At 34.0% G+C, this 72,089-nt stretch overlaps 4 protein-coding genes across 5 annotated transcripts; 1 reads left to right on the top strand and 3 right to left on the bottom strand.

Annotated features, from left to right (window-relative positions):
* Positions 1-15,033: 15,033 nt before the first annotated feature.
* On the bottom strand, positions 15,034-17,579 carry LOC144567716 (ACT domain-containing protein ACR8-like). The gene is made up of 5 exons (XM_078317880.1): positions 17,380-17,579; positions 17,071-17,299; positions 16,093-16,683; positions 15,881-15,985; positions 15,034-15,769 (listed from the first exon to the last, which is right to left on the bottom strand). Exons 1-5 carry the CDS (start codon positions 17,439-17,441, stop codon positions 15,404-15,406), a joined length of 1,353 nt encoding a protein of 450 aa, XP_078174006.1. The 5' UTR covers positions 17,442-17,579; the 3' UTR covers positions 15,034-15,403.
* Positions 17,580-20,119: 2,540 nt separating this feature from the next.
* LOC144567478 (uncharacterized) lies at positions 20,120-21,249 on the bottom strand. The gene is made up of 2 exons (XM_078317624.1): positions 20,313-21,249; positions 20,120-20,229 (listed from the first exon to the last, which is right to left on the bottom strand). Exons 1-2 carry the CDS (start codon positions 20,806-20,808, stop codon positions 20,225-20,227), a joined length of 501 nt encoding a protein of 166 aa, XP_078173750.1. The 5' UTR covers positions 20,809-21,249; the 3' UTR covers positions 20,120-20,224.
* A 38,462-nt stretch (positions 21,250-59,711) lies between these two features.
* Positions 59,712-61,249, top strand: LOC144567476 (AT-hook motif nuclear-localized protein 24-like). The gene has a single exon (XM_078317623.1). It carries the CDS (start codon positions 60,011-60,013, stop codon positions 60,929-60,931), a length of 921 nt encoding a protein of 306 aa, XP_078173749.1. The 5' UTR covers positions 59,712-60,010; the 3' UTR covers positions 60,932-61,249.
* An 8,134-nt stretch (positions 61,250-69,383) lies between these two features.
* Positions 69,384-71,609, bottom strand: LOC144567479 (protein cornichon homolog 1-like). 2 transcript variants are annotated; one of them, XR_013515419.1, is made up of 5 exons: positions 71,309-71,609; positions 70,581-70,762; positions 70,086-70,208; positions 69,513-69,648; positions 69,384-69,417 (listed from the first exon to the last, which is right to left on the bottom strand). XR_013515419.1 is itself a non-coding variant. In XM_078317625.1 (4 exons), the coding sequence occupies exons 1-4, from the start codon at positions 71,372-71,374 to the stop codon at positions 69,579-69,581; spliced, it is 441 nt and encodes a 146-aa protein (XP_078173751.1). In that variant the 5' UTR covers positions 71,375-71,607; the 3' UTR covers positions 69,493-69,578. The 2 variants fall into 2 exon arrangements, 1 of the variants encoding a protein (XP_078173751.1); XM_078317625.1 differs by lacking the exon at positions 69,384-69,417 and having other exon boundaries at positions 69,493-69,648; positions 71,309-71,607.
* Positions 71,610-72,089: the final 480 nt, after the last annotated feature.

Below are 72,089 nucleotides of genomic sequence, written 5' to 3'. Positions count from 1 at the left end.
AGGTTTTCGGATCGGGAGAGTTTTTTATCGGTGTTTTTTTTCTTCACAATGAAAAAGATATCTAACTAAAATAACATTTTTCAAACTTTCTTAGCATTAATTTCTTCACATCTTAAACAACCCTAAATTAGAGATTTTAGATATCGATCTTCGTTTTAGACAATAAAATTATCATTACAAAAAATTCCTGATGTTGCCATAAATTCTGTTTAGATAAGTTACTTTTTAATGATGCAATTACATAAAAAGTTTATATTTAATGCCAGATTTATTATTTAATATGAAAATATAAAAAAATGTCAATGATACTAATTGTTGATAACGAATAACAAATAATCCACTTAATTCCTAAAATATTATTAGCTAAATGGTGGTTATCAGTTGTATTTTTAAATTCAATTACTTTCATACAAATTTCGACGTTATAATTGAATAAACAAAATTAAAAAAGGCCAGCAAAAGTTAATTAATAAGCTAAAAAAACCCTACCTTTCTTTCTAACTAAAAAACTTACAAAGAAAAGCAAGCTTGATAGATTATTGCAATTATCATTATAACAAAACGATTGGGAGATACCAATTAAATCTTCCGATCTAGAAAATTAAAATCGGTCTAACATATATCACAGATACTTCTAATTTCATTGCTATATTTAAACAGCGGCGTGTAAAAGAAGAAGAAAAGCGGTACATAGGCCGGATGCAGGAAAAAAACCGCGGCGGGTAAAAGACGAAGAAAGAGACGACGTGAGAGCGTAGCAAGCTGTCAAGTCACGAGCCCCCACACCGGGCGCATTGCACGCCGGGAAAATTGCTTCCCAAAGGTGCTGTGCGATCGTTGCTCTCTTTTCCCCAAAAAATAAACAAATCAAAGAAACAAAATTCGGCTCTCGTTTGACCATCAGATAACGATCTGCGCTGGTCGCTGGAGGAGCCCTTGGAAACCGCGCTGGGCTTCAGAAATCAGAACTGTAGCAGCCCATGGGCTTTGAATTTCATTACCGACAATAGAAAAGAGACAAAGAAGGAAACAAGGGTATGAGTAAGCAGCGATGGAAACTACTCCCGAGAAACACAACAGCCGAATTCTGAATCTCTGATTCTCATCGCTTCACTGCGTTCTGTTAGGCAACTTGTGAGATGCGTCGGGAGGATAACGGTGCGGATCTTGATTCAGAGATGGTCAACGGATTTATCGGATACGATTTGGACCGGATCATCTGAAATTACATGCAGATCAGTTTTGAAATAAACTAGCAAAAAAAAAAAAAAAAAAAAATACCGATGTATATGGATTTTGTTTGCGTTTTTAATTCATAATTAACTATGATAATTTAAAATTTACTTAACGTGTACTTTTTTATGCAATGGGTGTTTGTAAATTTGATGTATATCATTGACAATAATATCTAATATTGATGAAATAAAAATATAACTACTTGTTATTCCTCATAAAAAATACAGATAAATAAAAAAACCAATAAAAAATAATGTAAATGAAATTTATAATAAGAATGTAGAAATTACAATATTCAATCAATGATATTCTATATAATTCAACACAAAATAATTTAACAAATAATAAAACTACAATATTGATGTGATAATAAATAAATAATAATATATGTAAAATTAGTAAAGATAGAAAAATCCATCAATGAATAAACATTTCATTTTTAAAATTATGTTAATACAGGACATAACTCAGATTTCTTCCAAAAATTATGGGATACACAAATTCAATTATATTGTGTTTTTCATAGACGACAAAATAGCTCGGAAGACGTCCATCGATGGAGTACTGCTTTATGTAAAAGTATATTAAATTCAGTTAAATATGAATCATATTCAAATTATTTTAATATTTCTAATAAAGTTTCTTCATATAGAAGCGTTTTATTGGTGGGCGAATTGGAACAATTTTGGACTTCATGATAAACAAATGAAATATTAATCTACCCTGCATATAAAAATTAATTAATGGAAAAAACATATTTCTTCATTATTAGAAATGGTATTTCGACAAATAAGACCAATACAATGTGAAATACATATATTAACAAGCACGACAATAGTCTCTTCGGAGGAATATAATACTAACACGACGGCTCTTAAAAAAAAAATACATTACTTTATAGCATTGTGATAACTCTTACAATATGTTTCGAAGAAGCATTTATAAATAATTCTTTTAAAAAAATGTATTGGAACGGTTTTGCGAGATTTAGATACTTAAATATTTCTAAGGCTCTGTTTGACCGAAATTTTTATTAATATCATATTAAAAAAATAAACTAAAAAACCATTATTTTTTCAAAATTCGAAAAATATCCATGTGATGCTGCGGCTCCAAAAATGGACTTTTTTTCAAACATAAATTGTTTTTTTTAAATAGTTTATTCTGATTATTTTATTAATATCTAAAAAACATTACTGGAATTGCTCTTGGTTTTCAAATATTTTGAAAAATGTCCGGTTTTTTTTCCAAACAGATGTATATGATTGCTCTAACAATTATACACAGTTTTATTGTATGATCTATGCATGACAAAAGAAATATCAATTTTTTTGTAAGTAATTTCTCTTATTTCTAAAACACATGTATGTTGTACATGTATTTATCTAAGACATCTCTCGTAAACAGATGAGGCTAGGACAAGGAATAAGACGAGATAGATGATATCTTCACTAAGAATGTGCAAAACGACGACAAAACTTCAAACGGCCATAAAACGGCGCTTGAGTATCCGATTTCAGCAAATTATCACTTTTCGAAAAGCTTACGAGAAGATGCATGCGTCGGTGATCGCTATGTTATTTTTCAAAATTCAGAATTGTCGAAAAAACTGAGAAAAGAGCCTCAAAACTTGAGTTGAAATTTCCGATTAAGTTTTTCATTTCTAATTTTCGATCTAAGTAGCTCAGCAAATTGATTATATAATGAACTTGTAGAATACCAATTTTTACTATTGTTTATGATTTATTGAAAATGACACAAAAAACCAAACAAAATAATACAATTTCTGTTTACAAAAAAAATAATAGGGCCAACGGGCTGCCCCATTCTTGAGGCCGCAGTAGCACATGGTGTCCCAAGAAAAGGACCGTTCATTGACCCCGCAGTCTTGATATTTTTTGAAATCTCAATAAAAAGTAGTTTTATGGTTTATTTTTTTAATACGGTGATAATAAAAATTTCGCCCTGTTTGATATCTCAAATTCTACCAAACTAAATGGAGTTTGTTGCACATTTTTAATAGCCATAATTTTTCAATAAAAACAATGCAATTTTTTTTTAGGTTAGTGACTTTAAATGTCACCTAACAATTTCATTGATAAAAAAAATATATTTATAACGAGTTAAATAACTCTAATTCATAGATCTAAACTTATTTATTCTCATTAATTTATCTAAACTGTTATTATTATTTAATACTACTTATTTACACTTTTAAACACTTTAATTAATATATCGTTTTTCATACTTTACCATAATCGAATATGCTTTCGTTCAATAGCCGTTGCACTTCGACACTTACTGTGGTGCTCCGACGACTGAATTTACTCACCACATCGCTTCATTACTCATTGATGTGCTCCAACGACCGGATTGAATAAAGACTCTATGCTTCGAGTTCTAATAATATCGCGCTCTAGGCTTCGCTTGGCTGCCTCACCCCTCTCCTATTCTCTTCTTTGCTCGAGAAAGTAGAGATGAGAGATAAAGAAGGTATTGTTGTGGGGTGAATTCTAAGAGTAAAATGAGAAAGGTAGAAACTATGTTTGTGAGAAAATTCTAGAATTTTGAAGAAGCGCCTGGAACGCATATCCTTATCTTATTTACTACTAGCCTACTACTTGTAATTATTAATTAATTACTATGGTTTAAAAATGCAAAAACTTACCTTAACAGCTTCTGTTAAGTTCTAAAAATAAAAATAAAACCTTATTATTTTTGAACCAAAACTTCAGTTTTACAGAAAATCCAATCACGTTTTATTTTTGTGTAGTCTTTTCTGTGCTTCAACCTTTTCTTTTCTTTTTTTTTTAAATACTTGGTAGCGCTTTGTGCTTCAACCTTCAATGATGAATTTTTGTGTAGATAAGTATTTAATCCCTTCCGTTGTTCCTCTTAAGTTATTGACAAACACTTTTATTTATAAATCTATGAGCTATTCCTGATATATAAAGATACAAAATAAGGTGACACAAGCACGGAGTAGTGAATTGTTTGATAAATTATATGACTTCAGAAATTCATCAGTGGATGAGCTCTCTTTGAGATAATTTATGTGATAAATTGGATATGACATATTGACATTTGTAACTAGAACTAGTTTAGAAACTTTGTATAAAAAAAATCTTTTACCAATATATTTGTTGGTGTTGTCAAAATAACTGGATGACAGCTCCTCTCCAATTGACAACTGTATGATATTTATTTAAGTAGATAGAACTAAAATGTCTATTTCATATCGGAAATTTTTGGTAAAAAATGAATTGACTCCTGCCATAGTCATGACCACTCTATTCGAATGAAATGTATAGTGAAAATCATATAATTATAGTTTAAATATTTATCAATTAATAAGTGTGGGCATTTAGTGAAGTTTTTCAACAAAAATACAATATAGAGGTTAAATTGTTCGAGTAAAACTAGTATATTTTAAGCTCGCTAATTATTTGGTGAGTTAAGTCCAAAATTTATCAAATTGATTTTAAATGATGATATCAAACCGTTGAATCCAATCTACATCAAAAGCGACGTGTTTACAGGTCAAATTTATAAATTGTCAAATTAATTTAGCATAATGTTAGACTGTTAAAAAATAAGATTTATATGTTCATTTTAATATGTTCATTTATCATCGTTGTTTTTTTTTTTTTTTTTTTTTTTTTTTGAGGAAAAATAGGGGTCTAGCCCATATTTGATTGATAATTGCGGTTACAAAAGTTTTGTAGTTGCAATTGAAAGATAAAAAAAAAAATTAAAAAAAAAAAAAAAAAAAAAAAACACAAGTTGCTCAAAACACTTGAGCTAAAACAAAAATTAAAAAGTACGGAAGTAAGGAAAAGTAAAATATAAGTAGAAAAATCGAGAGTATTAAAATTTTCTCTCTTAATTCACCGGTCAATCTTCTCGCGTTTGTGGGGCAGAGCCATGCAGTAGCTGGTCTACTTCATCTATCAATTCCGGTATTGTTTTGTCCGATTCTCTGAAAATTCGTGCGCATCTCTCCCTCCAGATGACAAACATTGTAACCAGTAAGGTTCCTCTCGCATTCTTGTTGTTGTTAATGTCGAGAGCGGCTTCAATTGGCTGTATTCTCATTTGCGGTGTAATGTCCATTCGTCTATACATCTCTACAGCAAATTTGCAGTGTCCCATCATGTGAGCCGCTGTTTCCGCATCGCACTTGCACATAACACACCTGTTTGTAATTGACCATCCTTTTTTCTTTAGGTTGTCAATGGTGAGCAGTCGGTTGTTCGCTAGTAGCCAGCCAAAGACTTTTATTCTTGGTGGTACCCGTAACTTCCATACGCGAAATGCATTGGTTGTAACATATGGATGGTTTTTTAGGGCTCGGTATGCACTTTTGACAGAGTAAATTCCATTTTCTGTCCATTTCCACTTGACATCATCTGGTTGCTGTCCCGGGTGTGTCAAAACTCTCCGTAGAAGCGTTGACATTGTTTGTATTTCCTGCTCTGCTGTTTCTGTGAGCACCTGCTGGAATAGTTGTGCAATCGGCTGCTGGGTTGCTTCTCTGAGGTTTGTGGAGACATCTATAGCATGTGTATACAATGCTGGCAATTCATATTTCATTACTCCAAACCCCCAGTTATGGTTCCATAGGGATATTTGGTCTCCTCGTCCATAGATGTGTGTTACTCCAGCCTCCCAAAATTCCTGACTCTGTGTGTCCAAAAACACTGGTGTGACTGGTACCAGGTTGCCGGTGAGCCTTGCTCCTTGGAAGATAGGTTTCCACATCCTTTGTTCAGGTTTTTGCCAGTACCATGTCCATTTCATGAGTAAGGCCCTGTTGAAAGCGCTTATATCTATTATGCCTAGTCCTCCATATTCTTTAGGTTTACATACAAATTCCCAATTTGCTAAATTCATTTTGCTTCCGTTTTGATTGACTCCATGCCACAGGAATCTCCTTCTTGTTTTATCAATCTGCTTTATCACCCACTTAGGCAGTCTGATGACCGTCATGAAGTATGACGGTAGTGTTGAGAGGACCGCATTTAGCAGGACCAATCTACCAGCTATTGAGAGATGCTTAGCCGCCCATCCAGCAAGCCTCCCGTTGAGTCTGTGGATGAGTGGTAGGAATGCCGTTTTAGGTAGTTTTTTGTTTGACAGGGGTAGGCCCAGATACGTAAAAGGGAATTCACTTAGTCCACATCCTAAGATCGCAGGTAACTGATCTGCATTTTGTGGCTTTGGATCTGTAATGATTAATTCTGACTTCTGTTGGTTTGTCGCTAGGCCCGAGACTTTTTGAAAGACCGTCAGTGCTATCTTTAATGTCTGCAGTTGTTGGATCTCTGGTTTGATGAAGAAGAGTGCATCATCCGCGTATAATAGGCATGGTTTCATTCCGTTAAAGGGCAGTCTGATTGTGTCTGTTGCTACTAGTTTTGCGAAGTATCTTGCAAGGAAATCCATTGCTATGATGAATAGTAGCGGGGATAGCGGATCTTCTTGCCGGACTCCCCTTTTTAGCTCGATTTTCCTTCCCAAAAGTCCATTAATGATGATCTGTGATGTCCCTGGCAGCACTGCACTTTGGATCCATTTGATCCATAATTCTGGGAAACCAAGTTGTCGCATAGTTTGTATCATGAAATCCCAACTTAGTGTATCAAAAGCCTTTTTTATATCCGCCTTATAGAGCCCTATCGGTGCCTTTGCCAGCTTTGCTCGCACCAGTGTCTGTTGTGCGTAGACGAAGCTTTCTGTTATCTGTCTGTTCTTAAGGAAGCCAGTCTGTGCAGTATCGATGAGTTCATGCATACTATGTTGTAGTCTGTTTGCCAGAATTTTTGAGAATATTTTCTGCACTCCATGTACCAGGCTGATAGGCCTAAATTCGTCCGGACTGGTTGGGGCTTCCTTCTTTGGTATCAAGGTAATATATGATGTGTTTAACGGTGCAAGTGGTATTCCTTCGGTCATAACTGTGTTGAAGACTTCAGTTAGATCTGGTAGGAGCAGTTTGATGAATTTTTTGTAGAATTCACCCGTGTAGCCATCAGGCCCCGGGCTCTTACCGTTTGGTAATTTTTTTATTGTATTTTCTATCTCCGAAGTGTAGACTGGTTCAATCAGTTGATCGAGGTACAATTGTTCTGGGTATAGGTTACCCCATGCTAACCTCGGCGTCACTTGTGACTCGGCCCCCATTAAGGCCGCATAGAAATCAAAAAAAACTTTGGCTTTCATTCTGTGGTCTGCATACAACCTCCCCTGAAACTGAACTTGCGTGATATTATTTGCCCTCTTTCTGCTTGATGCGTAAGCATGAAAATATCTCGTTCCTCTGTCCCCATCCAGCTCCCAGTTTGCCTTGGCTCTCTGCCTCCAGATATCTTCCTGCATCACCGATAGGTCTGTGTATCTTTTTTTGAGGAGGCATGTGACTAGTTTCTCGAGATTGGTGGTAGATCTGTTTTCCTTGACCTGGTCGATCCATCCTAAATAGTCTCTGCACACTGATGTCTGCTTGGTAATGTTGCCCACTCTTGTGGCCGCCCATTCCTTTATTGCCTTCTGTAATTCTGTCAACTTGTCGTGGAGCTGTGATGGTGTTTTTGCTATACCTAGTTGAGGCCACTTCCGCTCCACCATCTCTATGAAATCTGGGTGTCTCATCCAGAAATTTTCAAATCTGAAAAATTTGGACTTTCTGAAATGCGTTTGGACTGTGTACTGTATCGGGCTGTGATCTGAGGATGTGTTCGGCAAGCGCTTCTGAGTGGAGTTCGGAAAGGATTGGTTCCATTCCGCTGAGATTAGAAATCTATCTAATCTGGCCATGTGCGGTAATTCTCTCTCGTTTGACCAGGTGAACCTCCCACCGTGCATAGTCATATTCAGGAGACCCAGTTCTGATATAAGGTTTGCAAAGCTAATCGTGTGCTGCCATTCACTCTGATTGTTTGTTCTGTCTTCTGGTTGTATTGTTACATTAAAATCTCCGCATAATATCCAAGGCTTGCCGTCTATAGGCTTTATTTGTCTCAATTCATCAAAAAATCCGCTTCTGCCTGCCCTTGTCGAAGGTCCGTATACTCCCGTGAAATAAAATTGGGAGTCATCGAGGTTATTCTTCAGCAGTATCGTGATTGTGTGATTAGTTGTCTGTGATTGCATCTGAGTAAATTTGTTCGAGCACCATGCAATTAATATTCCACCTCTCGTGCCGCAGGCTGACAATTGAGAATGACTATCAAGGGATCTACCCACCGTCTGCTTTATTTTTGTATCATCAAAAACTTGCAATTTCGTTTCTTGTAGACAAACAATTTGCGGCCTCTCTAAAAGGATTGTTTGCCTAATCGCCAATCTTTTTGGTTTTTCATTTAGCCCTCTCACATTCCACGTAATGAAATTAAAATTTAACTTGTGATTTGTATTCATTGATCACTAGAAACTCCTTCTATTTCCCTTGACAAAAAACCATAAAACAAGATACAAGGATCGAAGATCCTGATTGCTAACACCTCCCATCCACTAACCCAATAAAGCTTTTCCCCTTTTTTCTTGCAGAATAAATTCTGGTATACCCGAAATCCCACTTCTTGTAATGTAAATTTTATAATTAAACTAAACATTGAAACCCCACCAACAATCTGTGAGGTCAGATACTGCACTGCTTGGTTACACATGAACCGGAGTCCGCGGCTCAGTCACCGCCAAAGCCTCTTTGATGCTTTCCTGAAGAAATTGGTCCACTTTGACCCCCGCCATAGCAACCACTAACCCGGCCTGATTCTCTGATATCGGGTCGAAGTTCTGTAGATAGGTTAGGTTGGCTGTTTCTTGCACTGTTTTCTTTCCTTTTGGCTTCGCCCTGGTCACTGCTTCCTCCATCTGCGCATAGCCTTGTGTGACCCGAGCCTTGTCCACTGCCGTCAAATACATAGATCCCTGCTGCTCTTGAATCCTGCGGCTTCTTCTCCTGGCTGTGCGGGGGGTGTCTTCAAACCCCGGCGGCGGCCCCTCCAATAGTGGCGAAGTCTCCATCTGAACAGTGGCATCCCCTGTAGGAATTTGTGTTTCGTCCGCACTTTCTGTGATGATTAATATTTCTTCTCCCTTCTGATCGGCACATAACAGTGGTGCTGTTTGGTTTTGCTCGAAGTAAGCAAGGCCCATTTTATCAAAGTTAAAAACCATTAAATCATACTGGGCATTGGCTGCCAAATAAAGAGAATGGAGAGATTCATAACCTTGGACCTTCGGCCGGCCCGACCTAGCTTTGTAATTTCCCTCATATTTTTTAAGTGCCTCACAGGCTGACGGTAATGGTCCGTTAATTATTGCATTGCCCAGCAACTTAGGCCCTTGTTCCATTTCTTTGAGTGTTGCTTGGCCCAAATTTGGCCTTGTAATTAATTTATGGCAGCCCCCTTTCTTATTTGCCGTGTTCAACATGCATAAAGTCAAACCACTTGGAATCTCTAAAGTGGGTATGTGAGCTGTAAATGTAAGTTTTAATTGAAGAGGCGTGCCCTTCTCATTAATGCACCTCACTTCAAAATTAAAACTCTCTGCACCTTCGTACCTTGTTTCCAGAGGCGTGATCTCCACCATACTCATCTTGTTCAATTTGTCTCCCTCTGTTGGTAGTACTGCAAGAGACTTTTCGTTGTCAGGTACTAGGTTACATGATGTATGCGGCTCACTGTTTTCAAATTCAAAAGCCTTTGCGAGAAGTTCCTCTCCATTTTTCTGCACTTGAGTCTCCATTTCACTTTGTCCCCTCTGTTTTTCCTTTTCTGCGTTTGCTTGTGCAGCCAGAGCGTCCAGTTTGTCCTTTCTCTGCCAGTGACGACCTTGATCCTCCCTTCGGCGATAACCGTCATTGCGGTATTGGTCGTGCCTATGCCTTCTATATTGTCCTTCTCTACGGTTTACTTGCCTTGCTCCATAACCATCATCATTCATGTCTCTTGCCCGCCATAAGTCCGACGGTGGGCGTATGTCCTCCGGTTGCCTCGGTATAGTGAGCTCGGGTTGGATATTAATGAAACCTTCCATTTCTACTCGGATGAGTTTGGAGTACGGGTCTATTGTCATGAGGAGGTCTTGAGGTATGTTCCTCGGGTTATGGCATGCCATGAAGACCCTTTGCGAGTCATATTGGTCGTTAATGTATACCGGTGCCATGCTATCCACATAGCCAATGCCCGCAATGAGATTGTTTATGTCTCTTTTGTTGCGGCTGTATACCGGTACGTCGTATAGCCTAACTCGAGCTCTATACGGCATTTCATCGAACACCATACCAACTGCTGGTGTCCACTGCTTTAGCTGTATTTCTGTCCCATTAGCTAGCACAAAAAAGCCTTCTCTTACTGCCCTTGTGCATAAATCAATGTCAGGGAACTCGACAAGCATGTCCCCGTCATTTCTATCTATCCCCGTCACCCTAAAATCTCTGGGGTGTAGGTCATAGTGACCGGCCAGGGCCGTGGAGATGCGCTGGGCAAGGTATGGATCTTCAAAGTGAGGCCCTGCCGATACCACTGCCGAGCAGTCTAGTATGCCATAGGAAGCATTGCGCTCTCTCGGTGGTAGATAAACCCGCATGGTTCCCGGCCTTCCTTGCACCTCCGTTGGCTGTACTAGCTCCATTGTTTCCCATTGAGTGTTGGTAATAGGCATGTTTCTGTTATAAGTTTCCTTTGGAATTTGTTGCTTTGAAATTGTGTGGTTGCCTCTGTTGCGCACTGCTGGTTTAGTAGAAATATTTTCTTTATACTTAACTAGTTCGCATCTACCAGCTCTGTGTCCGAATTGCTTGCATTTAAGGCATCTAATAATATTCCTACAATCTGAGCTTTTGTGACCCTTTGTGAGACATTTGAAACATTTATTTTCTGCCATTAATGCAAGCTTGTGCTTTTTGAGTTCGGGATGCATCTGTTTTGGTTGCTGCAACACCTGTCTTGTTTTGCGCCTCCTAGTAACTAGAGTCCATTTGTCTCCTTCTAGGCTTTTACTGTCCTTCTCCTGCATAGAGTTAATGGCTTGACGTGTGAAGGTTATGTTGCCAGGAGGTTGTGTCTTAGTGGTTGGAGCCGTCTTCAATGTTGGTGAAGGCTGAGGCGCCTTGTGTACTGCCTCCTGGTGCACCTTGTAGAGTAGGGTTTCTGCATATGTTGGGAATAGGTTAGAGTAGCATTCTCCCGTGGAAGAGGCTTTGATGGCATCCAGTGTTGCCTGCCGCCCAGCTAGTCGCCTCTCTAGAGCTTTCTTGAAAGCGTCTCCCATCCTCCTTAACTAGCATAAATATATTTATCATCGTTGTTTGATTGACATAATACTAACTTAACTTGAAAACTTATACATTTGACATGTAAATATATCCCTGGCGAAAGATTGGTTTCAAACATTTAGATCTGTCGTTTGAAAATAATCCCATGTATTTTGCAGTTAAGTTCATCAAATAGTTAATGAGCTTAAGGACGCCTTAGTTATACTCTAAATTGTACATCTATAGCAAAAAATTGAGCAAATAATAATAAAAATTAGTTGAAACTCATTATTTGTTTTTTTGAAAAAAAAATTAAATTAATTTCCATTTGAATTATATGAATCCCGCACTGTCTGATGCTATCAAACTTTGACGCGTATCAAATAAAGAAAAAAAAAACTTGAAGTGTAATATGTCAGATACGATTCGAAATGAAATGGATTATATCATACATTGTACGAATCTGAAATGAATTAGACACAACTGTAGATTGGCCCAACCTGTCATTTCGGTGCCCCTTATCAGAAATTTATTTGTACCTAAGAATCATCTGTCACATCTGTAACGTGCTATTTAACATGCCATGGAGATTCCTCGGTTACCTAACAAATTAGTTCACCTTTTAGCTGCAACCCTTTTCGACCTAATTGATTTCGCATCTACCTCGTTCAATTCCATCATCTATACAAATTAGTTCACCTTTTAGCTCCTCTGTATTCACCTTTGCCCTGGTCTGTATGCCGAAATCTTTTTTCTTACAACCTAATAAATTAGAATTAAATCATACCACCCATTTATTCCGAATTCATATTCCACCACGAACGCATACTCAGTATGCGGTGAGTATGAGGACAGATCCCCAATCAGAACGCATACCCAGTACGCGAACAGATCAGTGCGCATACTGTGTTTGGAAACCGATTCGTTTATTTTGACTTTTATTTAATTATGTTTGTCTTTTATGACCTTATTACGTCTGCCACTACATTTCTTAAAATTCGACTTAAAGAAAACATGAGTTTTACATTATTCAAACTAATCACTTCGACTTAAACAAAACATAAGTTCTACTTACAATAAAAATTAACATACAAATTGTTGGCTAAAACCACCATCTCTTGAACAATAAAACTGCAATGAGAAAATTTATATGTTAAAACAATTGTTAATTTATCAAAATTATTGATTTAGCCTTGTCTACAAAAATAATAAAGGAATGAAATTTGGACATATATATTAGTACGCAATCCGTGCGCATACTGGGTACGTGCACCGATCCGTTCGCGTACTGGGTATGCATTCCGATTGGGGATTCGTCCGCATACTGGGTATGCGTTCGTGGTGAAATCTGAAATCGGAATAAACGGGTGGTAATAATTTAATTCTGATTTATTAGGGTGATAAAAAAAAAATTCGGGTCTGTATGCTCTAATTTTCTCCTATTTTGCGTACTATAATGGATAAACTCGTAATCTAAATTTTATGAAGAGGATTGTTAACTATTTTCAGTAAAAAATTGTCTCTCTCTTGAAGAGTTCATTGTACAAATGCACATAATTTATCTTATTTCGTGCGTCAAAATTCGAGAGTTCATTGTACAAATGCACATAATTTATCTTATTTCGTGCGTCAAAATTCGTTCCAACAAACGGAGCGAGAACTGAGGCATCTGTCTCTAATGAACGAAATAATTACTTATTTTAGAAATTTTGAAACAATCATCTAAAATACTATTATTTCGTATAGTTGCTGTTAATTTCTGAGGTGCTATGTTTTAATCTATGTCGGCAAGTGGGAATGGCAATCGAAATCACATCCTTTCAGTTCCTGACTAAACTTGACTGAAACGGACGGTCCAGATTTACTCTCAATTTAGATTTTTAAATTGACATTTATCTCAAAGCACAAATAACAGTCCCATACGACATCCTGAGTAATCACCAACTGAGAGTAAATTTGGGCCGTCCATTTCGATCAGGTTCAGTTAGATACCTGGGAGGATACAGATCCATGGCAATCACCTCTGTTCGGATGATAAAAAAACCAAATTAAATAGAGGCATTTAGCATTGCTAAATTAAGCATTATTTAATTAGTAATTAGGTTTGACAACATCAATGCTTTACATAAAAGGTGCTAGACGTGCTCCCATGTATGTATACACGTTGCCGCTGTCGGTATATGCATGCAAGAACTTGCCCCTCCTAGTCTATAGACTATAGGTAGGTCTCTTTAAAAATAAAATATCATTATGTGATCTTTAACTTCAACCCCAAAAAGGCTAAAAATATAGAAAAAAAAATGGAAGAATCAAATCTGTCCTGGTGGAAGTGGAAGGCTACATCCCTAGATGAAATTTCTCTACTTTACATTAGGGTTAGAAAGATAATGATTTAATTTCTCCACTTAACAAATCTCGTTGGTAATTGGTTGGTACTTTTGCGAATTATTCAATACTCAAGTTATCTGGTGCAAATAAATACTAGGAAAGCACAATTGCTCAGACGAAATTTAAATTATCTTTTAACTCATCAAAATGACATGCAGTAATTATTGTTCCCAACGGCTAATCGTCGGATAAACTGGCTCAAATTGAGCTTATACTGAGTGAAATTAATGTAGTTTTTTTATAACGTGTACATGCTAAAAGTAAGTTGACAATTTTAATATAACTTTAAAAACAGAGTTGTTTGCTGTCAAAATATTTATAGTACGGGTCTGTTCGACTGTCAGGTGGGAATGAGAATGAACTTAGGTTTAGGTCCAATTTGAATGGCCGAAACATTATGCGTGTGAGGAAAAAATTCACTTTGAGTGATTTTTTTTTCCCACGAACACAGTGACAACTGAACATGAATAACAAAGTACGATGTTTGAAAAAACTAAAAAATGCCCCTGTGACTCTTCAGAATTCACCCAGGCCATTTCTAATACATTAATTGATTGCCAGATCATCTTATAGTTAGTGGTAAAGCATTACATCCATATCTTCTTATTACCAAGTTTAAGTTGTAATCTAAAAATATCAATCAGCAGATCAATTCTTTTAACTAGCTGTCACAAAATTGGTACTTAATGCAGCTGTTCACAGTCATGTTCATACTTTCTTGTCAAAATATTTGATGACCAAGGCTCCTATATACCATGTCACGGCCCAATAATCATGTAATTTAAACACCACCATCTAATACTAGCGTCAAAGATCCTATCAGATGCTAGATTAATGCTTTGACCTATGAATATTATACAAGATAACAAATTAATAATTAATTCAATAAACGTGTAAGGCAGAATCATGTACATTCGTGCAATTAATCACAACAACGGATCCAAAGATTCCCATTTCAAACAATGGCGCCATCTTTCAGTTAGTCTGAAAATTCATCAAATGTTTCCTCCGCTTTATCTCTGGAGGCAATTTGCTTTCATTATTTCTAAATTTCAATTACAATACTTTCCTTTAGGATTAGGATAGTTGATTAGAAATGAACAATACGGAGTCTTAAATTTTTTTTAAAAAAAAGAGAAACTGAAGCATTTAAGAAATTTAAAATTTCTCTTTCAACATTTTCGTGGTCCATTACAATTAAAACAGTTAAATATTGTTATGTACACAGTACAGTACTATTTGCATATCTAACACAAATAAAGAAGAAACGAATAACTAACGTATCAAACCCACAAGTCTTTTCTACCCCTTTTACCATCTTTTTACCAACAAATCAGATCTCCATGTCGCTGTGCCAAATCTCCATTCCTGCTTTTCATGGTCATTGTACCTTTCTACTGATTTGATATCTTTCAAAGCAATCCTGAGTTCTCAATCGATTCCATAAACATTCTCCAACTGTGTATGTACATGCCTCATATCAGATCCAATTTGGCGAACCCAAGTTTCGGTTTGCAATTAGGACTTAATTAAGCCTAGGCTGTACAAATTTCTCTTGACAAAACTGCCAAGATGAAATAAACCAGCTGCAACACCATTATTTTGTTCTTCCATGCTTTGCTTTGCCACCTTTCTAAAGAGCCGTGGGGATGTTTCTTCCTTTATGACTAAACAACTTTCGCCGATCTTTTGTCGGACAGAGTCAACAGACCTAGGGTCGGCCGGTTGACCAGCCATGTCAGTTACATAAAACACGTTGCATGCCATGTCATCCTTGGTTGATACCTCTGCACGTGTGACAAGCAATCCGTTTTCTCGGAACGTTCTTGTCACGTCAGAGAGCAATCCTGGGCGGTCAAGAATGCATAGCTCTAGCCTTAGACCCTGTGCCATGTAACAATTTCGGTATTAGGTCAAAGATATTCCGCTTTTTTAAGTCTTTTGTTTATCCTTGTTCTCATAAATAAGATAGTTTTGATAGAATTGATTTAGTACCTCGGAGCCTCTTCTTTCTATGGCAGCTTGCACACATCTAACAACTCGTTGTCTCTCAGCCTCAGAGCTTATGGGGCTTCCATTCATGTGCCTAATGTAAAACTCCTGCACATAATAAAAACCAAAATAAATGTTAGACCCAACTAATTTTAAAATTTATCATTATATTTATCTACATTTAAACAAGAATTAATACAAAATGTTCAATTTACCTCATGGGCCCGGTCATCCGTAGTATCAAGAGTCCCATGTGAAATCACATAATCCAGGTCAGTCAAAGTGCAAACCACATCAAACAACAGCTTTCTGCGGTCCCGACATTGCACGGTCACAATCGAGTACCCCCGCTCAGCCCAGTCCTGCACTGACACGCAAGGCACATCGGTGTCAAAGGCAATAGCCTCGCTGTCATCAGCACAGTCAAAATCAAAATCTTCAAACATCATTTGATGAAGGCGTCGATCAGCATGTGAGATGGAGCCACCGAGAGCCGGCATGCCGATGATTGACACGCGGCCATCATTCTGACCCCCCAAACTGAGCAAGTGACTAAGGCGGCACTCAATCATGTCAATTTTTTTCGCATCTTCAATAGGAGAGCCTGATGACTCATCCTTAATTAACACAACACAAGCAATGCGGCCTTTGTGGGTCCACACACATGCATCAACCACGTTACACTCAAAATCAGTCAGCACAGCAAACACTTCAGAAAGGAGGCCTGGTCGGTCTGAGCCAGTAAGTTCGATGGCTGTTAGGCCTTCAAAGCTTTGTGACCTTGTTGGATTCCATGAACCCAGAGACTGTAATTAAGAAAGGGAAAATAATATGAGAAATCTATTCTTAAATAGTTTGTTTCATGACCATCTCGAAGAAGGTACTTTCCAAATTAGATTCAAATAGAGTGAAATTTGGCTGTCAGTGGGTTTAACATGCTTTGTATTTTAAATTAAGAAAATAGCAAAAGGTGAAATGAGTTTGATTAGTCCAGAGCCTCCCTACATTTTCAATTAAATATACTCGTTTATTTCTTTTCATTCCCAGGGAAAGGTATTCCCAGATCTTAAAAATAAAAATAAAAAGCGGAGCAACCAATTTGGACTAAAAGAAAAAACTTCACCGATTAAGCTACATTCTACATCCAATTTCAAAATTAGAGACAATTGAATATCTAAAATTAGTTGTTGTACCTGCTCAATGTAACTGAGCACACTGTCGTCGGTGAGTTTGCAACCGTACTGGTCGGTGACATGAAACACATCCATGAACCAGCGCCCATCGGAGGAGATGTACCCCTTCTTGATAGAAAGGTTCAGGTCGGTTAAGACCTGTACAGCCTCTAGCAACACGCCGTGCTTTCGTCCACTGTCAACTTGGACCACAGTCGCTGTGGGGCATGCCGCATTGTCAATAACAACCCTGTATAAATAGCGATCTGTTAGCGTTGCTCAATTTGAAAGAGGAGCGATTAGATAAAGAGGCGGGGTTAGAGATTATACCTCGGAGTGTTCATGCGAATAACAAGCTTCTCGTACTCGTCTAAGCAAGCAGGCCACTCCATTGTTTTCCCTTGAAAAATCTCGTAAAAATGTCGAAATTGGTGGGAATAGAAAGAACGCTCCGGTTCTTATTTCCTTTTTCGTTTGAAATTTCGCTTATTTGAGACACTAAGCAGTAAGCACAAGAGACGGGTTTTGTTGGAGAACGGGAAGAGAGTGGGCGTGTTATTTAAAGTAGGGAGGCCGACCAGCACATGAGGTGGGGCCCACAGGGGTAAACCTGACAGCCGACAGCTCATGCACGGATCCACGTTAAAGGCCAGATGGATGCCACGTAGCCGGGTCGTGCCTCCCTAGTGGTTCGATTGATTGGTCAGATCTCTTGCCTTTTAAATTCTGATCTGTCTTTCTTTGCTTCCGGTTCAAGAGAATTGGCGCGCACAAGCATAAGTGCATACAAACCCTAGCGTGCTCTTTAAAGATTATGTTATTAGCCTCATTTGCTCCTTCATCCTTCCATATATTATTATTACTTCTTAACTTTCCCTCCATGCTTGGCTAATAATTTTTTATTTCGAAATTCGGTAAAGATTTTAAAATGATACGATTGCATCTCACTCTTGTACCAAATGACAGATTATTGATCCCGGTGATTAAGAGGAATAGCACCAAGACACAAGAAAAGAGGAGATATGTGTACAAGATATTTTACAACATATTCATAGAAAAACATAATGTTAAGCAATTAAATTTAACATAATTTTTTATTTAAGATAAATCAATACGTATCAATAACAATATTTTTCATAACTATATTATCTTAATTAGCACATTTATGTAATGTGAATTGTTAATTGCATCTCCTTCTACTTCATAGTATGATAGATACAATAATGTATTTGAAAAGATTAAGATATAACTTATTTCTGCAGAAAAAAACAAATATTGATAGAATCTAAATAGTGCATTATTTTTGTGCAGGTATAATGTAAATGTGAGGGTTATACATGTTACAGGGTATAAATTTTAATTTGATTTTTTAAAGGGTTACGAGGAAGTTGTATTGGGTGGGAGTGGGTCCGGTTTGGAGATGATTCAGGTGAGTGGACCAAAAGGGTCCGGATTATTGTGTGAGTGTTGTCTCACACACACTGTGGGCCTGAACAAGTTGGATCGTCGGTTTTCCGCGCTCTTTGTTTTGCATCCAATTTCAATATACTATCCTGCATTCAGACTAATAATAGTAGCATGATTTTTTCGTTGAGTGTGTTTTTATTGTTAAAAAAAACAGTTAATGTTATTCGGGATAGTATGAAAATAGTGTGTGCATGTTGCTGATTTTAATAGTATGCAATGTAAAGAACGACAAACCAAACATTATTTTGAGATAAAAGAAATGTGTTTGGAGTACATCGTAATTGTCCTCATTTCGAATTAACTTAATTTTCATTAATTCAGGTATAGCCGTCATGAAAATATAGAATCAAATGTCGACAGATAAAGGTAAATTTTATAATGAACTATTAGGGAGAAGTTCTCAAGGAGTAAAAGATTTAAATAAAAGAAAAACAATATTTAAACTATGAGGAGAGTTCAAATGTCTCCATTTTTTGTGTTTTCATCATGTCTTCATTTTTTAAAACTTTAATAACTCAAAATTTAAAATTTAAAAGTCAAAATAAAGACATAGTGGAGGCACAAAATAAAGGCATTTAAACTCACCTCTTAAACTATTACACAATGATTGGGTTATAAATTCGATACTCCAGCTTCCCAATTTAGTTAACATAAAATAAAAGTTAAGCTTGATGTTTTTTTCCCATTTTCTTTCTATTCTAGTTCACCATTGTTGCTAAAGTCCGAGTTAGGGCTTTAATTTATCTTTTTTTATCGATTAATGGGATTCTTTTAATCGAGTTACCCCTGTAAAATGTAGCAAGAAGGACAAAAATTATTAACAGTTAGTATCAACAAATAGAAAAATTATGTAATAATAGGAGTAATTATATTATCCCACATTTCCTACCATTTGAATTGAACTCTTTTTTGTTTTATGAAGGTATAACAAAGCCTTCTTTAATCTTTTATTTTTAATCATTTGATCTACATTGTTAAATTATGACAGATGTCTTTGATCTCTAGCACCGGATATCAATCAAGATTGTATCCTAGTGTTGAGATTTCCTGTCTGGAATCCAGGATGTCCCGAAATTTTTAAATATACCATTTTAAGAAAATAAATAAACCAAAACACCATCGGTGGCTGGATTTAATAAAAATAGCATGGCCGCTTTGGCGCGAAGCGGGTACCCTGAACGTGGCCGCTATGGTGGGAATCGGCCACTATATTGGGCCGGCTTTAGGCCCAGCGGGGTGGCCGCTTTGGGGGGTAGCGGCCAGGGCCGCTTCCTGGGGTAGAGGGCACCCTGATAAAATATATATATATACAGAGTTGTATTATTGAGGAGAGAGATATTCATTTGACGCACAGAGGTCATATGCCACTAGTGCCGCTTCATCCTGTTGTTTGTTTTTGTACTTTTTTTTACTCTAGTGTTGTCATATACTGTGATTTGTTATATCATGATGCTTATCTTTCTTTCATGTTGTTATTTATTGTACTATTTTGCTTTTATCTTTCATCATTTTTCGTCACAGTAAATCTGAACGTAACGATTTGTAAAACAAACAATAAAACAACAAATAAATCACAAATAAATCAAAACAAATAATAATAGTGCGCCTAAATAGGTGTATGCATGTTAATACAATAAACGAGTAAACAAACAATAAATCACAAATCTAAACTTGACCGTCGGATAAAAATACATTGCTTGCCTCTTTCTCAACCTGAAAATTTAATAACAAAAATGTATTGTTACTCCTCTTTCTCAACCTGAAAATTTAATAACAAAAATGTATGAGTTAACTACCTCGTGCATCTCGAGCAGCTCTATTTTGTTGTTCTTGTGTATCCCGGCGAGTCTGATGTCCTCTCCTTCTATTATGAAGTAAATCAAGCCACATCGGAATCCTATTAACTCGCCTTCGACCCAAGGTAATATTTTTGTCATTTGGAACAAGGATTGGGCCTTCATTTTCCGGCCAATCAGACTGATTGTCATACACATGCCATTCACCCAGCCATGTGTTGATAAGTGTCTGTATGTGGTAGTAGTAATGTACAAACCTTCCAGGGTCAATGCCACGGAGACGGCACACTGCCAGAACATGAGAACACGGTATTCTGTTTAATTGCGGCTTCTGGCATGTGCATGTAACCGTGTTCTCATCCATGATTACCACCGTGTATTTATAATTCGCTTTGGTAGACCGGCCAGAAGCGTCTTTCATGTATGCATTAACTTTCTCTTGTGTGGATGTTATCTCAAACTCGTTCCAGTTGCCAAATCCACCGAGCGTCGTCATAGATTGTGACCTCCCGCACCGTTTGTTAATCAACTACGAAAAATACATTGCTTGAAATTAATAAAAATTACAAAAATAAAATAATTTAATTAAAATAACATACCTCGTGCACACGACATGAGAACTGTTGACCCTGGCTTGCTTCAAATTGCGCTTTTGCCCTCCTTTGAGCAAACCATTGCTGACATTTGTAAAACGTGTCCTCAATTATTGCTGCTACCGGCAACCTACGAGAAGATCTAAAAACATTATTGAGCGACTCGGACCCGTTCGTCGTCATAATTCCCCAACGGAAACCCCCATCCAACGCCTGGAATATCTTCCATGGTTTAGGACATTCGTTCTCATCTTGATCTAGATACTTACCCACACCATCCAACCAATTCAGAGCCCGATCACATACATCTCCCATTGCTTGCATTCCTTGCTCATATCTCCTCATCTTTCTCTTCGCCACACATATCCTGAAGTACTTGATTGCTTCTTCATTGCAATGATTCCTTTTCATATTTTCTGCTATGTGAGTAGCACAAAGACGGTGAACGCACTCATCCTCATCTTCCTCATTCCATCCCAGATCATCCTGTCGAAACACCTTTTTTATGCCCTTACCCCTATCAGTGATGACACACACAAACCTGGAGCGAATTACATTGCGCCTCAACCATTGCATGAACCATGCACAATCTTCAAAATTCTCTGTATCTACCAATGAAAAAGCCAACGGGAGGAGCTGATTTTCTGCATCGTACCCGGTTGCAATCAACATTTTACCTTTGTACCGGCCTGCTAAGAAACAGGCATCAACAGTGATGACATGTCTCAGGTGTTGGAAAGCCTCTATGCATGGTCCAAATGCCCAAGCCGCCCTATTAAAGTACCTGTAAGGTCCAGGCTCACCAGTTGGATATGAGGTAACATCAAACAATGTACCTGGATTTTTTCGCTTAATTGCCTCCAATAAGGGGACTACAAGCGCATATGACCCCTCCCAACTACCAAATTGGCGGGCAATTGCCAACTCTCTTCCACGCCACAATTTATTGTACGCTGGTACCTGACCGTTGTACGTTTGTGCACAAGCTATTCTGACAGAAGTGATACTTAAATCTACGTCATTTCTCATGTGCGCCGAGATGCAATCGGCAACCATAGCAGCGGTCAACTGTGCATGATCTATTCTTGTGGCATCCGCATGACAAACATGTTTTGTTGGGCACTTGGATACTTTCCATTGTGTACCAAAACCAGTGACCCTTGCATTAATGTACCAACCACATCTGGGGTCCTTGCACTTGAACCTAATCCGTTGTTTGTCACTGTGCGTATTCTTAATCTCTTTATTACAAAGAATGTGAAACTTGTAAATTGCAGCTTTCATTTCCTCCTTTGAATCATAGGTTTGTCCCTCTGACAATTCATTTTCAAACTCTGCATGTCTACCAAATAACCCCACATTTGCTTCCTGAAAACCTGACAGGTCATTGAAAGCTGCAATCGGGTGCTCAACCCCGCGACCCATTATCTGAAACCCTTTATCAACCTTGAATTTTTTTGTCTGCCCGAGCACAGGCCTCGTATCTGCTGTGTCACTGTGATCACTCATGCAATCAGGATCAACATCCCCCCAATTTTCCTCTGCCTCTTGTATTTCCGGATCCATCGTCTCCTCAGTTTCCTCCGGATCACAAGGCTGGGCTCGGGATCGATGGGAGTGCTGACTATTAGACGGTCGGTCCCTCTGGACTGGGGCTTGACTACTCTCAGGCATGTCAATCGGCAAAGGGATTCGGGACCGACGGGAGGGCCGACTAGTAGACCGTCGGCCCTCCTGAACTGGGGCATTACTACTTTCAGGCATGTCAATCTGGAAAGGGGGTTGGGACACTGGACTTGAGGAGGTTGAGGCATTAGCCCGAATAGCACCCCGGATTAACCTTGCAAGGGGGTTAGGACGCTGGACTCGGTTAATCTCCACAAAGAGTTCAATTATCTTGTATCCACCCCCAGAAAAACTAATTGTCTGGTTGTACAGTACCTGCCAGACTCCATCATTCTGAACAGGAAAAAGTTGGAACCAAGTTTGGCCTGAACCATTGGGCATGCTAATTTTGGCCTGAATATCAAGGTCATATCGATCCTGATTCAATCCGAGGTTCTGAGAAATAATCGATTTCAGAACCAACAAATCAGTACCCGAGATTACAGGTATCACAAAAACAGGCCCGATACTGTAATAAACCCCATTAGGGCCTGTTAAAATCTCACCACCAGTGTAAATAGATACCATAACAGCCATTTGGTATGAGTATAAGAAAACCTAAAATTAAAAATTAATTAAATTAATTATAAATACTAATTTTTTTTTTATAAGAAAGAAAATAAAATACTTACAGCTGAAGCGGCGCTAGTGGCATATGACCTCTGTGCGTCAAATGAATATATCTCTCCTCAATAATACAACTATGTATATATATATATTTTATCAGGGTGCCCTCTACCCTAGGAAGCGGCCCTGGCCACTACCCCCCAAAGCGGCCACCCCGCTGGGCCTAAAGCCGGCCCAATATAGTGGCCGATTCCCACCATAGCGGCCACGTTCAGGGTACCCGCTTCGCGCCAAAGCGGCCATGCTATTTTTATTAAATCCAGTCACCGATGGTGTTTTGGTTTATTTATTTTCTTAAAATGGTATATTTAAAAATTTCGGCAGGATGTCATTTAATTCATTAATTGGGATTGAAAATATCATATAATTATTAGCTATTATTTTCTTCAACTCTGATTATGACGTTCCATTCTGGACACAAGCTGGTTTTCAAACTCTTTAATATTCATCTCTAAATCAAAATTAAACATTATTCGTTGAAATATGTTTTCTTAAAAAAAAATATGGTAAAATGTATGATATGTCAATGAATTAAATATTGCAACCTTCTCCCTATCCCGCCCCACTAAGTGACCATTGGCTAATTTGGCTCTCAACTTGTTTGAAAGATCAGGATCCATACGAGATACTGTGTTAATTTATTATTTGATTTTGCCAATTTGCCAACCCCCTGTTCAATCCTTATAAAATACATGAATTTTATAATAAGATGTTTATTGTCAAGGCACAGGTCACGGGGAAGCGTATCCTCTACGGAGATTTTACTTGCGGAGCTGTGCGGTGGTTTTGATCTGGTCCGTTCATTTCGAATCGGACAGACCAGAACAGATCTTGCCTGAATTTTAAAAAAACTTAAAATTTGATAAATCCTTAATTCAGCCCGTCCGTTCCAAAACAAACGGACCAGATCAAAACCACCGCACAGCTCTGCAGCTAAAACCTCCGGAGAGGATACCGTTTCCAGGTCACGGAAGCAATTAATGTCACGGACTTAGTCGCAAACCCTGAACAAAGATACCACAAACTTAAAACCGTGCATTTAATGACTCCCGGATTATCTGCGCTGTAGAACGAATCATAATTTCATAATTCATGAATCATGAGCAGGAGAATGGAAGAACTCTTTGCCACAGAAAATCAGGAGGGACAATAATGAGCAGCACATGAGATGTCACGTGATCCGGAGAGGACTCTTGTTGGTGGAGACATTATGCGCCTCCACCATTTTGCCGTTGAACTTTTAATTGTTAAGACATTAAAAAATACAAAATATATGAAGTGAAAAATAATCATGATTTCATTCATTACTCCCTGGTTTCCATTATAACTCTCCCACGAACCCCATTTTTTATTTGCCAACCTTGCATGTAGACTATATTAATGTGCATACTGCATTACTGCTTGCACCACATCTCTGACATCTGTTTATTTTATATTATTAATATTAATTAATTAATATTTGACGTTTTCGAGCGTATCGTTCACATAACATGTTTCAACCTTTCACAAGTTTTTAATATTTTTATAATACTAGTGCGTTGAACGGGCCATTTCGTGCATCCATGTAAGTGGAGCAATCGTTGCAATTTGGGAATTTTTAGTTCACTCGACTTCTCTTGTGCACTGTGAACTGCAATGAAAAAGAAGAAGAGAAAATAATGTAATGGAACCTCTTCTATTGTTTTTATTTGTGAATTACTCCAAATTTTTATTTGGTATAAATATCATTCTGAACTGCTAATCCAACACAATCAAGTTATTTTTTTAAGGGTAAAATGACAATATCGCCCTTTAATTATTAATTTATTATTATTAAGAATTTATAATTTTCAACATAAATATAAAATTACTAATGATTTCTTACTCCGTACCATTTACTATTTTTCATTTATAAATAAAAATAGTTTTAATATTTAATTGTAACTATATGAAAAACTAGTCTTACCTAAGAAAATACAATAAAACCCTCAAAATGCAAAATAAAAAATGAAATTGCAATCATTTAATGTATTATAAATATTTAATTCAAGTATCTGCTTCTTGTAAAATAGTTCCTGACTTTATACAAACTATAAATCCAAAAAATATCAAATATTTAAAATAGTATACTATAAATACTCATAGAATATTACTGTCATTTCGAGCAATCAACAAAACCATTGCCTCGGCTAAATGTTTTTTTCTTTGAAATAGTGGTATTTTCTCGATGAATTTGACTCGTAAATCTATCAGAATAACTTCAAAATATATCGATGTGATTTGAAACAACAAATTAAAACTGTTGAAATTAATTTACTTCACGAATGATTCATTTACTTGTCAAAATAATATATATATATATATATAGAGAGAGAGAGATGAGCTACGCTACTCCATGAAGTAAAACGCGTTTGTACTCCACGCCGTATTTTCATTTTGAAAGTCCAAACTACCGATCCGAACCGTTAGATGTGATCTCCATATTGAAATGTGCTTGGAGACCAAATTTTACATTTTTTAGAAGTTTTTTACTATTTATTAAATAATTTTGAAAACTGTTTGTTTTGCTGTAAACAGTAAAAAAACATTAAATATTTATGGACCAACGGATCAGCGATTTTCAAAATTACTTAATAAATAGTAAAAAAATTCCAAAAAAATGTAAAATTTGGTCTCCAAGCACATTTCAATATGGAGATCATGTTGAGCGGTTCGGATCGGTCGTTTTAATTTTCAAAATAAAAATATAGTGTCATGAAGCACCAACGCGTTTTACTCCATGGAATAGCGTAGCTCATCTCTCTCTCTCTCCCTCTCTCTCTCTATATATATATAGAGAGAGAGAGAGAGAGAATGGCTAAGCTCAAATCGTTTGTTCCTGGGCTCAGGAATAGACGACTCGGTTCTCCAATTTTCGAAGTTCAAATGGGCGATCCAAACCGTTAGATGTTTAATCTATATTAAAATGTACTTGGAGACAAAATTTTATATTTTTTGGAATTTTGTTACTATTTATTAAGATGGTTTGAAAGTCGCTATTATTTTATTGTGCATAATTTTAATAAAAACAGCGATTTTTAAACCATCTTAATAAATAGTAAAAAATTCCAAAAAATATAAAATTTTGTCTCCAAGCACATTTTAATATAGATTAAACAACTAACGGTTTGGATCGGCCGTTTGAACTTCAGAAATCGAAGAACTGAGTTGTTTGTTCCTGAATCAAGAAACAAACGATTAGAGCTTAGTCATTCTCTCTCTCTATATATGTGTGTGCGTGCGTGTATTAACTAATTGTCAAGTCCGAAAATAATCTCAAACACCATGCATGACGAAAGACTTACCTGCAAACAGGGCTGGAGGGAAGTTCAAGAAATGAAGGTCAATAATTAACCTCTATTTAATTTCAAGATTTATGTACTAGTATTTAATTTCAAAATTTATGTACTAGTATATGAATTTCTATATAGTTTAAAGTGCTATGAATATGATAAATTGTTCCTCATTTATATTTTGATATATAGTTTAGAATAAAATGCTATGAATATGATAAAATTGATCCTCATTCATAGCATGAAAATTTTATATAATTGAGCTTCATTCACATTTGACATTCATAAAATTTAAGTTTTATTCCGCCACTGCCTACAACCCGTCAAAAGAATACATGACCTGCTGTTGTTATTTTTTTATATATGAACCTGCTGCATTGGATGAGAAAGGTACGCTAGAGGGGGACAAAAGAGAAGAGAGAATAAAATCCATATAAATGAAGATGATCGAATTCACATCCTCTGCATTAACTCAAATTTTGAATTAAAATCTGACCGCCTGATTTAAATCTATTGGTGCAAGAATTGTTTTATTGGTTAGTTTTTGGTGTCAATCTTGTTTAGATAATTCATTTTTAAAATTGAGTCTAATGCTCCCTTCTGATGTTAAGGATCTCCCAGATCAACTTCAGGAGGAAGAGGTAAGAAGTCTCAAGTAATGGACCTTCCAATGTCCATTTCCCAAGTGATCAGTTCAGAGAATATGCAGGTTTTTGGAGTTGGCAATCCTCCATCTCCAATGACTGGAGAAGAGGAGAATGATGAAGACTTATTAGATATGTAGTACTTAGTTTTATACATATTTTGATGTTTTTTGTACTTTCTTATGTTGTTGCCCTGCTTAGTTATGTGCATGTTATGAAGTTTTGTATTTCTTTTATTTTTGTTTCTGTTTTGAACGACTGTATAAGACTTGTCATATTTGATTTTGGTACCAATTAGGTACTGTATCAGATATGCTATGATTTCAAATGAAATCAGTGGTATATACCACTATTTTTCAAAAAAATATTAAAGGGACCATAATTTATAGGCATGAGTCAGAGTTGTCCGAATTTGTAATCGCACAGTTCAAAATTTAACTCAAATGGTATATTAATGCATATGCGGATTCTATGAAGATCTAGTGAAAGAATAGTGGAAGAGTAGAGACAAGAGAGCGCAGATGAGTGATAAATCGAGAACACAGAAAATGTGATGATGGTCGGGCCAGAAGTTCATGGTGGACAACTGCAAAATACAATAAAGAGTGAAACCAAAGAAGCATCGGTGTCCGCGGGTGCTGATTAGCCCATGAAAATTGACTCGATTAAAAAGATGCTGAAAGGGAATACTCGATTAAAATTGACATGATCCAACCGGGCATAGAGGATTTTTGAATCCTAGACAGTTAGGAGAATAACATCATATATAATTTGTGTAAAAAAGTGATGTAAATACATTACTTATTGTAAACTTGATAGTCTCTATCATGCATTTCAAAACAAACAAAAATCCGGTCCCCTGCGTCAGTGATTCAATGATTCCTGAACGATACGACTTGTAGGCAAGCTTTTTCTTCGGGGTACAAAAAAAAAAAAAAAAAAAAAAAAACAGAGAGAGAGAGAGGAAAAGCACGACTTATGACGATGCAAATTATGCACTGATGTGATGTTACTTTCATAAGCATAATTGGGAAAAGCTTTAGCCATATAATATCCATGTCAAAGCTGAATTTTTGCTTTGCTTTCGCTCAAGTTTTCTCTTTTTGAATATAAAATACTTGTGGTATTTGCTTCCGAAGTTTCAACGAGCAAAAGGAGCTTAACTGCAACGCTAATGCATATAAAATCAAAAGTACACTAAATGAAACAAACATACAGCAAGAGACAAAATTAAGTACAACCGGTAATATAAAAAAGAAAAATAGAAATGTCGCATAATTGGTTATGATAAAATCGGTTGACCTTTGCTTGTCAATGATTTGTTATTCCCTTGGTTATCGCACGTATTTCTTTTGCTTTTTAATAGAACTGCACGTATTTTTTTTTTAATGAATATCAACTCAGCTCGCTAATTTTTTATAACAAAAATTTGTATACATATAGTCGGCACAATCAAATTTCAAACCTTTTTAAATTCGAACCCCCTATTAAATCATTAGAAATGTCAACTGCCGATTGGGAACTATCCCTATCAGTAACCTAGTCCCTGTATTTTTTTTTTTCTAAAAAAGGCCTATTTTTTGGCATTTGATCTAGTGTAAAATTGTATAGTTTTAATACGAAACTGGTAATGCATATTAAATACTCCAAAATCTTAATTTTTCATAAATTGTAAAACAAAAAATTGCGGTTGTTGAAAATTTTAAACTAATTCATTGTTACTAGAAATTCATTCTAAAATTAATTGCATACCAGAACTATTCTTATATTCATCTTGAAAATATTTTCTTTCTGATTTGTGTAATTTAAAATGAAAATATAATAATTAAAAATATTGGATTAGTACCATACACTCTTCAATTCTTCTTATATTTCATATATATTTACCGATATATACTCTGTTATTAGGGTTAATAGTCTCAAATTTCCATCAATTCTTCCCTTTTCGATGTGACAGGAACTTTTATTCGAACGGAATATATCGATATAAAATTATTTAATTTTGACCAAATCCTTTTTGACTTTTGTTTCATCTGATTGTCACTGCATTGGCAACATTTTTCATTTTAATTCAGCTAATAACAGAATTCGTATTTAAACTACTTATTTATTGATTTGACCTGAAAAAACATATGTCCATGTATTATAGTTATTTGCCTGTTATTATTATTTTTTTAGAGTAAATGTTGGAGGTGAAGCCATCTAACTATTTAATACCATTGTTATTACAACAAATGATTTTCTCATTTGGATTTCGAACTCATGACCTCTCACATAGAGACTAGGTGCCTTTGTCACTGGACCGAAGGCTGATTCTTGTTATTTGCCTGTTATTTTGTTTGATTGAAATACAGCGACAGACACTGCATCCTGCTCAGTGAATGAATTGATGCGCTAATTGTTTTCAACAAATGGTTTCATACAAAACTAGTGTCAATTCTAGAATATTCGGGGTATCAGAATTCAATTTCAACAAAACAGGAGTCTGAAGTGCATAATTCTCTGTCAAAATTTTAAAACCATGCGAAACAAATTCTCAGGGGCTCTATTTTGTGTAGCTTGTTCTTCGCCTAATTTGAATTGATTATTAGCATGAAGCATGTTCCATGTCTAGGTACAATTGCGAGAAAAATAAGAATAGAAGGGTTTCAAAACTTGAATCATTTCTACACTATTTTAATTGTGTTCGATAAGAACCAAACAGAAAAAAAAATAGAATTAAATTTGAATCTTATTCTCAATAGACATTCTTACTCTGTTCTAATCCATTACAACCTCTCATGAAATAACCAAAAATAGAGAAAAAGTGAAACAATATAAAAAAAAAATGGATTTTGAAATAGGTGAAACAGTAACCTTGATAGCTACTACCAAGTTTTCAAAAAAAGAAATAGGTGAAACAGTGAAAAACAGAGAGAAAATTGAAATTTGGAATAAACTTTTATTTCGCAATGTTCCGGTCGTGTTGGATGAAAATGAAAAAGTACAATAGTTCAAACATGGGAAATTATCGATGAATGAGTTGAGGAAGGGGAGACAGTACACTTGGCTAAGAAAAAGTTCTATACCTGTTGGTTACCGAAAGATCAAGAGTTCGATTCTCCCTTATAACTTCACAACCTCTGCGAATGTTTTAAAAATAACGATAAGTGAGTTAATCGTGTCGCTTAAAAAAAAGTTAATTTCTCTATTCCACACCACATAAAATAGAGATTTAGCTCGTAACTGATTAAAACAAATACCTATTTATAAAAAAAAAAAAAAAAAGAGTTTGGATGCACAAGTTTAAACTCAATTCCACCTTTTTAATTTTCAGAATTCTACTCAATTCATTTTTTATTCGGCTATAATAAACATTAAATTTTCCTCCCAATGAAACATGCTGAGAAGAGTATTTAATGGATTACAGTGCAAAACGAGGAGTTAACTACAGATTTTCATTTCAATTCTAATTTTTCACTTTTTCATTGTTCTATTCAATTTCAATAATATCCGATGCCTATTATAATACAAGTCCATCATAATTCCTCTGTTCCTTGTTACCGAACTACAGTGACGTAGCCAGGATTTTCATCAGGGGTAGGCAAAATAAATTCTTATTATATTAATTATTATTATTTTATTTAAATTATTAAATTATAAAATATTATTACATAATTTTTATTGGAAGCGGAATCGGTAATTAACCATGAATTAAAATCGAGAAAAACAGTAGAAATCCACCGAATTAGATCGAAAACTCGATTTTTTTTTAAATTTACTTTGAAACATAGTTCACAAGACTCTTCTATTAAAATTCAGCTCATTTTGAATAGTTAAACATAATAAAAATAATTTAATGCATTACATTAAATTTCATTATATTACTTTATAAAATATTTTAGTCTATTCCTTTCAAAAAAAAATAAAAAAATTATTGTAGTCCCACTATTAGGGGTGGCAACGAGCTGTTAAAGAGCGAGTTAGGCCACACTCGTACTCGGCTTGTTAGTATATCAAGCTGAGCGAGTGAGTTTAGATTTTAGGTCCCGAGCTAAAACTATTGCTCAAGACCAACTCGTGGCTTGTCCGAGCGAGCCGAGCTAGCTCGTTATTAGCTTGGCAGATTTATTAATTTGTATATTTTCTTTCCTGCTATATCTTAAATTTTCATAACACATCTTATCAATTATGGCTAAAACAAAATAATATTTATATGACTAATTACTGAGGAATGCTCTTAATTCAATTGTAATTAAGCAAATCAACTACTATAAATTAAGTTTACCTCTAAATTCATACATACAAATATATCAAAATCCTAAATTCATACAAATATATTCACAGAATAAATTCATGCATACCAAATCAAACAAATTCATACAAATTAACTTAATTGCTTATAATTAATTCACACATATTTCATATAAAATTACCAATCAACTTAAACACAGTCCAAAATGCAATTGCCATAACACTGGCTATAACATCCATAGACCATAATATTCCCAATCTGAAGTGAACGGATCCGATTAAACTATTAAACTATGTATATTAATAGCTCGTTAACGACCGAGCTGGCTCGTGCTGAGCCAGGCCATACTCAAACTCATTAATTCTGGCTCGAGTATGTAGCGAGTGAGCTAATTTTAACTCGATCCATTAATGAATGAGCTGTTACCGATCGAGTCACGGGTGAATACCAAGCGGGCCACAAGTCACGAGCTTTTTTGGCAGTCCTACCCACTATCATACCATTCTTATTAACCTTCTTCTTGTCAGAATATTTCAAAATAGATAAATGAAAGACTACCAAAATTGTAACGACTCGGCCAATTTCACTAATCAAGAACTTTGACTGAATCATGAATAGACAAAACTCAAATCCAAACCAACTATATACAAACTTGATACCGTATTTCAAAATTCAGGGGTAGACGACTGCCTACCCCTAGATATAGGTGGCTCCACCACTGCCGAACTAGCTCTAGAGATAAGTTTGTTTAAAACATCCCATGTTATAATTCTGCTGGAAGGGTATCAATCATGCCGCATCAGTAGACAACCAAACAAAGCAGTGTAATTGAAAAGTTTCATGATTTTGAGTAATCAAGCAGATAAACATAAACCGTTAATGTTGTTGTGGAGGAGGACAATATATGTAATCTTTTTAATTAGGAGGAATTTCACGTATCTCCTCTCCAGCTATCTTTCATTATTTATTTTCTTATTTAAGAATTATGATGAATAATCAATTTATTTTTAAAAATATCAAATGTTGACATCTTCTAAATATATTTTATCAACATTTGATATCTTCAAAGTTAATACATTACTTAATTTAAGCTATAGTAAATCTTTTTATAATTTTACTTCTTCAATTTTGACAAGAAAAAATATTCTTTTTTATTAGTATGTTGAGGTTCGTTCTTAGTTTCAGTTGTTAATTATATGGAAAATATATATTGAGAAGTGATTTTAGTAATATTAACTATAATTAGTGTCACAAAATGGAGCAACTAATTTATTAATACGAATTCACTTTCACTAAATATTTTTTGTCATTTTGGCTTTTGCCTATGAGGTGTATATATTTCTACAAGTCATTTGTTTTTTTTTGTTTTTTATCAAATCTTACTTGTATCAAAGTTTGAAATTCAAATTGTAAATCAAACTCTTGATTTTCTTCATTTTATAATATATTTCCGTTACAACGCAGAATACTAGTCTTTCCATTATACAAATGATAGTTAATTTGACATTCGCTGTAATTTCAGGTTGAGATCACACCATCTACTTTTTTTTTCGCAAACTATCAATTTTAAATGAGAATGTTATATCAAACTTTGACACTAGTTAGGAATCGATCTTTGACAATATCAACAAATTGATCTGATATGTTCATTTAAAAAAAAAAATCCGGATGAAAAAAAAATTAAAAATCTACTACTCAGGTCTGAATTGAACAGTGGATACAAATTACAAAGGTAAACTTATCAGATAGCCAGATAAATAGTACTTATCATTTATCAATGATGAGTCGCCACTATATAATCCGCATAATTGCATCTGCCCGAACAAGCAGGAAACAAATCCAAATGAATATACACATCGCCATCATCTTCTAATTAATACTTTAATTAGTTTCTGTATTCATGAGTTCCCGCCAAAAGGAAAAAGCACCGCACCTAAGCTCCCAAGTGAAGTCACTTGCCACAGTTCCCGGGAAGCAGCTCGCGTGTTTTCATGCGTCAAAGGTGAACAAAAGAGGCTGATCGTGACGCGTTTGATTCGAGAGGCGGGTCAAGTAGAAGAGACAGGATGCGTTCAAACATCCATATCGGTCGGTGGATGGATCGAGATTCGCAACAGAGAAAGAGAAGGAAAAAAAAATGGGAATGGGGGGTCCCTCTCCTTGGGAGTTGGCTGGGCTTTAGTCGCATGCATGAGACAGGTTGGCAAACCCCCTTAAATTTGTAGTACGAGAAATGCAGTAACCGGACAGGTGCTGTGTTCCCAGTTCGCACTGCATTTGTCAGGTGGAACCACCATCTCCGCCTGAAAAGTTAAAAATGTCACGTGATTAAAGAAACATCGGATCTTTGTTCCAAACTTTTCTGATTACAACAGTTCACCCGATGTTAGCCCGAGTGTGGATTCTTTTGGAATCGGTGTCGATCAAATTTGAATCAATATACCTTGGAATCGGTGTCGATCAAATTTGAATCAATATGAATTAATATTTTTTTGAATCAATATACTTTTCTAATATACCTTGGAATCGGTGTCGATCAAATTTGAATCAATATTTTTTTTCCAGTAACATACAAAAAAAATATTTTTTCTTACTGCTACAAAAAATTCAACCTGCAAAATGTTGATCTGAATTATTTGTCGCAGTCTTTCTAATAAATTCAATTATACAATATTTCACCTATTTTAAAAGAAATATAAAAATATTTCTAATATTTTAATAGAAAAATCAAAACATCTTCTATTTAAGTAAAAAAATAAAATAAAAATTCTATTTCTAGTAAATTATTCATTAAAAATAAGATTTCAATCCGGTGAATAATTTATCGGATATAGAGTCTTTTTTTGAAATTATGGGTTAGAGATCAAGCCACCCAACACATTTTCAAACTCCTATGTATATTATAGAAGATTTCTCCACTTGTGGGTTTCCAAGCCATGTAGAAGCCATGTGTCTTTGCCACTAGACCAAAGGCAAGTTCTATCAGATATAGAGTCTATTTCCAGTAAATAATTTATCGGATTGGACAGATTCTGAAATTTTTCAAAATCGAGTGTAGATTTTAAAATTTATTATTTTTTTATTAACAAAAAATTCGTCTTGAGATTGTTAAATTAAGATTAATGTCCATACATTTTAATCCATGCATATTTTTTTAAACACAAATCATATTATTTTAATTGGCCATATTTCTTCTGCTAATTGGATAGTTTCAAGCCGATTATTTTTAGTTACCATTAAAATAATAAAATAAAATACAGGGTTGACATGGAATTAAAAAAAAAAAATGTAAGTTACATTTTATCTAAGTACCATCCAAAAGTGACACCTTGTATAGTGTATTGACAAAACTAGCCTAGGGCAGCTCATGTCCGGTCCGCCCGTGTCCGAGTCCGGGTATAGATTGGGTAAACGGGTAAAGACAAAAAAGGGCCGGTCACAGTTTTTGAGGCAAAAACGCGACCATACCTGGACCGAATTGTACCCGTACCCGTGCCCTTCGTGCCCGTGCCCATGTACCCGTGCCCGTACCCGTATACTCGTGTACCCTACCCGTATACCCGTTTAAAATTTGAATTTCAAAATTTTTCAAATTCCCCCGATTCAAGTCACATCCGAACCGGTCAAATCGAACCCGTTTAAAATTTGAATTTCAAAATTTTTAGTTTACAAATACGCAAACGGAAATACTTTATTTTATTTTCTTTCATTTTGCTCTTTTCACTTAGTATTTGATATGAACGGTTATGATTAAAGTATAATGGTAATTAATCTTGAGAACACACAACTCATACTTTAATTATGATTGTGCATATCATGAATAAATAAACATATGGATCTTATTGGCGGAAATTTTGTTTCAGTATGAACAGATGGATTTTATTGGCGGAAATTTTGATTCAGTTCCTATTTTTTAATGCTAACAAAAAAAAATTCGGGATTTTGCGGTAAATCAAGTATTTTTTCATACTTTAATCATAATCGTTCACATCATGAATAGATAGACGGATGGACCTTGTTGGTAGGATTTTGATTCGGTTCCTTTTATTTAAAATGCTAACTTAGAAAATTCAGAATTTTGCGTAGAGCATGAGTAGTAAATCAAGTATTTTTCATACTTTCATCATAAACCGTTCAGATCATGAATAGATGGATAGATAGACCTTGTTAGTAGAATTTTGATTCGGTTCTTTTTTTTTTAAATGCTAACTAAAAAAAATGGGGATTTTGCTAGAGCATGAGCAGTACATGTTTCATCGCTCTGATTTTCTTAAATTATATTTTTTGACAGGAATGAGCTTATGAGCAGTATTTAAAAGCACACCCATCCTGCAGCTTATGATTCAAATATATGATATACAGCTGACTCCATTAATGGCAACTTTGGAGCTAATGGAAACGATGCGGTGTTGCTGACTTGAGAGCAATTTTATGATACTTGTAAAGCAATTGCGAAAATTAATAGAAAAATTATAATAAATTATAACCTTGAAATTATATATATATATATATATATATATATATATTTACTTTTTTGTATGCAGACCTAACTACTTAATTAGCCTATAATTATTTCATTTTATAATCCACCCATGAAATTTTAAAATGTCTTAAAAAATCAACGAAGTATATAAACTATTTGTCAGAGTTTTAATTCAAAAACAGAAATTTTAACAACTGTTATAAACTTGTAATACTTCATCAAACAAAATAACAAAACATGATAAATCAAGTAAATGAAAATAAAATAAAATGACTCGTGTAAAGAAATAAATAAATACATTTGTACTTAGCCGAATAAACATTCAAATTTTCGCAAGAATAATTTTTATATATAAGTTACAAATTTTATTTATTTAGGAATTATAAAGATGTGACTTGATAATTTTATGTATATATATATACACTATTTGATCTTGAACTATTTAGATTTTAGAAGTCGAATTATAAACACGTAATAATATTTATACGACACTATTAAAAAAAAAAAACCAGACCGGACCGCCTGGCCCCCCTACCCAGACCGCCTTGCCCCTAAAGGGTACAACGGGCACGGATATAGGATGGGCAGGGCATAGTTTTTGAAAAAAAAATCCGTGATGCCCGATCCGAGGTACCCGTCTACTAGGCCCGGCCCTGGGGCTGTGCAGCCTGGGCGACTGCCCCGGGCCTCAAAAAAGAAAAATTAGTTTGTATATATATATAAAAATTGTATATATTAAAAATAAATAAACTACTAGAGCTCAAATTTTGTATATATAAATGGTTCAAATTTTTCCTATAAATAAATATGATTTATTGGCATATCAATAAAAAATCTGACCCGCTAATTGCTTCTAGGGGTGTTTATTGGGTCCGGTTTAATCGGTTTTGAACCAAATGAAATTAGTTTGGACTAAACAGTTTGATTTATTCGTTTTAATGGTTTGGTTCAGTTTGCTTTTTAAAACTGAATTATAACTTCGGTTCGGTTCGGTTTGAAAATTTTCAAAATTGAAAAAACCGAACCGGTTGAATTTGGTCCGGATAGCCCCAGTTTATTTCTTAATACCTCGTTTATTTCTTAATCAATTGCTTTATTTCTTAATATACTTTGGTTTATTATAAATCAACTGCTTTAAATAAAAAAATTAATATCTTTCGATTTGAACCAAAGAAACTGAAGAAACCGAAATAAAATTTTAGTTCGGTTCTATTTTTAAAACCAAATTATAACTTTTGGTTTGCCTAGTTCAGTTGAATTGAAACCGAACTGAACCGATGAACACCCCTAATTGCTTCCATAAGTACTTCAGCACCATATGTTTATAAGTAGTTTTTGCGTTTTAAAAGTCCAAAAAGTCGATCCAAACCACTCAACCTAATATCCATATTAAAACGTGCTTGGAGACCTAATTTTACATTTTTTTGAATTTTTTATTATTTTTTAAGGTAAGTAGAATTTTTTTTATGGTTCATAATCTTCTAAATTAATGAAATTTCTACCTATCTTAAAAAAAGTAAAAAAGATCCAAAAAAATGTAAAATTTGGTCTCCAAGCACGTTTTAATATGGATATCATATTGAATGGTTCGGATCGACTATTTGGATTTTAAAAATACAAAAATGACTTAAAGCATATAGTGTCGAAGTACTTATCGAAGTGTATTGGCCAGTCTCATAAAAATCTTGTATATATAAAGGGTCCCAAATTTTCTTCCGGCCCGGACCCCAAAATCTTCAGGACCGGCCCTGCCGTCTACCCGTGCCAGGGTTTGCCCTGCCCGCCCGGCCCCTACCCGACAGCATAACACTACCCTTGTACATGTATTACCACATTCTTCAGCGGTGCATAAATAATATCTCCATGCTACTTTTGAGTGGTACTCAGCTAATAACTAAGGTAAATTTGATATTTTCATAATTTTATGCGAACTCTGTATTTTCTCTTCTCCGTTTGTTTTTACAAAATGGTAACCACACAAAATCGGTACTTTAAAAAATGGAACGCCAACAATATTGGAAAAGAAGTTCCGGACTTTCAGTTAATTAACCTTGTACCGTTGCAGAGTTGACCACAAATTTAGATAATATATAAAGAGTTTTGGCGCGCTTCTTGTGAGCCTTTGGCGCCAAAATATCTAATCGGATGCTCCAATCCATTGTAGCAAATATCCGATAAGTCTGGGGTCCTGTAAAGCAAGCTGCTAGTCCGTGTCCCCTCAGGTACCTGAGGTGCAATTGAAAAAAAATGGACGTTTCGGATTAATCTCAGTCAGATCAAACTTAATCCGGTACCTACAAGAAGTCAGGAACTGTAAGGGGTTTGCTTTGAGATTCGTGCCATATGAAATGAACGGTCCAGAATTACCAATGGCACATCAGGTACCTGGATGATATGGATTCTCCTGTAAAGCAAGCTGCTAACCTGCTACATGTTCTTCGACTCCAGAGATGCAAGTTCTTTTGTTTTATTCAAGAAATGCAAAGAGTTATTCAACTTAATAAAAAAGAGCAGACTGCTTAAAGAAAAAAACACGGGAAAAATTCACTTGCGCTGCACTCCAGTTTAAAGCTGACAAATTAATATCACTGAATTTATACAACGATATCGAATATCTCTAATTCTGAAGCATGTCCTAAATGGAATGCATAAATTTATGCGTCAAAAAACCGCACCGTGCAAATTCAATATTTCCTATGTTAATATTCAACAGTTTAATTAAATCTTGGTAATTATTTAAATTAAAAATAAATCTAACTTTTTCAATGCTCATCATAATTTTCCAAACATTTTGTGCTATCGAAATAAGCATAACGCAAATGACTTGTAAAATTTGAAACTCTTTAATGATTTTTTGAAGAACAAAAAATCTGATCACAATTATATTAGCACCGTAAAATAAGTCTCGTCAGAAACTTGACGTGTCCCAACATTTTGTAAATATTGAACGAAGATTAAAAAAGAGCTTTAATTGACGTCGTAAACTTTTGTATAGTAAGAAATGTGATGTATTAACTTACATTTTCTTTGTCGACACGATCTCAATTTAAAAGCTCTCAACATTATTCAAAATTTAAAATGCATAATTTTTTTTTAAGGAAGGGGGGAAAACTTCAATACACAAATTATTTATAGGTTCCTATATTTTATTTACATAAATTGGTAGCTGTACACAAAATTAATATCCAAGTTAGTATTTATGTACTATTGACGTCATACTTCTATGAATACTAAAAACATGAGATTTATTATGGAGACGCACAAAACTTGACACTTATTACAAAAATAATTTCTGATGCCGCTCCTCAAAAGCACTATACAGCAGGGAGGAATTAGAAAATTTTATTGGGAAAATGTTAAACTTTAAAATGCATAAAGCATGGCCACGACTTGAACTCAAGTCTCTTCAGTAGTGTTTGACACACTTTTTAGAGTTCTTTAGAGCTCCTTAAGAGACTAAAGAGTCTTAAGTTTGTATTAGACACTTATTCCTTCGTAAAATTTAAAACCACTTTTTTAAGACTCCTTTTGTTCACATTTTTAAACTTGCCCACATTTTTAAAGAGTCATTCTATATTACTTAAAGACTTAAGGCTTCTTAAGAAAGCTAAGCATGCTCTTTCTTAACTTTTTGTTGCTGAACATCTCTTCCTTAACATAGCATAAAATTTAATCCTACCCATCTTGCTGAACACTACTTTTAATAACAAATTGGAACTCTAATCACTAGGTTACAAACACCCTTGTAATAATTTATTGAAGGAGACTCAAGGATATAAATTTTATTTAAATTTCAATAAACACATAATTAAAAATTTTAAATTATGGGGTGGCCTATAGGGGTGTCAATGGCATCTTTTTATATGTTTAATTACCTGACCTGTGTCGTCGTATTCAATAAGACGGTTATGGATAAGATTTTTTTTTCGTAAACTTATCGAGTACAGGTACAATAAATATTTTTTTTCGTTATCTAAACGGATCAGGGTATGGGTAAAGCCTATCCCGTACCCGTTACCCGATCGGGTAATTATAAAAAAAATTATATATTAATGAGCAATGAATATTGATTCTCCAATTATTCTTAATAGTCATGTTACGCTTAATTAACTATTAAAACACGTAAATAAATTTCAGCAAATTCTGATAAAGTTTAGATCTTTGAAACACGTATATATATTTTTGAAATGAATGTGTTTTAATGTATTATTTAGTAAATAATTTTTTTTATTATAATACTATTATCCGTTATTTACCCGCTACCTTTTCATTATCCGACAATCATGATGGATAAGGGTAGAGTATGACTGTACGAGTAAGATAATTCGTAGTGGGTAAGAGTAGGATACGAATAAGAACAATTTGTAATGGATACGGATATGAAAATGCTTCTACCTAATCCTCACTGTACCCATTGACACCCCTAATGGCCTGGGAAATAAATCTGCTACGATTCTAAGGGGATTGTAGGGTCCCTACAATTCCAAATCCAACATTTCATTTGTTTTGAAATTTGTGCATAAAAACAACTTTTATAGAGATTCGTACAATCTGAAAAATAAAAGGTTGGATTTGAAATTGTAGAGATCGTACAATCCCTTAGGATCGTAGCAGATTTATTTTTAGTGGCCCGGGTAGCACTTAGCTATGATTCGGTAAATAATTTAAGGAATATTCTCATCCTTTTGGTGCCAACAAGGCAACAACCGCCACCGCTGTCTAGTACAGCCGGTTAAGGCAATGGTTGTCTCACGGGAGAGCAGGGGCTCAATTCTGCGGAGGGGCAGGATTGAGATTGGAGTGTGCGGGTGTGCCTCAGGGCTGTTCTAACAAAAAAAAAGAAAACAAGGCAACAACGCCTTTGCTGTTAGTGCAGTAAATATCCTAAGCTGTCTTGCATTGATATTTGACGGTCCGTGTTACTAGTAAAAGCCAACATCTCATATGTTGGAAATTTGGAATAAATGCCTTTGAAAAGTCCCCCCTTACATATGACGAACCCGTATCCTCTCAGGTATTGCACAATTATTGCAGAGGATCACTTACTTTACGGTTTGAGATTAAATCTCAACCGGCTTGAGATTCGGGTCACTGTAGGGGGCCCCATTTTTGGGCTTTGAGATTCGTGCCAAGTTAAAAAGTACGGTTCAGATCTAGTAATTGTAAAAGATTCTCTTATCAGGTATTGGAGAGGATGTGAATTCACATATGACTGCCATTAATGTCACAACTGTATGACTATAGGAGCATCTATCTTTGTTCTTAATGAGAATTTAATTTTGACGCATTTATTTAAATTTGTTAAGTAAAACGTGGAAGAAAGATAAATATTTTTCAGCTATCTATCTTCAATACAGAAATTTGCTTTAGCTAGTAGACTAAGAGCATCTACATTTCTGAAACTCTTGGAGTTTCTAATCTGATGTGGCAAGTTCTAAACCAGTTTCAGAGCTACAGATGGATTTCTTATTTAGTAATTTTGCTTCAAAGTTTCTTAATAAGAAATCATTTATAAACTCTGACGTGGTCAAATAATTCGCTGAAATTCTTTTTTCTAGTAATTTATTTGTTGATGTGGCAATTAAGAAACTCTAAGTTTAGTTTCAGGGATGTGGGGATTTAGAAACTTTCAGAGACAAAATTTCTAAAAATTAGTTAACAGTTATTTAGAAACTCCAAGAGGTTCAGGGATGTAGATGCTCTAAAGACGGATTCTCATAAATAATTAGATAGTTAATTATGGCATACACAAAAACATGATAAAATCGATAGTATTAATGAAAAAAAGCATTCAGATGCTATCTTCATTTTAACTATCATCATTTTATTGAACCAAACCTTAAATTATTAAACCGAATCATATCTTACTGAATTATAAAATATGTATATTGTATGATTTGCTCGGATCAATTCCAAGCCTCTTCATTGTTAATTTTTCCAATAATTAAGTTGATACTTTCACTCTTTATTATTTTCCGATTCAGTGCTGGTCACAGCTAAACAAAATCTAAAAAGAAAAAAACTATTAATATAAATCATGAAAGTAATAACGATATCAGTGACGATACTGAAATGATCAATTTTCTAAATAAGCTCAAGCTGTTTTGCACTTTCTGTTTGACCCCTAAGAAACTTCAAAATCTCCCAAAATAACTTGAAATCAAAATGTCAAGCAGCCTAAACAAAGCAGAGGAGATGAGGCTGATGTGGGAAATCTCCACATCAGAAAGTGAGAAAGCTGTCCACTAAAAGAGAAACCCAAACAGTTGGTTAGACAGAACTGGCCTCTCCCTCAACCAAAGGACATTTCAAACTAAATTTGGATCTTTAAGGATCAACCACGAGGAGGCTGCTACATTAGAATTTGGTGGAGCTGACTCAGCTGAATGTGAGTCTATTTTCCAAGTAAAGCGGAGAAGGCAACAGGTCTCTCACTCACTGCCATTTTTTTTAATCTTATCCATTGAATTGAACTCTTTTGACTAGTTTATTTTTTTAAGAAAAAGACAGAAATAAAAGAAGATTACTAGATAAAGGTAGTAGCAGCACTGGGCCACACTAATTCTTGTTTCTTCTGGTATATCATTATTTGTTTGCTCGCTCAAGAAAATAAATAAAGGCCGGCATTCAAACCTTTAAAATTGAGGCCCACAATATCTATGCACACAAATTTATCGGGATTTACTTCCCGCGTGCTTTGCTCACCACTACCCAGATGGAGACCAATGATTCAGCATTAGAATTTTGAAAAGATTTGTTAGAATATATATTGACCAACTGTTACTGGAATAATATATACTGTTTGAAATTTCAAATGAAATAATTTACAGTGAGAGTTACAATTTTTCTTTTTCGTAAACATTTTTTGCAAATAACTATCAAGGACCGAAACCATTTTTTTTTATCTATCATCTCATTATTTTTAAATTTTGACCTTACCATCGATTTCAGAAAATTTTCAATATTACCATGCACACGGACATTGTTTGCGTAGAGCATTGAGGCTTCCGCAGACAATGTTTGCGTGTAGGTTGTGTTCTGCACAAACTCTCCCATTTTCGGCCTTGAGCCTCTCTTGGCTGCACTCCTTTCTGTTCCCTCTTCCACCTCTTGTGTGATTTGAACTCTCTACCTCAAATCGTCTAATTAGTAGTAAAAGAAAGAAAAAGGTAAAACCCCTAGATTTGAGAAGGATTAGAAAATAACTTTATATAGCAAGGAAACTCTCTTCCATTCTTAATCATGTCCTAGATGGATGCTCGGAATGTCTCATCTTTGGAAACTTGGAGAAGAAGACAAGTGAAGAGAAGGATTAAAGTTGGAAATCTTTTTTCTCCCTCCAAAGTGTTAGAGAGATATACTTGAATCTTTATTGGTTTATTTGCATTTTTTGTTGTTTGAAGATTGTTCTTTTGATAGATCGATTTTTATTTTATTTAGAAAAAACAAATTCGATTCAAATCAAAACAGGTAAGTTGTTTGGGATTTTCAGAAGATGGAATGATGTATTTCCACATTGTTATCCACTGTTCAAATAGGCTATCCATCGTACTATTGATACGGTGGAAAGACACGACACCTCCCATCTTCCTTGGTACGGTAGAAGTTGTTTTCCGAAAAACCCAATTAAACTTCGGTTTTCCTTTTATTTGATTGGTTTTGTCTTCTTCTAAATAAAAAGCAGTGAGAGTATCAAATTAAAAATTGGAAAATTTAACAATGAAGAGTCTTTGAACTGATTCCGATCGAAATCATACAATATACATTTTATTTTTTGAGGAAACAATATACATATTTTATAATTCAGTATGCTATGATTCGGTTTAATAACTTAAGGTTTTGTTCCATGAAAATAATGATGGTTATGATGAAGATAGCATCTGAATGCTTGCTTTTATTTAATATTATCAATTTTATCATGTTATTGTGTATACCATGATTAATTATCTAACTATTTATAAGAACCTATCTTTACTCTTTTAGTTTAGTGACTAAAATAATACTTTCTGTGTGGAAGATAAGTAGCTGAGAAATATTTATCTTTCTTTCCAGTTTTACTTTATCAAATTTAAATAAACGCGTCAAAATTAAATTCCCATATACAGACTCTAGACCGCTGCTTGTAAAGAACAAAGATAGATGCTCCTACAGTCATATCAGTTGTGATATTAATGGCAATCATATGTAAGGAGGAACTTTTCAAAGGCATTTATTCCAACATATGAGATGTTGGCTTTTTACTAGTGACACCTTCAAATATTCAACTATCAATGCAAGACAGCTTCGGATATTTAGTACTGCACTGACAGCAAAGGTGTTGTTGCCTTGTTGGCACCAAAAGAATCAGAAAGTTCCTTAAATTATTTACCGAATCATAAAATGTACTGATGCTTGGTACAAACAGCGGCCCACATGCCCCCTTACTAAATCCACCACTGGGTACAAACATCGCCTTTTCCTTGCATAATTCTTAAACGGCTGCCTGCCGCTGTGACACTAATTCCTACTCACAACGTATAATTTAATGCACCAAGTGTACTAACTTGAACATAGAACAGCGACAGTGAATACAATTGTGTCTGAAAATTTATATAATTGAATTAAGTTTTATATAGGAATCATAATTTTCGGTTTCATCAAATTAAACTTGATTTATTCTCAATTGTGTCATTAATCACTAAATGTCAGTAAAATAAAAATAAATAAATCAGGAGCAACAGTAATATCAGTTTCAAAATAATCGCTAGCTACCTTCCTCTCTGCCTTCATGCCTCCTGATAACTGAAATTATAAAACTGCATATATACCTTAGCTTCCGCAGAAGTCTGACCAACATAGTACCGCAGCATCTGTGGTCTCAATCCTTTCTTTAGGAACTGGAATTGTTGTCGTCATGTTTCTGCATGTCGACACTCCATAAGCAACATCTGGACATCTGGACTGAACATTGGTACTGTCAACTTGAACAACGCCTCTTGGCTAAGCTCAGATTCAGGAGCCATATAAAAGTGGCTCGACACCTCATCAGGTCCAATCAGCATTGTTACACTCTGACCAAGCACATTTATAGTGAACACGCTTCCATATTTCTGATAATTTTTCTTTCAGATCAACAGAGGTCTTTTACGAATATATAACTTATTCTACATCTTCAAGCATATTAACTTATTCCACACTTAAGTACATGGTTCAATGCATACATATTTACTGTGCAGCATGGATGCGTGCCCACGTGCGCTTTCAGATTAGAAGAGTGCCTTCGTTTAATTTCTCGGGGAGTACGTCGTTATCCATTAATTACAACAAAAAAATATTGTACATACTGAAGTCAGACGGGCCGAACTATGGTTTGAAACGGGTGTTTATTTGGGCTTTAGAGGGAAAGCTCCAGAATTACGATTTGTGAACATTTTATATTTGTAACCTTTTTTTGGGTTTGGAACCGTTCCGTTTGGTTACTAACTGAAAGCATCAAAGCCCAGACGTAAGCAAGTAACGACACTGATAAAATTTAGTAGGAACCAAATTAGAGAATTTGCAATTAGGTGGAGTATGGACTTGTAATTACAACAATAATTTACACTTGCCATATCTGCTTAAACCAGAAGAAGAAAGCTCTGTACAACGATTGAATTGCAATTAGACCCCAATTTACAAATGCAGTGGAGTATGGAGTAGCATAAGGCCTTCACTGAAAAATGATTAGACAGCGGCGTTCACAAGTAGGGTCAAAATTTTGTTCAGTGTAAAGTTTACTTATGCTAGAGTGTTTAGTTGCTTTTAATTCAAAATTTCAAATAGATTTAAGTTACTTATTTTACGTATTTTACACTTCGTTTGACAATCTTAGTCATGGCTTAAATTAATTCGATAACTATTTGATCGGAAGAAAAAGATGTTACGGATTAAATTTTTATCTATGACGTTATCTACCAACATGCAAGGCGAAGAGAGTATGGACCGCACGATTCCTATGCACGATATGGTTTTTTTGGAAACAACACAATGAGAAAATCTTCAGAGGAACAGAGCTATTGCCGGTGTTGCTGTGTACAAAGATAAATGGTGAATTATAACTTTGGTTTAAGTTCTGTAGAGAGAGGAACATAGGAATGATGCATGCGTTACCACCTTCATAGGCGGCTTTGATTTTGAGTATTGTTCACGTGCATGAATTGCATAGTAATTAGGATGTTCTTGTAATTTTATTTTTTCCTTTTGCTGATAGCTTTTATTATGCTTAAAAAAAAAAAAATTTCTATCTATGACAATAGATTCCATAAGCAGAGTAAGTATGGAGTATGTTAATTTGTTTGAAGATGTGAAGTTAATCCTGATTAATTTAGATTTTATTCTATTTTTTTTTTTACCTTTCATTGGACGACTTAAATGTGTAATAAAATATTTACTTCACATCTTGCTCCACAATCAAACATGACCAAATTCTTCAAACAGAAAACCTTACATATGAGGAAGCATCAAACTTGCTAACTCTTGAATCTAGAGAAGCTGTTATATCCTCATTGAAATTAAGTCTGTTGCGTGCCTTAAATGGCAGATCTAGTCTAAAAATTTAGACTTAGTTTTGATAATTTAGATCATTGATGAATGAGTGTAATAATATTGTTTTTTTGAGCATGAGATAGTACGAAAGTTCTCAAGTTATCTCGACCACATATATATATGAAGGATATAGGATCGCAGCAGATTTACTTCCGCTGCTATATATGCAAAAATGTTAAGAAAAGATGCACGCAGGGGCGGACGCAGGATTTTTGTCAGGGCGGGGCAATAATCGGATGCAAATAGCTTATCAGATACAATTCAATATAACAAAAAAAAATACCAATTAATATAATAAAAATTCTAAATTACTTGAAAAAAAATCAACAATTCAACATTTTGGTTCAACTTGGCAGCATCTGCCTTTGAATTAAAAAAAAAATAAAAAAAAAATATTTTGGTTCAACTAATTTTCGCTATTTGGGATCAGCGCCTATTTGGGCTCCGCTAATTTGTTTCGCTCAGAGTTTATATGGGCTCTGTTCCGTCTATTAGAATTCCAAAATGGGCTACAAGGGGGCAATTTGAATTCCAGGGATGGGCAGAGGTCCGAAAAGTAGATTTTTAGCACTATTTTTAAAAATTCAGCGGGAGGCAGCTGACCCCCCTGTGCTACAATAGATCCGCCCTTGGATGCACGCCCAATTTCTAAATAAAATCTGTAACATCTAGTGTCAAGTGTACGGTTTTTAAAAATTAAAAAGTACCGATGTACATAGTACAATCATCGATCGTAATAAATTGTATTTTCTAAGTTACTAAATGAGGCTGAATCTAATCAGATCCTGTTCACATTGATTTACAATTGATGATACTTTTATGTGGAAAATTTTACATAATGTTATTCTTTTTTAAAATATAGAATAAAATATTCTCCTTTCAAAAATTTTAACAAAATATCGTTGTGGGCTCCATGTTTTCACTCTCTTCACCTCCCTCCCACTCTTTCCTATTTACTTCCCTCTATTCTATTCTTTGTTTAAATAAAAAATACAAATGTGATCTCATTCACACTTTGAATCATTTTTTATCTTTCATAACTGATCATTTAGAAATAAAAATTAATTGTAAAATTTTATTTGCTAAAATCAGATTCAAAATTCAAAAGTGAATAGTTGGCTACTCTTAAGTGAGTGTGGCTCCCCCACCATCTATGATTGACTATATACAATATTCTATTTATAACAAATAAATTAGATAATGACTCACATATTTTTATTATAAGTTTGTAACTATGTTTTCAGTGACAATATTTTACAATTTTTGAGGAAAAAAATTATAAAAGCTATTATTTGATATATTTTATTTTATCTACGTAAACATACAAAATTACGCACGTCATTGTAACTTTGTTTTCATGGGAATTAATTAAGACTTCAAATTCAACATCTAAAATTTTCCTATATCATTATATTTGTACAAACTCTTGTCGACACATATGAATACAAAATTGAAATATGTTAATATTTTATGTGGTTTAGGAAGGTGCAATAAAAATTATGCCAATTTTAATCAGTATTAAAAATAGAAATATTGTAGAGGTGTTAAAAGTAGAGAGTTTGTATTTTCATCAAATAAACATATATAATATATGTATGTCGAGCTATTTCAAAATATTACGAACAAAAAAGTTTGATACATTACATGATTGAATCAACGTGGTGAGAAATTTATCTTTGTCAGAGTACAGTAAAAGATCTTCAATTAACATATATAAATTTTACGCAAATATCAGAATCATATGTATATTCCGTCATATATGCTCTACATAATACTTCATAGAGGTACGTTTAATTTGACGAACTAAGTGCATCAGGGTATTCACAAAAGAAAATAGATACAACCTTTCTTTCTAATTTTAACAAATAAAATTTAACAGTTAATTTTTTATTTCTAAATGATCAGTTATCAAAGATAAAAAATGATTCAAATTGTGAATATGATTATATTTGTATTTTTTTTTATTTAAACAAAGAATAGAGGGGAGTAAATAGAGAATAGTGGGATGGAAGTGAAGAGAGGAAAAATATGGAATCTACAAGGGCATTTTATCAAGAATTTTGAAAGGAGGATATTTTGTTCTATGTTTTTTAAAAAAATAGAACATTATAAAAAATTTCCCCTTTTATGTTGTGCCTAAGTTCACAGCAATTAAATATTTAAATTGAAGTTCTTATTAACTAAATATGACTCAATTTGATCTTAATATTTTTGAAATCAGTTCATCAGTTCAATACTTACATACTGAACTGACTTAAAAAAATAAATAAATTAACTCTAAACGATAAAAGTAAATTCATTATAAATTAAAGCATTATAAATTCTTCCTTTGTTATTGCAACAAAATTCGAGCATAAGCTAAATATATAACAATTTAAAAGAGCAAGAGTACGATCTTACGTACCCAACTCGCAGCAAATCGGATCAGACCGATTCAGTAAAACCACAGGGCGTAAGTATCTATTGAAAAAATGATGCTAAGTCTTCCTAAAAAGTAATTATTTAAAATTTTGTTCTTTAATATTAAATTTTACAAAAAATATATATTGTAATAAATCTCTTCATTCATGTAATAAAATTACAATGAAACTTATTCATAAAGTTTCCTCAAAACTCAATTAATATTCTGATATTGTTTATGAGTGAAAGGGACCTCTTCTGCTCTCCATGGCTTCATCCGAAGATGGGTCCAAAGGAGGATCAAGTCACGAGCCATGTTATTTAATTTGATTGAGGTCGGCAAGGAAACAGAATATGAAGATTATAATAAACTAAACAGCTCCCTTGATACCCGCTGCATTTCTGTCATTAATAATGCTCAACCAGTGGGTGCTTTGCTGTCTGCTCCTTACCAACGTTTTGCATGATCCTTGATCACCACCTCACAGATAACCATAATTCTAACGGTTGATTGGCAGCAAACCTTTATAGCACTATTAAGTCCTTTTTGACTTCTAATAAATCCTTTTGACTTTCTATTTTTTAATTATAATTTACAAAATCTTAATATAGATAATGCTTATATAATTTTAAAAATATGTTTTTTTTTAATTATAATTCATTAATTTGCATTTTCTGATATGTTAGAAGGAAAAAAAAAAATACTTTGCTAGATTTTTCAAAACAAGATACATTGTTTTTTGCTTAGAATGATAAAATAAATGAGGAGGGATCAAGTTACAATAATTTTTGAGTTACAACAGGTATTTTCTACATTTTCAAAGTTCAAATCGTCGATCCAAACTGTTAAATGTGATCTCTACAATAAAATGTGCTTGGAGACCAAATTTTATATTTTTTGAATTTTTTTTACTATTTATTAAGATGGGTACAAAAACTAGTTAAATTCAGATGGTTTTATTGTAGACAAATTCCAAAAAATGTAAAATTTGGTCTCCAAGCACATTTTATTGTAGAGATCATATCTAACGGTTTGGATCGACGATTTGGACTTTGAAAATATAGAAAATACTTGTTGTAACTTGTTGTAACTCAAAAATTGTTGCAACTTGATCCCTCCTCAAAATAAATATATTATATATAAGAACAATTATATTACTCCCCCCCATTCCATCCCCCCACCATCCCCCCACTCTATCTCTCTCCAAATTAGTTTTATCTCATTTCAATCTCGTTCACATTTCTCACAATATATGAGAAATTTTGCGAATCTAAAACCACGAACGTTTTCTACGTAATTTTCTTTTTCAAATGAGATCCATGATGACATACTTTCGGACAAGTCGTTACAGAAGTATTTATCTCTCATCGTGCAAGTATTTATACCTATACAGACATATGAAAGTATTACTATCCATTATTATAAGTATTTATACTGATATATGAAAGTATTAATATCAAGTATTATAAGTATTTATACTGACATATGAAAGTATTAATATCATGTATTACAAGTATTTATACTGACATATGAAAGTATTAATATCAAGTATTATAAGTATTATATGCAAAAAAATACTTTCAAGTATAGATATAAATACTTGCACTATGAGGGATAAATACTTCTGTAACGACTTGCTCGAAAGTATGTCATCATGGATCTCATTTGAAAGAGAAAATTACGTAGAAAACGTTCGTTGTTTTAGATTCGCAAAATTTCTCATAGATTGTGAGAAATATGGACGAGATTGAAATGAGATAAAAAAAACCCACCTCTAAAAACGTGCATGGTCCCCCATGTGATTTGAGATTCCCCCCACCCTCCATGAAAAAAACTTGCATGGTCCCCTAAATACTTTCGTGCTTAGAGATAAATATTTTCGTTCTTAGAGATAAATACTTCTGTACGTAAGTATTAATACTTTATGAAAAAAAAATGACAGCTGGAGTTTTTTGGCGTTTTGTGCGGGGTTAATTGCGGGGTGGGAGGTGCGGGGTTAATTATCAGCCTCCTATATATAAAGATATATTATTTTTGAATAATATCTGTTGCATTTTTTTTCTTTCAAAAAATACGTACTTTTTCTCCTTATATGATACTCGTATTTAACACTAATTAATGTGCACTATTTCTTTTCCGATTATCAAACATACTAAAAGTGTTATATCCTAAATACCCGCTATCCTTCTAATTATCACTCTTCCACCATATTTTTCTTACTACGAAAAACTTACCGTAATTGAAATTAAATTGAGTCAAATAAATCAAACAACCATTTTGTTGAACAAAGAAATTTTGTGTTTCTTTAAAAATCAGATTAAGCGAACATTTGCAAAATCATTAGTTACTATATATAATATATATTACACACGGCTTATAAGATGGTCGCTAACATTCTAAAGCGCTCCATTGAGCAAAATTAATTAGTTGGCATATTGTTGCAATATAATTATTTAGAAGTTTCTAGAAGTTCTTTTCCAGTCATTTTGATCAGTGCAACCCGAAGGTTCCTATATCATAATTCCGAGTTTATATTTTGTATAACCCTTTTTAATTGGGGATATTTCATGTATACTCCTAATTAAAAAACATGAAAATTACATATTCTCCTCTCTAAAATTCATAATATCATATTTATCCATTTTAATATCTTTCAATAAAAACTCATTTTAAATTTATGAAGTACCCATTTTATCCTTCATTAAAAAAAATGTAGTTATAGAAAATACTAGTCTTCTAATTGGTCGGTTTTGATGGAAAATGTGTCATTTCTCTAATTCTGATGCTTACACAAGCATATATCTCAATGTAATTGTGTAAGCATCACAAGAAGATAAAATGACATATTGTCATCGAAAATTGACCAATTAAAAGACTGACATTTTTCTCAAATATGTACATGTTTTTTAATTATTTTAATGAAGGGTAAATGGTATTTCATAAATTTAAGAAGAGTTTTAATAGAAACGATATTAAAATGATTAAATGTGTGAGTTTTTGAAGTTTAGAAGGGTAAATATGAAATTATGAATTTTAGAGGGTCAAATATGTAACTTCCAACTTTTTAGGGACATACATGAAATTCATGGTTTTTAACTTCAATATTTTCTCCTTTTGTATTTTTAGCAGTGTTCAAAATAGCTAGTTATAACTACGCTATAGCTTTTTCGGACCTTAAAAGTTATGGCGCTATGGGTGATATATAGCTAGTTATCGGCGCTATAACTAGCTATAGCTAGGTACTTAGTGCAATCGCTTATTTTTAACCGTCCTGCTATACCACTATAATCTCTATTTAAACCATTGATTATTAGTAGCACAAATTCGAAGAAAAAATGTTTTCAAAATGCTTTTGTAAGACAGTATTTAGTTCAAAACCTCAATTTGGACCGACACTAACATAATAAATAAATGAGTACAAGATTCTTATTTTTTTTCTTAAAAAATAGTAGAGAGAAGAAGAAGTAGATAAGTTTCATGATAAATTTAATTCCTCTTTACTATAATACAAACATGGGCAACAACCATAATAAAGAATTTTCTGAAATAACATGGCATGTAAATTAAGAACGGTTAATTCATATCAGCTAAGGTAACATAATATTTATGTTTAGAATTAAACCGTCTGATCAAAATATATATGAATTTAAAGAGATTGCGTATTTTATCTCGGACCGGGTATGCCAAATTGTAACCCGACGGTGGTGCGGATTTAAACTGAAATATTCTGTTACCTCTGAGGATATCAGGTCTAAATATCGTTGCAAGGGCCATGGTTAGGTCACTATCAACAAGGAATAATTCGAAAAAAAAATCGTAGTATTTGAGTATTATTTGTTCTTTACTTTTTGGTCTTATTTTTTTTAATGGTGACATTGCTACAATATTTTTGTATTTTTTATTTAAAGGAATCGTGATAATACAACTGTTCTTTTACTTTGTTTTTTTTTCTGCAACCATGTCTATGTAAAAGTGTGGCGAAAATAGATCAGAAAAGCGTAACATACGATGTTTCTTTCGAAAAATTCAAAACATCATAACAGTTATCACAATCATCTCATAGTTCTTTATGTTGTCAGAAGTAAAAAAAAAAAAAAAAAACTTAATTACCATAGATCATTCACTAATTTTTTTTTCTTTTCAATAAAGATTGAATCTCAAGTCATCTAACTAGTTAATATTTCCTATTTTATCTTTGTCACATGATTAAAAAATAGTTTTCAAAATTCAATAATCTTAGACTGCCAAAGAAAAGAAAAAGGAAATAATAAATAAAAAGAATTCACCATGTACTAGGGAGGCGCATGGAGAGCACTAATCCGCCACCAACGCTCCGAAGGGTGGGCATTCCTAGAGAAAGCTACAAACTTTTCACATGCATATATGATACTTGCATGGATGGGTGTGGCTTATTCCTAATTTTTTGTTTAAAGTGCGTTTAACTAATGATTCCTTTTCTAATTAAATTTCATAATTTATTTTATGAATTTTGCATGCTGGTCCTTATACCCCTGAGTTATATTAACCAAGTACATGAGAGAAATTATAATTTATTTTATGAATTTGATATGTTGGTCCAAGTACCTGAGTTATATTAACCAAGCTACAAACTTTTCTAATTAAATTTGAATTTATTTTATGAATTTTTCTCTTGACTTATTTTTTTTCAACTTGAGAGAAATTATAATTAAACCAACAAGACAAATAGGGAATTTTGGCACTCTGATTTCTTAATTTTCATGTAGACCCTTTGATGTCATGAAATTTTGATCATTTTATTTTAATGGTAGTACATATATATAGCACGGCAGATAACTACAACTACTAATAAATTAAAAGTATGGTGGACAGATTAATTATACTAAAGATATCTATCTTTTGAACCTGATCGTTGAAATATGTGATAATTCAGGGATGATTGCGTAAGTTAATCTGTCGTTTCTTGTGGTCCCCTAAAAGGGTTAATGGGGATAAGCTTGCCAGTTAATTGGGATTAGTTTAATTAAGCAGACTGCGGAGTGCTGTGGTCGCATTAAAGATGGAGAGAAGAGCACTAATTAAAGTTTGCTCTGAAGTTCGTGCAGATCAGGTCTCCGCACTTGGAGGAAGACTCTTTTGTTTCTTTTGGATAATTAAATTTGCAAATTCAATTTCACAGTTTAAAATTTAAAATGAACAATTTCTAAGTTTTTTTTTTTTTTATCATAGCCTTTGTTTGTACCGTTGGTTTAATTGTCTGAATTCGTATCCTCTGAGTTAGCTCAAATTTTGAAATAAGATATGCACCGTCCGATTTAAATCTGCACTAACATTAAAGGGCCCTGTGCACTATAGATATGGGTCTGATTGGTTCTAATTCTGATCCGACGGTCCGAAAATTAACTCAAATGGTACGTTAATGTAGAGGATGCGGATTCTGGTTTGTATATCCCGTACTTTTTTTCTGTCAAAATCTGCCAACAAATCTAGAAAAAACTTTATATGTACATACATTTAAACCAAATTGGTGTTAGTAGCATGACTGAATTGTGGCATCTTGTAATTTAAGCACAGATACTTTGCCAGAATATATAATTCGCTTGAAGGCCGACCATGAATATAATTTGCTCGGACAATTTGTGTAACAGCTGAAATTGAGAAAAACAAATTTTATAAATGTTTCCGGCCGTTTAATTAGCTCCATCAAAACCAAAACCATGTATCCCCCAGCTCCCAATTACTCCCAAATCTTTTTCCTTTCCAATAAGTAACGCAGACATACGTACAGCAAGTTTAACCAGACAAGACTAATCGTACGTTTCGATATATTATTTTAAATCGACCTAATCTGGTAATTTAAAAAAGTCAAAATAACTCGAAACTGATTTGATCCAATCCGACTTGAGGTAATAGTTACATTAAGTAAATAATAAAAAATTCCCAACAAACAAAAAAAAAAATCCGACTTCAGATGAATAAAACATAATACCATCTGAGTGTAAAGTAAATATTTAATTTTCTCGCTATTTAAATCTATTTAAATTTTCTCATAAAATAAAAATATTAAAGTGAAATTATTAATTGTTGATTGTTGATTGATATTATACCGGTCAGTAACAGTAAACATGTTGCTCTACCCGATTTTTTTATTTATATCCAAAAAAAATATAAATTTAAAAAACTTACCAAACCTCGTGTCCATTTCGAAAACTACCCAAATCGGAAAAAAATTTTCCGGTTTCAACACCAATTTTCGGAAATTTTTTTTTTCTGGTAAATGGATATTAAAACCGGAATAATTTTTTCCGGTTTTAGGAATTTTTTTTTCGTATTCTTTTTATTTCATTTTTCAGTTTTTATAATTTATTTATTTTTTGTATTGAAGTATTACAAATATTTAATATATATATTTTTAAAATAGATGGAATACTATATAATTTGATTTATTCGAAAGACTACTACAAATAATCCGCATCAATATTTTTCATGCCGGATTTGAAAATAATTTGAAAATACCGATCATTGAATGCCTACCGTTGAACGAAAACTTAAATTGAATTTTTGAGGCACTAAACGACGTTTTTTTGAAATTCTGATGCTCTGGATGCCTCTCACAATGGGCAAAATTCGGATCCGTCTCGTTCTCCTCTTTCCGAAAAGTGGTTATACGCGCAAATCTAACTTTCCTAGCCCAAGTTATGGCCGAATAAATTTTTTTTGAAAGCTGACCTTTGAAAATTCATAACTAACTGTAGAAAAATTCAAATAAATTGAAATTTGTGTTAATTCTGTGTATTTTTTAATGATCTATTTGCTCATTTACCAGCAGAGATCAAATTTGATATATATACACATATGATACATATATTATATATGATGAGGGTTCCAATGCCTCATTTTTTTTATACCTCATCATACCTCATATTTTATATCTTTATTTTCTTTATATTCAAAAACTAAATTGTCGATCTGAACCGTTCAACATAATATCCATACTAAAATATGGTTAGGGATGAAATTTTATAATTTTTGAAATTTTTTTACTATTTTTTAAGATGGGTAGAAAACCACTGTTTTTTGAACGATTCAAAAACAGTGATTTTGTACCTATCTTAAAAAATAACAAAAAAATTCCAAAAAATATAAAATTTCATCTCCATGCATATTTTAGTATAAATATTTTGTTGAACGATTCAGATCGACAATTTGGACTTTGAAAACGAAAATATAAAATATGAGGTATGAAAAAAATGAGGCATTGGAACCCTCCTCATTATATATACATATATTATATTATATGAGTAGAACTAGGGTGCTCTTAAGCTCACCAAAGTTTTGGTGAGCTTAACTCTAAAACTTATCAAATTGATTTCAAATGACTAATCCGAACCGTTGAAACCCGCATACCTTACGTGTGATGCATCTACATGTGAAATTTTTAAACATTCGAATTAATTTAGTATAAAGTCAAGCGGTAAAAAAACATTCAAAAATGAATGCACTAAAATTAATTTATTAACCTTCTAATTTTGACCGCTTGACTTTATACTAAATTAATTCGGATGTTTAAAAATTTCATATGTAGATGCATCACACGTAAGGTAGGCGGATTTCAACGGTTTGGATTCGTCATTTGAAATCAATTTTATGAGTTTTAGAGTTAAGCTCACCAAAACTTTGGTGAGCTTAAGAGCACCCTAGTTCTACTCTATATATACATATATTATATTATACATACATAGAGGAGGGTTCTAATGCCTCATCATATCTCATATTTTATATTTTTGTTTTCAAAGTTCAAATTGTCGATCCGAACTGTTCAACAAAATATTTATACTAAAATATGCATGGAGATGAAATTTTATATTTTTTGAAATTTTTTTGCTATTTTTTAAGATAGGTACAAAATCACTGTTTTTGAACCGTTCAAAAAACAGTGATTTTCTACCCATCTTAAAAAATAGTAAATTTTTTTCAAAAATTATAAAATTTCATCCCTAACCATAGTTTAGTATGGATATCATGTTGAACGGTTCGGATCGACAATTTAGACTTTGAATATGAAGAAAATGAAGATATAAAATATGAGGTATGAAGAGGTATAAAAAAACGAGGCATTGGAACTCTCGTTTAGTGTCTCAAAAATTCAGTTTAAGTTTTCGTTCAACAGTAGGCATTCAACGATCAATATTTTCAAAGTCCAAAAAGTCGATCCAAACCGTTCAACATGATGGATATTTTAAAATGTGCTTGCAGATCAAATTTTACATTTTTCTAAATTTTTTTACTATTTATTAAGATGGGTACAAAAATTCAATAGTCTGAATATAGCGATTTTGTTAAATACTTAATAAATAGTAAAAAAATTCAAAAAAAATATAAAATTTGAAATGCAAAAACATTTTAACATATATATTATATTATATATACATATACATATATTATATTATATATACATATACATATATTATATTATATATACATATACATATATTATATTATATTAATTTTTCTTACGGCCGTAAAAAATCCAGCATGAAAAATATTGATCCGGATTATTTGTAGGAGTCTTTCGAATAAATCAAATTATATAGTATTCCATCTATTTTTAAAAATATATATTAAATATTTATAATACTTCAATACAAAAAATAAATAAATTATAAAAACTGAAAAATAAAAAAAAAAATTTCCTAAAAAAAAAAAATCTTAAAACTGGAAAAAATTATTCCGGTTTTAATATTCATTTACCGGAAATTTTTTTTCCGGAAATTGATGTTGAAACCGGAAATTTTTTTTCCAGTTTTAGAATATCCAAAACACTGAATATATCAAATGAAGAGTGAGGCTATATAGTACGTATAATGTGCATGTCACACAACAACTCGTTCTATAAACTCATCATATCTTTGTTTTTAAAGTTCAACAGTTGATCTAAATCATTCAAACACGATCTTCATATGAAAATATACTTAAAATCAAATTTTATATTTTTTAGAATTTCTTTTACTATTTTATTACATATGAAGAGCAACTATTATTCTATCTAACTAAAAAAAATGTAAAAATTTCTCTGCAAGCACATTTCTTATGGAGATCATGTTTAATGGTTCGGATCGACGGTTTAATCTTTAATAATAGAGATATGGATCAAAGCACGGGTCTATCCATAATATGCATATTATCATATATAGCCTCCCTCTCAAATGAATACACTATTAAAAAAAATATACGTAAATTAAAATATATTGTTTTTCCATTATGCCATGTATTTCTGTAGACATGTATATATGTATATATCTACACAGGGACAGACATTTTTCACTGAAACAGAGAATGGAAGGAAATTCACAACGGTTGAAAGTTTGAACTCCAACGGCTTATTTAATTCATTACTGCGACTTATTAACTTTTCTAAACTGTTTTCTTCTTGCCTTCATTGATAAACATGTGACAAGCTAGGAAAAGAAAATGTTTAATTTTGCCCGGAAATGAAGTTTCGTATAACATCAATCTTAGAGGATAGATGAGATTGCAAATTTGCAATCACATTGCCAAATTGCTGGAACAGTACATGTCGGTTCACATTTGATTTATTAACATCATCGATCCTTCTAAATTCGTAACTTTTGGTTTGGTTTTATATTACTTTGGGATTAACGAGTTAGTGATAATGTCAACATGTTAAAAGAGTGATTCGTTATGTTGACCAAGATGCCATATTAATGGTGTCTGTTGGCTAAGAACCTAGCTAGGGGCAAAGTAGTACACCTAGCTACCAAATGTATATATGTTTAATTATATATCATATATAGTACAGAGTTGACAAACAACAAAGCAATTGCATTATATTTTATCTAGAGTTAGGCTGGGGTGCTATGGATAGCATAGTGACCTCTATGTTACGGCTTAATATTCGAGTTTTCAAAATTCAAACGGTCGATCCGAACCGTTCATCTTATTCTCCATATTAATATCTGCTTGGAGACCAAATTTTATAATTTTCTGAATTTTTTTACTATTTATTAAGCCACTTTGAAAATCGCTAATCCAACGGTTTTACTGTTTTGTGCAGCCACCGTTGGATCAACAATTTTGTAAAATACTTAATAAATAGTAAAGAAATTCAGAAAAATGTAAAATTTTGTCTCCAAGCAGATATTAATATGGAGAATAAGATGAACGGTTCGGATCGACCGTTTGGATTTTGAAAACTCGAATATTGAACCGTAGCATAGAGGCCACTATGCTATCCATAGCACCCTAGCCTAACTCTTTTATCTATATCAGAGTGCATTTTTACTTTTAATCTTATATATACAGTTTTAAAAAGATTTTACCGGCTTCAATTTGCTAACTGACTGACAGGTTCTAAAGCTGTCTAGATTATAAGTATTTCATTTTTTGTCAGGCCAGCCACAAATATTACGATGCATGGATATAAAAAACAAAATTAATGTGAAGAGCGCAGCAGTGCAGCCTCTAAAATACCAAGAAGGTGAAAGAATAAGGTGAACTTCAAAAACTGGCACGCTTCATGACTTCCCAAAACAAACGAAGCAACAGGGAAACAACAAAATGCCTAGTTATGATTTGCTCCATAATTCAACGACCGTGACCCCCCCAGCTGGAAAGCGACCTTTTAACGGATGGGCCCACCACCCCAGGTCGTAGTCAACGAGCCAACGAAATGGAGGAACCAAGTCTATAGAATGCAATTTTCTCGAGCTTGAGGTTAGCTGTGGGCCCCCACCCACCGCCCCTCCCGTAGTCGTAGGCTGTGTCAAGTCTTCCTTTTGGCATCTCTACACAACACAACACAACCCCATCATATCTCTTATCTCTCCCCTCCTTCCCCTTTGACCTTTCCTAGATAACCCTAATCTTGATTTTAGAGAGACATCAGAGAGAGAGAAAGGGGGGCCTTCCAAAATTTGTTTCTTTTTTCTTTTCTGACTTTTGAGTTTGTACATGTTCTCTTCTACCATTATACGATTTAAATCAATTAATTAGGGGAAAGCAATGGAGCGGCCCTATGCTTTCCCTAATTGCTTTCTTTAGTGACACTATTCCATTCATCTTTCTCTCTCTGGTTTAACCTTCCACTTGTTAATCTTATAGAATAGTTAGAGTATCTATTAAGAAAGAGGGGTGAGAAAAAAAACAGCGTTGTGTACATTTAAATTAGGGGAAGAAACATGGATCCAGTATCTCACGGCCACCACCTACAACAACACCTTCCCCCACCATTTCACACCCGTGACTTCCACCTCCCGTCTCATATCCAGACCTTCCACACGTCGCAACCAAAGTCTGAAGAAGAACAGACTGGCACCAACACAGACATAAATGACGACAACAATAACATGGGAGGAGGAAACGGCGGAAATAATAGCCCAAGTAGTGGCGGTGGAGGCAGTAGCGGTGGCATGGACTTGATAACACGGCGGCCACGTGGTCGCCCAGCTGGCTCAAAGAACAAACCGAAGCCGCCAATTATTATTACTCAGGACAGCGCGAACGCCTTGCGCACACACGTGATGGAGGTTGCAGATGGGTGCGACATTTTTGACACGGTCTCCAACTTTGCACGCCGTCGCCAACGCGGCGTGTGCGTGCTCAGCGGTGGCGGCATGGTGATGAATGTCACGCTCCGCCAGCCAGGAAGCCCAACTGCAGTTGTCACCCTTCATGGACGGTTTGAAATTCTCTCGCTCGCTGGGTCATTCCTGCCCCCTCCTGCACCTCCAGCTGCAACTGGATTGACGATTTACCTAGCCGGTGGCCAGGGGCAGATAGTTGGAGGAAGTGTGGTTGGAGCTCTAATTGCATCTGGGCCGGTGGTTATAATGGCGGCCTCTTTTGGTAATGCTACATACGAGAGGCTTCCGCTTGATAAGGAGGAAGCATTAGCTCAAGATCCAATGGGCGGTCCTGGACTAACGGGTCACGGTCAATCATCTCCGCCCCCACAGCAGCAGCATCCGCAATTGCTTGCCGATCCGAGTAGTGCACAACTCTTCCAAGGACTGCCTCCTAACCTAATGAATAATGTTCAATTGCCTAGCGATGGGTATGGCTGGGGCGCAGGAGCAAGTGGTGGCCGGCCGCAGTTTTGATGCGAGAATAGGCTAGTTTTATTGTAGTTTGGTTCAATTCGCGTGATTTCTTTCACTGTGGATTGAGATTATGGGTTAATTTTCTTTGCTCTCTTGTAGGTTTTCTCATAACATATTTAATATTTTGTCTGCCTCTGTGATTGATATTAAGCTTTGATCAACTTCAAAATAATTGCTCAAGATGCAATAGAGGTTCTCAAGTCAACCAATACAAACTTGTTTAAAACTAGTATATTTCATGTTCAGCGCCATGACTTGTGTAATAGGAGAGTTTCTTTTTGAAGGTGCTCAAACTTTGTGCTATTCAGCTGAAATTTGCTTGTCTTTCTCTCTCCTTAGTTAATTGTTGTTGATTGTTGCTGTCCAGCAATTGAATAAATTAACGATTATATTATTTTTCCGATGATAAGTATATACTTTTTTGCATGTCATAAAAAAATTGCTGAGGGAATTGATATTAAGTTGCAGCTTTGCAAGTTCAATTGGAATTAGTAGTTTTGGAAGAATTAACGACAAGGAAGCATCATGAGGGTAAGTGCATAAATTGATAGATGTGCTCGATCGTGCCTAGGGTTTGTTTCTCATGCTGGGAATCTTCTAAGCATCGCAGTACTGTCGTTGCATCAATCTCTAGTAAACTGTCTGTATGAGCTTTATACCTTATCACTTGAAACTTGAAAGATAAAAGTAATTAATACTCTTTACAGAAGTTCATTTCTCTCTTGTCCTTCCATAATTTTACTATAAGTAGAAGGGTTAACCCACATATTCATATTCCAAGTAAAAAAATTTAATAAAAGACAATCTCTAAGTTGCAACCATTCTCATTGCAAACTCCGTCTTCCAATTGCCTTTTAAGTTTTAAGCACCATACATTGTTTAGGAGCATTTTGATATGATCACCCTAGGAAATTTTACGTACATGTTAGAAGTACGAAATAAATAGAAACACTATATAAATATTTTTTTCTTCGGGGAAGGAATTTATGGAAATGAGAACCTCACGAATTCAACAGGAGTAGTATTATGATGGGTGATCTCCTAATCAAAAGTCCTTGTGTTAATTGTTGATACTGTCGGGATGGGTGATCTCCTGAGAAGTTTCCTCTAGCTACAAGAATGGGACAGTATCCATGAGGGATACTGTCGGTATACCCTCGCGGATACTATCGTCGCTAATAAAAAAAAAAACATCTTTCTGTTGGTATATTCTCGCTGATAGTCATTTTTTACCCTCGCGAATACTAACCCATTCTTGTAGTTTATGATTGGATTTCATTTCTAGCATATTCTAACTTGTTTGGAAATAAAAACTTTGAAGAAGAAGGGATCCCCTTCAAACCTATGTGCTTGCTTATAAATAGCAAATACTTTTTAAGTGCAATCACCCCCTTTCCCAAAGAGTATGATGAAGCTTCTATATATACTGTTTACTGTGTTTCTTTTCCAAAAATATATATGTATATAGGAACTTGCTAGCATTCTACGCATAGCATAGAGGGCTTCCGTGCTACGGTTCAATATTCGACTTTTCAAAATCCTAACGGTTGATCTGAACCGTTCATATTGTTCTCCATATTAATATGTGTTTGGAGACCAAATTTTACATTTTTTGAAATTTTTTTACTATTTTTTTTAGATTTATTGAAAATTGCTGTTTTTTTATGGTCCAGATTTGCTGAAAACAACGATTTTCAATAAATCTAAACAAATAGTAAAAAAATTCTAAAAAATATAAAATTTGGTCTCCAAACACATATTAATATCAAGAATAAGATGAACGGTTCGGATCGACCGTTAGAATTTTGAAAAATCGAATATTGAGCCGTTGCACGGAGGCCCTCTATGCTACGCGTAGCATGCTAGCATATTCCTATATATATGGTCAAGCTCAGTTAGTGTGTTTCTTTTGTAACCATTCTCAAATTGTAATAGAGATGTTAAAATTGTTGACAAGCTAAATTTGACGATATATAGTAACAAATCATAAAATTGAGTAGAACTAGGGTGTTCTTAAGCTCACCAAAGTGTTTGGTGAGCTTGACTCTAAAACCCATCAAATCGATTTCAAATGACGAATCCGAACCGTTAGAACCCGCCTACCTTACGTGTGATGCGTCTACATGTGAAATTTTTAAACATTTGAATTAGTTTAGTATAAAGTCAATCGGTCAAAATTAGAAGTTAATAAATTAATTTTAGTACATTCATTTTTTGAACGTTTTTTGACCACTTGGCTTTATATTAAATTAATTCAAATGTTTAAAAATTTCACATGTAGACACATCACACATAAGGTAGGCGGGTTTCAACGGTTCGGATTCATCATTTGAAATTGATTTGATGGGTTTTAGAGTCAAGCTCACCAAACACTTTGGTGAGCTTAAGAGCACCCTAGTTCTACTCCATAAAATTAATTAATTATGCTATTAGATTATTATTTTTGCAAAAAAACATTTAAAGATTATATTAGATGCTAGCTTGTAATTAAAATGTCTTCGCCATATATTGTCGAAGAAAGAAAAATCGTTAGAAAAAATAATAAAATTTGACGCCTCGCCATATTGTTAGGAATGTTCAAAGAGTTACGTACACTTTGTTGGAAAATGATTTTGCCGCTACATTTGAAAGAATGATTTTCCCGCAACATTTTTCAAACTTGTACTTCTCGTGATAAGATATATATGTGCAATAATCAATAATTAATAGTACTATAAGAATCTGTTTTATCTTGTTTAATCCGTAAAGTTAAAAAATTACTACTGTCTAGAGAAATCAGTATATATAAATTGTTATTTTTGAAAGTATCGTTATCAGCGATAAAAATATTAGAAAAAAAAAATACTAATACGGTTAAACACTTTTATCTTATCCAATAAAATAAATTCTTGTAACTGATAAAAGAATATATACACGTTGTTTCGACAAAATCATGGTTTACAAGTTAATTATCCCCGGCCTTAAGGTTGAGAAACAAGTGCAACACACAAATTAATTGTCCTTACTTCAAAAGGATTTCTCTGTAAATTAAGGTGAATAAATTAAAGATGTCAAACGAATTTCTCTATCGAAGATATATAGATCCAACATGTTTCCGCGGGGAATAATATATTCCTTGCGAAGGTCATCTATGTATTTGAATCAACAATTCTCCATTTATTATGTTTATCTTTATGTACATTATATTTTTACTTGTGTTACATAAGTATAAAAAATATATATATACTAAAATAGCTTCCTCTTGTACCACCCAACATCACCACCAACCCTTTCCTCACTTCATAATTAAGCTTTTCAATAAGCTATCTTTTGCTCAAAAGCACACATTAATTATAAATTTAAAACGCTGGCCTCGAATACTTTTCTGTCTAGATTCCTTGTTCGGAGACAAACCGCACACTGTCCTGACATGCAAGTTTAACCAAACCTAATCATTCTAAAACTCATCAAATACTACAGCCTAATTCTCAGATCAGTTCGATATCTACAGGTTCATATTAAGTTTTTCCAAAAACTGGTGATGAAACTCAAACACGCACCTTCAAAAACCGACAATTGGTCTATCTGTTCATAATAGCTAGAGAACAAATCGGACATTGACATATCTACGGTCAAGCCAAAAGATGCTTAGCCACCCTCGTGATTTTAAACATTTTAATCATGTTATTGAATTCTATTTTTTTTTTTAATTTTTATATAGTTAAGCTTCTCTCATAAAATATTAAATGTACTGTGCTTGTTATCTAGTGATTAGAATTTCATTTTGTATATTAGAGACTTGAATTTAAATTTCAACTGTCACACATTACATTATACATTTCAGTCCCAAGTTTCTAATTCTGTCCATGAAATTGAATTATAATATTATGGTGCCTTATCATGGTTCTTGTCAAGGGCGTTACATATATATACGGCTTCGTGAGACATATTCATGGTTGTCGGTTCTGGATTTGGGGCCCCTTTTTGTTTTTTTTTTAAAGGCATGTTTAGGTCTGCTATAATGTTTTCGATATTCGTTTTGCTTGTTGGATGCTGTACTTGACCTTTTTATTTTATCAATCTAAATTTGGTGGTCACTGTAGGGGAGGGGCCTATTACGCTAGATTTTTTATTATAACTTGATACTGGTACCTGTAGCTAACATTGTTTCTTTAATTATTAGAATAAATACGGCTTTGACGGCCTTGAGACAACTATTTAAAAAAAAATGACGGCTTGTGTTAATTTCACACGATGTAATTTTGTTTTTCTTCCTATACTTATACTTTTCTAGCTAATACAATATAAACGTTAATTATAAGTAGTGATATATTTTTGTTGTATAGCCTTACTACCATACATCTTTTGAGAAATATTGACAATTAAAAATTTTATAAAACAAAACGTCGTTTTTTTGTTGCTGAAAAAATTAAGCAAGAACGATGCCAAACACACCATGGAAACAACAAATTAAGTTAAGGTTTAGGATAAGATATGTGTTCCGCAAACTGAATTGAATCCATAAAAAAATGCTCAAGCTAGCCTTCGTATTTTCTAAAGAGATATTGTTACCCCGCTGCATAAAAAAATGCTTATATTTAATCCAGAAGTTATTTATCTAAATTCAAAAGTTTTATATCTAGTATATAAAGTGTTTATCACTTTTATTTTGAAGATTTTAAAAAATCAAGTTAAAGACTTTGTTGTATCAGTAAAAAACCAACCTTGAAATTTTAATCCTAATAATGTAAGGTATAAACTGATGATTTCATGCAAATGAAATGGGCGTATTGCCTTTTTTCAAAAAAAAAAAAATGTAAGGTATAAACAATTTTATCATCAATATAAATACTATTTGAGAAAAAGTATAAACATTTTTCTCATCTATTATAAAACACTTTTCGAGAGAAGCAAATAAGGTGTGCAGTTATCATTCTACTTATTGCAGCTGGTTCGCAAATGGCTGATCTGTTTTGGAGTTTTGCTCAGAAACATAAAGGGAAGAAGGGCGTCACTTCATACCCTTGCACTGTCTGGTTTACATTCATTCTAAGTTAGCTTTTTTATAAATTACGTTTTCACCATTTAAATTTCATTACAGTAATTTCAATTACTGTATTTTCCTTAATTGTATTTCAATTTTCAAACTTTTGTAAAATCCACCATCTCTGGTGTCATGTTTAAATGGAACTTGAAGGCTTGATCTTCATTTTCTCTCAAAAAAAAAGTTATCATTCTTCTATCCAAAATAATTATCAAGTGATCTCCTCCCATGTTTAAAACAAGTTGGGAGTTCAGTTAATGTCAGTTAAAAAAGCTTAATTAATGATTTTTCTTTTCAGTAGAAAAGGCTAAATAAAACAATTCATAATAAGTCTAGCTAGTATGACATTAGTATTATTCCATCTTATATAACATCAATTCCAAATTCTATTGAATTGACTTTAAATAATGAATCCAAACCGTGTAAACTGATCTACTTCATTAGTTATGTCTTTACATGCAAAATTTATAATTTTCTAAATTTATGTAGTATCAAGTCAAACAATCAAATGTAGGTGTGTTTAAGTTAATTTTAATGCATTTAGTTTTTACTGTTTGATTTGATACTAAAATAATTCGGAAAAATATGCATATAAACATATCACTTATAAAATAAATCGGTTTGAATGGTTTGAATTAGTCATTTAAAATCTATCCAATAAATTTTAAAATTAGTATCATATGACACACTGATATCATACTAACGGCACTCATTTCATAATTTGGGATAAGCTGTACATACACGCTGTATCCTTGGGATAAGCGTAACTTGTTATCTTAAAATTCAAAAACGCAATTCGATTAGTAGTATCAGTCAAACTTCTTTTCGCTCCATTTCCCCAACGACCGAAGTAGGGCTGCAAAGCAATCGAACTGAATTGAACTTATTTTAATTTGAGTTTGATTTGAATTAATTTCAAATCGAATTTTTTATGAACTCAATTTTGAATCTTTTACGGACTTTTTTACGACAAGAAAGAGTGATCGTAGTCGCCGAAAGCGAGAGGTGAAAGTCGTCTAGGATTTTAGAACTGAGAGTGAGAGTTACGACTTACGAGTTATAACTTATGTCTAAACGGCCTTATATTTTAACTTTTAAGTTTTAAGTCATCAGCGAACATAAGTCATTAGCGGAAATCAACGGTTCATGTTACTTTGAGATTTGAACTAGAATAGTTTGCAAATTTATTTCGAACAAACTAGGTCCAGTTTGAATTAATTTCAAACTATTTCGAATCGAATTTTTTACGAATTTTTTCGACTCAAACTCAAATCGAATCACGAACTATGAATTTTTTGTGCAGCTCTAGACCGAAGTATGTAAATTTAAATTTAGGTCTCTCTCTTCCCACGTACGTACACAGCCGAAGAATTAATGATAATAATTGACGACGCATTATTTTCTGCAGCTAACCGTGCCCATCTCCTCCATGACTCCATTAACTATGAAGCTAAATGGTCATACAAAACTCTTAATATCTTAATTCTTCATTTGTCCATGAGCTCATCTCTCTTTCGTTCAACCACAACAAGATGGATATCTTTTTTTTGAAAAACTTAGTAGTAGCTACTAAGTATCAGTTACAAATCAGAGTTCCTCTGCTTTCAAAACATTGGAGTATCTGATTACCATCCTTACATCAAAAATTCGGCAGACATGAAAGTCCCCCACAACAAGATGGATATCAAATAGACCAAATCCAGTCAGGGCTAACAAAAAAGCTCATGGATCGTGGATCGATCAGTATCAGCTCGTGACTCGCTGTAACAGCTTGATCATTACTAGTACTCCGAACTATTAACAAACCAGCTCGTTACTGGTTCGTTACTGGTTCGGTCCAGATTAAATGAGTTTGAGCTGAGCCTAGCTCACTCATCAGATAGAGTACTGGTCCTTTTAAAAATCGATTCAGCTTGTTGTTTTTTATTCAATATTCATGCACTTTTATCATTCTACTAATTGCTATGTTTGATGAGCCTGTTTCATTCTATTAACTACACTTGAAAATGAATATCTGATGCTTTGTTTGATGGACTTCATTATCTATTTTTTTAAATTTGCATGATAGTAGTCCAAAAAAAACCCAGCGAGCTAAACTAGCCAGCTCGATCCAGCTTGACCTTTTTCAATTACTGTCCTTTTTTACTTCACTGCTCCCACGATAAGCTTTTAGCAATTTGTTCTCTTCCACCAACTGCCACTGTGTTTCTTGTTTTACTAATCCATTCTATTTTTTCAAAGTAAATTCTACTAATTCAATCTACCCAATAATTTCTCCACTACTTCCTCTAATCTCATTAAAAATAACTACTATCTGTGTTGCATCTATATTAAGAGTTGCAACCATATGCATTTCTTTTTCTACCAATATATTGGTAAACTTCTCAATAAAATCACTTCAATCAAATCTCTCAAATAATTTTACTTCAAAAAAAATTAATTGCTTTGAATGACACAAAGATGAAGATACAAAACAAGAGGGGAATAAATTAAAGCCATCGTCCAGCTGTTAGTGTCATAGATCATCCCTCGTGTATTTATGCATACATGGTTGAAAGTATTATTACGACAGGAAAGAAAAACATGTTTTATGGAAACTGATAAATACGTTCAAGTATGTGATTAGGGGTGTCAATGGGTACGGGTCGGATGGAGGTATTTTCATATTCATATCCATTAAAATTTGTCTTATTTATACCCTACCCTAACTCATTAAGAATTAACCTTATTCTACTCTATCCTTACGTGTTAATATTATTAGATAATAACACGGTAGCGAATGAATAACGAATAATACTAATATAATAATTAGTTTTATTATATTCAAATAAAATATCAAAAACTCATTATGTTTTACAAATTATATTTTATTCATTACATTAGATAACCATTTAAATTGTTTTTTCACTCATTATAATTTTTTATTGTAAAATTTGAAAACAAAATTGAGTAACAGCCACCGTGAAATTTGAAGTGGAAATGTAACTATGTGAGCCATATTCTTACAATATTTAACAAAGAGGGCTGGAAAAATATATCAAAGATACAAACTTGGTGCGCTGGAATAGAAAGATGCAATTTAAGGCGCTGAAATAGAAGAGTAAATCTAGATGCACTGGAAATTGAATTGAATATATATAATTTTAGATTTTATAATTATCCAATAGGTAACGGGTACGAAATAGTCATTACCGATACCCTTATTCATTTAGTTAACGAAAATTTTCGTTTATCCATACCTATACTCAATAAGTTAACGACAAAAAGAAAAAAAACCCTTATCCATATCCGTCTTATCAAATATGATACGGATCGGGCAAACGGCTAAAAAGGTACCATTGACACACCTATATGTGATTATCTTGCATGAAAAAAAAAACTTATTTATGAAGGCAATTGTTACTTAGTGGCATATCACCAAGTGGGCAATTGTTACTTAACTGATGTATCCTTGACAACATTCCTAACAAATTCACTCTTCATTTCATGTAAACAAAACCACGGACAATTATAGAAAATGAAATGCATTAAAAAAATATTTATCAAAATAACTAACACGCAAGTACATTGGCACCATGAATTGTTACATACAATAAAGAGGAATTGATATTGTACAGAGGTTGTTTACTCCGAATGAGACCATTCATCAGAAGACAGGTGAAAATCATCATCTTCCAACACACTCCAGATCAACCTAGATTGATTTCCGAAATTAATAGAAGTTAAAAGGATTTGTCAATGAATGTCAGTTCTATTTTGGAGCATAACCAACTGATTACTTGCTTTGGAATCATAAAATTTATGAAAGCAGTTTTTTCACTATTACAAAGTCTAGAAACTATTAAATCAGATTTCAGTACCATGCTGGCATGTCTATTACCTGTAGCATGCTGGTATAGTTTCAATTTTTGTTCTTCCTGTAAGTGTTTAGATGAATTTATGAATGAACTAGGATTAATCAGCTTTGTACCAGAACAGTAATAAGAGAGAACAGTAAAGCCTCTTGATAGGATACCAGTTGAGTTCAACAGGTATTACCACCAAATGCATAAACTAGAAAAAATGGTATCCTTGGCTGTAGTTGAAACCATATTCTCACTGAAATAAAATTTGCACAGTTTTGGCTCATACCAGAAAAGAGAGAGACAGAGTGGGATAACAAGCATGCCAAGCTTGATGAGGCGCCGAGTTTTCTCCTGTTCTATCTTACCAAATATATCAACCTCGCTCACCTTGTGCTGCCCCCGCATATACCTATACAAAAGGTTTAAATGAGCTCTAATTTCTAAAATTTTATTTGACCCAAAACCAATTCTTACTGTCGTGTACCAATTTCTTTTCATTTTCCTTTTTAGAACAATGCAGTCTAACAGTTTCATGAAATCAGTCATTACATACCAGATAATTACCATCTCCACATAAATCAGAACAAACTGGTATGGTCTTTTTTTTTTTTGTAACAGTGTGCTTAGGCACATATAAGGGCCTATATATGTTTAGCCCAAAAAAGTTGTGCTTGAACAAAAGAAAAATAATTGCAATAAATCAAATATGCTAGCAATACTTATAACAAGAAGTTCTAAAGCATTGTCAAGGAACTTTTATTTAAACGTTAAGAGAACTTACATTCTAGTGCTGTAGTAAATGGCTGGAATGCACAATAAGAACATGAACCATTGACCAGAGAACAAAAATAGCAGACATATAATTAGTTGAAACACAGATTCAACATAAATCGCTCTGTTAACTTGTAGAGTCCCCTCATGTGTATTTATGCGGTCCCTCTCTAAGTCCGATAGTGTTAGCAGCTAACATATAGGATAAAGAAGAGGAGAAAGTCTAACATTAGAATAAGAAAACAAAATTGCAACAAGGATATACGACAATTATATTGAGGACATTAGTGTTTATACCAATGGTATATTAATTTTGAAGTCAAATCATAAATAGATTTTTTTTTCTTTCAACAACTGAGCTAATTTGGTCAAGTCAATTTTGACAAGAAAAAGGCCAAGCATCAAATTTCAAATTTAATTGGTACAAAGCTGGATCAAGGCTTTTATTTTTGTGCATTAATCGAGTAATAGAGGCTCAATTAACAATTTAACATTAAGCATTAAGTTCAATTTATTATCTCAAGAAAGCTAAATAGGTGAAGAAAGAAACCATTGGTTCCACAGACTACATACTGGGGTACAGGAAGAGGTACCAATCTGTATGGTGTGACAGAAGTCTAGACATAACCTGACCCTTAGGCAACACCAGGAATTTCAATGGTTACAGTCTATTCCAATAAATATTACAGTTTAATTCCGCAAAAAAATTCTAATTCAAAAATCAAAAGAGATTAAAACCTGATAAACGACTGATATGACAAGCAACAACAGGAGAAGGAAGGAGGAGACCCAGAACAACAACATCTCTCTCTTTCTCTCTCTCTGAAACCTGGGCGGTGGCTGCGATTAAAACCTGTTTTCAGGCGACTTCTCCGGAAGATACCAGAGAGAAGTTGGAAAGGAGTTGGTAACAAAGTCAAAGGTTTGACTTGATTCTCAGGCCGTTCCCAACTGGCAAAGAGTATATTCCCAAGTTGTACCCTCTCATCTCGCTGTCCTCTGAAATAGTCCAATTGCATGTCAATGTAATCTTAAGCACCATAAATTCAAGCCAGCGCCGGCGCCGCCCGTTATCTCTATATCTGTCCCTCGTCCACTCTGGCCACCGCTTTTGCGCTACTCCCTTGCCTCCAATCTCAAATCCATCCCCCCACCTTCCGCTCTCGTTCTTCCTTCTCTTACCCAACTCATTCGTCTCGGTCTCGGCCTCGTCCTCCATCCCTACACCTTCACTTCTCTCTCTCATTCACCTCCAATTCTCACGAAAACGTTGCGTAGAACTTCAATTCGTGCCTAGAATAAAGGCAAGCTACAGGTACCTGGGAGGATGTGAATTCCAATGTGTCGATGATGAAATGCCTGTGACTGTGGGAGATGTTTGATAAATCCATGTGAATTTAGCTCATTGTTTGTAGTAGCTTGGTTGAGTAATTAGGTTATATTTTGGTTGAATTTACATTCGAAATATTTAAATATTCGTGTGACACGATGAGTTAAAAAGTATGTTATTATGAATCTT

Source organism: Carex rostrata, chromosome 16 (assembly GCF_964058835.1).
Source record: "Carex rostrata chromosome 16, lpCarRost1.2, whole genome shotgun sequence".
In the NCBI taxonomy this organism is placed as follows: Eukaryota; Viridiplantae; Streptophyta; class Magnoliopsida; order Poales; family Cyperaceae; genus Carex; species Carex rostrata.
The sequence above is the reverse complement of the archived record's forward strand: the minus strand, read 5'-3'. Positions and strand labels throughout refer to the sequence as shown.

What these genes read in the sequence shown, in the direction of transcription:
- LOC144567716 (XM_078317880.1), bottom strand. Translation starts at nt 17,441, where the DNA reads ATGGAGTGGCCTGCTTGCTTAGACGAGTACGAGAAGCTTGTTATTCGC. An exon ending in ATTCGCATGAACACTCCGAG is followed by an intron (nt 17,300 to 17,379) that starts GTATAATCTCTA and finishes CTATTTATACAG; the next exon opens with GGTTGTTATTGACAATGCGG. An exon ending in CGGATGACCGGGCCCATGAG is followed by an intron (nt 15,986 to 16,092) that starts GTAAATTGAACA and finishes TATTATGTGCAG; the next exon opens with GAGTTTTACATTAGGCACAT.
- LOC144567478 (XM_078317624.1), bottom strand. Translation starts at nt 20,808, where the DNA reads ATGACGACGCTCGGTGGATTTGGCAACTGGAACGAGTTTGAGATAACA.
- LOC144567476 (XM_078317623.1), top strand. Translation starts at nt 60,011, where the DNA reads ATGGATCCAGTATCTCACGGCCACCACCTACAACAACACCTTCCCCCA.
- LOC144567479 (XM_078317625.1), bottom strand. Translation starts at nt 71,374, where the DNA reads ATGTTGTTGTTCTGGGTCTCCTCCTTCCTTCTCCTGTTGTTGCTTGTC. An exon ending in TCATATCAGTCGTTTATCAG is followed by an intron (nt 70,763 to 71,308) that starts GTTTTAATCTCT and finishes CCTATATGTTAG; the next exon opens with CTGCTAACACTATCGGACTT. An exon ending in ATTTACTACAGCACTAGAAT is followed by an intron (nt 70,209 to 70,580) that starts GTAAGTTCTCTT and finishes CCTTTTGTATAG; the next exon opens with GTATATGCGGGGGCAGCACA.